Genomic DNA, 72,089 nt, shown 5'->3' with positions numbered 1-72,089 from the left:
TCCAGTTCAAGACTAATTTTCCTCGGTCTGCTTTGGCTCGTGTCTCGGCCTCTTCAACAAGAAGGCTCTGTGAGGTGAAACCTGTTTGGTTTCTCTGTCTGTGTTTAGCTGTCCTCTCCAAACGGTTACACTGATGTCACTTTCCTCCAACGGACACACCACGTACTGATCGTAGGTCAGGTAAACAAGCCTGTTCTTGTCTGCCGAATGAAGGTTTAAAGACGAATACAGAATATTAACATATCTGCCGCTCTGCTGCTTGTAGTACCCCACAAGGAGTAAGACGGTTCAACACTGGGTGTGTTTGATGAATTTCTTCCATCTTACAGCTTAAGATTGTTAACACATCACTCTGTTGACACATCCACTGGCTTCACCCTTCCTCTTCTAGCTGCCCTGTGACTCATTTTCACACCCATTATGGTAAATGCAACAGCGTTATCTCTTGCTTAATAAGGGAGGGTACGCTTCTAAGGCATGCAATTCGAAACACTGACACTAAAGTGATGCTACAGCTGCCAAACAAGCGTGCGAACTCTTTGAGATGTTCTATATTTAAATATGATCAAAAACATAAAGTCTTAACAAAACCCCTAAGGTTAAGAGTTCAACAAATTGAATACAATTAATACAATAAAACATTTATTAAGGAAAAAATATTATAATATCATGATCAGAATTATATCTGAAGGTGACATTCAGGTGCTCTTCAGCATCAGGTGTAAGTGGGCTAGTTTTTGGTCCTTAAACACATTTTTATGTGTTTAAGGATGGGAGAAGAAAATGGAGTTTCTGAGGACTTCAAATGAGAATTGTTTATGCCCACTGGCCTACAAAAAGTACAAAACTATGAGTTTAGATTCCATTAATACGCAGTTAGGCAGATTGTGTTTAAATAAGGGACACAGAAGATTACAGTAAACCTCCTTAATAGTGGACGACAATACAAATATCACTTAATGAGAGTGTAATAACCTGTGTGGATTTGAGATGCCATCAAGAGGATAGTAAATTACAATGGTGGCCATGGATTGCAAGGAGAAAGCCACTGCTCTCTAATTTGATTTTAGCAGCATAACGTAGTATCACATATGCCTTCACACTGAAGTCCATCTCATCCCAAACCATCTCGACTGGGTTTAGGTCACGTGACTGTGGAGGCCAGGCAGCCTGGCACTGCACTCCATCACTCTCCTTCTTGGTCAAATAGCTCTTACACATCCTGGAGGCATGTTTGGGGTCATTGTCCTGTTGAAAAATTAATGATGGTCTAATTAAACACAAACTGGATGGGATGACATGTCGCTGCGGGATGCTATGGCAGCCATGCTGGTTCAGTGTGCCTTCAGTTTTGACTAAATCCCCAACAGTGTCAACACCCCCACACCATCACACCATCACACCTCCTCCTACATGCTTCACAGTGGGAACCATGCATGCAGAGACGATGCAGTCACCTTTTCTTTGTCGCACAAAGACATGGCGGGTGGAACCAAGGATTTCAAATTTGAACTCATCAGAACAAAGCACAGATTTCCACTGGCCTAGTGTCCATTTCTTGTGTTTCTTGGCCCAAATGAATCTCTTCTGTTTGTTGCTTTTCTTAGCAGCTATTTGACCATAAAGGCCTGAGTCACGCAGTCTCCTCTGAACAGTATATGTGTCTGCTGCTGGAGCTCTGAGGCTGGTGACTCGGATGAATTTATCCTCAGCAGCAGAGGTGACTCTTGGTCTTCCTTTCCTGGGGCGGTATTTATGTGAGCCAGTTTTGTTGTAGCGCTTGATGGGTTTTTTGGCTGCACTTGGGGACATTTGGGACAACTTTTAGCAATTTTCCGGACTGACTGATCTTTAGCTCTCAAACCAATGATGGACTGTAGTTTCTCTTTACTTAGCTGATTGGTTCTTGCCATAATATGAATTCTAACAGTTGCCAAATAGTGCTTTCGGCTGTGTACCAACCTGACTTCCCCATTAAGAAGGCAAGAAACTCCACAATTGAACCCTGACAAGGCACACCTGTGAAGTGAAAACCATTTCAGGTGACTACATCACGAAGCTCACTGAAAGAAGGCCAAGGGTTTGCAGCGCTGCCAGCAAAGCAAAGGGTGGCTACTTTGAGGAATCTAAAATATAAGACATATTTAGAGTTTTCATTTCAATTCCATATATCTTGCTTCGTATATTGGATGTGTTCAGTTTGTATCTACAATGTAGAAAGTAGTGAAAATAAAGAAAAAACATTGAATGACTTTTGACTGATAGTGTAGATTCAAAGAGCTTCACAGACAGAAAAGAAACAAGGCCACTTGTATATTAAAGGTCATATTTAAACAAGCAACCCATTACAGATATATACATAATACATAAGTAAAAATAAATCATACAGAAACACAGACAGAGAAAGATGAAAAAAATGACAATCTTGGATGTAACAGAAGCAAAGGGGCAATATTAATGGAGAAGATTTGCATATGGTGAGAGTGGCATTACAGGGGAATGAGTTTCTTTATTGATCATCAGAGTTTTGGGTGAAGAATTTTCATCAAGGATATGTGATTGAAACAATTCAAGAACAACTCAGTGCTCCAGATGGTGAATGAGTCTTTCACGATCTGTCATATCAAAGGCTGCACTTGAGTAAAATAGGACAGAAACCTTATTAGCATCATAATTTAGTCAGAGTTCACTAACTATCTGTCTCTGGGCTGTGATTTGCTCTTTATTAGCATCTAAGTTTGATTTCTGTAAAAGTTATTTAATGAAAGCTGGTTTAAAAGCAACAGGAAAAATAACTTTCTCAGGTGATGTGATCATTGTTACAGGCTCAGAGATAGAGTTGAAAAAATTCAAATACATTTCAGAAAAGGAGTGAGCGTCCAATTTAGCTGTGAGTTTGAAGGTTTGCACTGCCTTACAATGGCACAAAGGTCAGAGAGATAGAGAAACAATGCTGCTGCCCATCTGCAGTTTGCTAAAGATCACATGGACAAGCCAAAAGGCCTAAATAGTCCAAAGTAGAACGTCTCGGTTTAAATGCAAAGTGTTGTCTTTAGAGAAGGGAAAAATAATGCATTTGAGCATCAGCACTTTATCTCGTCTTGAAGCGTGGTGGTAGTGCAACTGTTTGTTTGGCTAAATCTAGGCCAAAAGGGTTCACCAGGTCACCTGCAGGTGTACTGAACTTAAAGAACAAGTTTTTCAGCCCACCAATCAAAGAATAGCTAAAAAAATAGTTTAAAAACTATTTTTTTTAAAAAAGCATAAAGCTAACACTGAGAATGGCAAAGTGAAAATCCTCATGAAGGCCAATAGTTCATGTCAAGAAAGCACCAGCATTTAAGGGGTGAAGCTGCTCTGATCTGCAGGGCTGATGAAGGAGTTCACATTAGGTCATATTTATTCACATATGTTTCTGCTCCTTTTGTGCAGATAACTTGAAATATTATTTGAAATTGAATATATTGTGGGTAAGATAATAATCCAAACCATGAGAGACATATGATATACGGTTTTCAGGGCCAACTTGAAAGTCTGCTCTTTCCTGATTAAATATAAGGAGCACTCAGATAGTTTCCAAAAGGAACAACTCTGAAATAGTAGAAATATTTCTCTAGAACAATATCATTCATTCTTCTGTCCTCGAGGGGGATCTCAGAGGCATTTGTCAACACATTTCACAACTGTTAATACCGGAACTATGAGCAAAATCTTCTGCAAACAAATCCAAACATGTACTTATCATAGTTTTCCTCAGAAGTGCAGAGGTGCTTGTGTCCTCATTATTTTCATCTTGACAGAGAACATTTCGCAATGTTTTCGGCCTCACAGGGAGGGACCCAGTCCTGAGGGCACTGGCCAGCGTTCCAACTGCAGAAGATGTGCAGTCGAGCGGAGGAGAGGAGGGGATTGTGGGTAGTCTAAACACTGTCTTGCTCTGTGGCAAGCTCCCAAAATGTTTTTCTGAGTGTGCGTGGGTGACGTGCAATCCTGAATTACAGCAGACCACACACACCAGAGGTAGCTTTTGTGTCTATTTTAGCAACTGTACAAACTTTGCTTAAGGTGAAAGGTGGAATGCAACAGGTCAGAGCTGGAGGTGTCTGACTCATTTCCAGGCTATTTTCAAAAAATAACCTTCTGTAGATGTAAAACACACCTCCAGAAACCATCCTTCATGTTCATCACAGTGATAAGAAGTGGCATTGTATTTCTATCGATCATCTTGTGTTTTATAATAATATACTAATCAATGTTTTTGGTTCAACAATAAGTGAAATAACTATGTCCAATAAGTCAAGGCTCAATTAAAACAACTAGCCTACAATGAGTCTCAGTCAATCTTCCCCACAGCTCTAATTAGGTGCTCCTTGCTTCGGTTTTACACCATGCACCTTTAATAAGGCTTCATAGCGTGATGGTTTACACCAAGGTCCCTTTTTAAAAACCTGCCAAATCCTTGGTTTGGTTAGCAAGGTGAGGCACAGATTTTGACTAATTAGTAATAATAAATGGCAACACTTTATAATACAGCCCGCAACCAGAGGCAGAATCCTCCTGTCATTAAATAGAAATTCAATGTATTTACAATGTAAGATGTGCAATATTTGCTAAATTAAGAGGTAATTACGCGCTACTTAAAATAGTACAATCTGTGTCTCCTTTGCTGTAAAATATCTGAAGCTATGCACTACCTAAACGTACTTACAGTAACTATTTCTTTGTATCTGGTAAAAAACCTTTGAACAGACCATAATTTTTGTCTTTGTCCAACGAAGACAACAGCGTAGTTCAGAGGTCCAGATCAGTGACTGGAATTAGCAATGCAATAAAAATAAAAAAGGTAATCTATGGAAAAAAAACAAACCATACAAATAGAAGAGCAGTCACATTTTTGATGACTTATATAGACAAAAATGTTTTTAATATGCATCATGTTTTTTTAAGCTGTGGAGGTAAGCATTTTTAAAATGGATATCAATTTAAGTCTCATCACCCCAGGTTTACAGGATTTTTTTTCTGGCCTACTGGTGCTAAAATAGTAGCGCATAAACAGACCACTGCACAATGCAACTTCACTCATGCTGCATTTGGAGTAAAGGGCATGACTGTTTTATTTTCTAGCTGGATTGCCAACACTCTGAAATTAATGTTATTTCCTCCGGTCATTACTTTTATGCATCTCTCCACCAGCACAACGTCCTACAAACCGCAGCAGAGTGAAGGATAGCTTTCAGGAGATGGAAACAAGAAAACACTCTGGGGGAAAATGTACGAGTAATTTTACTTTCACGTAACAGTTCATCACAAAGTAACTCCAGGAATGCACTGAACATGTCAGATTAATGATAGCGTAGGAGTAGTTGAAGCTTTTTTTTTTCTTTTTCCTCTTAACTTTGTAGAGACATATTCTCTCTTCTACAATTAGGCTATCTGACCGCGTCCACGCTAGCGTGTTGATGTCTGGCTCGTATCCGTGGAAAGAGAGCAAGCGATACATCACAGGGCAAGGAGTGAGTCTTCCCACTGGAATTCCAGTAGCTGTGCCACAGGCCACCCTCTTGCAATCAGATTGTGGTTCCACCAGCATACATCCTGCTCCATCCACAGCCAAAGGACTATTAAGTCTATGAGAACTGGCAGGCTGCCCTCGCCCATATGATATAGGGATGAGCTGAATAGAATACCAGCTAAAGTCAAGCTGAGGCCAGCAAAGGTCTGACCTGTTTTAGTGAGGGGTTGGGAGGAGTATGCCAGCACTAACAAAAGTCACTGTATGTCTCATGTTGTGTTGTTAGAGATCTTTAGATAGGTTGGGAGACACGATGTCCTCAGCAGATCTTTATTCTTTTGCTCCTGGCAGATTCTGGGAAAGTCTTGGAATTTGGAGCATGCTCTCAGCAGCGGTTATATAATTCTAATGTGATTAAATAATATCAGTAAACTGATGTTTGGATGCAATTATGTGGCATCAACCCAGACAGTGAAGTTTTAGTGGTATGAGTCACAAGGGAAACAGGAAAAAACTTCAGCATTTCTGTAAGATAACAAGTGAATAGCTGCTTAGTTCTGTTTCTGAACCTGGAGTGTATTACATGCTCGACAAGAGTGTCCTCGGCTGAAACCCAACATTGCTGAGCTACCTCCAATCTGATGGAATGATTGCTTCCTGTTTTTCTTCACGCTTCTTCGGATGCCCGCTGGGAATCTATTTGTCGCTTGAGTTTGATTTATAAAAATCTTATCTGCTCACTCAGTAAATAACATTCCCTGATTGAAGAGGAAAATGCTTCTGTTTAAAGTTGAACCATTAAATTTATTTGTTGCTACTGTAAGCATCAACTGATGAGATGAATCACTGATCCATAATTATGTTGTTCATTAAATTTAGCAAAAGTTATAACACAGGTGATTATAATGAGTTTTTATGATGTCTAAAAACTTTCTTCTGAACTTTACATTATCAGAACGACTGCATGTGTGTGTTGGCCACTTTTCATCAGCTTTACATAGAAGCATGTGTGGTTTCATTTCCAGCAACAGAAATGTGCTTCGTAACATCTGGTGAGATTATCTCCAAAAGCTCGGTTCATTACAGGCGTTTGAGGTTTCCAGCTGCTGACTTAGAATCACTTTGATTGAGCTGATTGCATTCATACTTCTTTTAAAATTGCTTTACTGTTATTTAAAAATAAGAAACACATTCCTGTGAGATTTTTTAGAGGGGGGCGCGATGCATTTGGTGATCATTTTAGCGGCAGCTCCACGTATGGCGCACATCCCGCAGCAAAGCACACGACTGGCTCCAAACTAGCGCTGAGCACGGAAAGCCAGAAAGGCACGGGAAGATGTGAGCCAGGACTCCATCTGCTGTACTTATTATCTAAATAGGTTTAATTTGACAATTTCATTCTTTTAAACAGCGAATGTAAGTCAGCGTGGCACTCCTGTCTCTCCTAATAGGCCTAATTTATCACTGTAGTTTATTTTTGTTTTTTCCAGAACCCATCAGATAAAGTCATCCACTGCATGTCATGGCCACATGCTACAGTAATTCTTAACATGTTAGCAAACAACATTTATACAGAGCAGAATATTCTTATCAAGATGTGGAGTCACGGCGTGTTTGGTCATCTGATAATGGATCCAGTATTCCACTGTCCTTGTAGCTTTTCCTTGGTTTCCATTAAACTCTGGAAGAAAATGTCTGAATTCCAATAAACCACAAAATCACATTGTTTAAATAGCATAGCATGAAAATACCATGAGCAAGTTACTCGGCACAACATCATTATAAATTGTGTTTAAGAAGTCAAAGCAACAAAATCTGGTGCTAAACAAAGAAAAGAGAGATGACAGGAAGAAGGATGACTAAACCCCCAGGACTTTGGATTCAAGCAGTGTTGCTTGTTATGGTGACCCTGTGCAGTCAGGCTTCTCTCATTTTTCTCCTTCCAACTTTAGAGATGTTACAGTTGTCCTTATGTTACTTTGCCAAGGATAAATCTCTTTTGGGCTCTTGGTAGCCTAGTTGAAGGAGATGGTGTGAGCTTAACATAATCTTGTTCCCCTTGTCTGCTCCCCTGACCTCTGACGGTGGTTATTGTAGTTGGGGCTGATCTTATTGATTGTTTGTTGAATTGAGAAAACATGCAGTGATGAGTATTTTGTCTATTTTCAAACTGTGTTTCTGAAATGCTACCTGCTGTAACTCTTAGGTAACGTCGACTCTGTAGTTTAAGCGCTGAGTCTGGTGATAGATGCGGCCGCCTGCCCAAACCTGTTGCCAGAAGGCAGGAACACCGCAGGTATTTCAACTTGACACCTAAACACCAAATGAATCCCTCCGACTGACATTCCACTCCACCTCTATTTAGGTGTCCCTTTACTTTATGTAACAATACATGCCGCACAGAGTATCATACTCTGCGTTTCTCAGCTTAAAGACAGAAATTAGCTCAGAAAGGATTGTCTGGAGGCCTGTAATAACGGCTCGCGCCTCAGAAACTCTAGTATGTGTCAAAAGGAGGCAGAGAGGGAGCTGATGTGGGGGCTGCACAAATGCCAGGGATACCTCAGCCTTTATTGTATTCAGAGCCAGTGAGCGTGTGCAGAAGGTTTGAGACACTGAGCGTGTGCAGTCAAACTGAGCGTGTGCCAACAGCCGTGACACAGAGGCCAGAAAAGAGCTGGAAGGGCATTTGATCATTTGGATACAGGAACGTGTGTGGTATCAACTGAGACCATCAAAGAGGACTCTGATTGGAAGGTGCGCTGATAATTAACTCACAATTGCATCTTTCCAGTTAACAAATTAGTAGTTTCTGACCCATTTGACTGATCTAATTATGATCTAATGTTGCCTGTAAGCATCCAATATTCTCGATTAAAGGTTTAGTTAATGAATGTCCTGGAATGATCTGAGTGCTCAGAGCCAGAAGAATACCTAAACATAAAGTCGGTTCTTGTAGTAATGAAATAAAGGACTTTATGTTGCTGTAATTTAGCAATGATCATAGCAGGACAGCACATTTCAGTGAAAAGCTGCTAATAATAACTGAATTGTTTGATTCTTTTGAAGGGTTGATATAACTGAACTAATCAAGATTAAACTTTAGTATCCAAAAAAAAAAAAGATTTCCTTTGGCTAATGTGCTAAAGATCTGCCTGTTAGCACTGAAACATTAGCATTTAGCTGCTACATCTGACTATAACAGCAGTTTTGTGCTGGTAGCATCTCTTTTCAAAACAAATCAGATGAGGTTAGAGGTTGACAGTCCTCAGTAAACTTGCCATCAGAGCAGATTTCTTTTCCCTCTTTAAACCACGTGACTGTCAGCTGAAAATAGTTTACCTTTTGGAATAATGAGGAGAAAAGTTGGAAAAGATAAGGGTTGTTGCAACATAGTAACAAGCACTGGATAAAAACACTCATTGGGCCTTAAAATGCAACAAACCTCATGGAACCAACTAGCAGAGACTTACTGGTGGTGTGAAATCTATTGCTAAAGCTCTAGTTTTACAGGCCTAGAGACCAGTCAGCGTCCTGCTAGTAATCACTGGTCACTAGAGAAAAATATATATTCCCCAACTGGTTGGCGAGTGGTTGCTGGCTATTGGTAAGTGAAACTAGTTGCGATTGCTTTGGTCACTGGTAGATTTCTGCAGTTGCCTATGGTTTGTCGCCAGCTACTACAGCTGTAGTGAAATGAAAAAGAGTATAACATAAACTGAAAATAGAGCCCATTTGCCTTCAAAATAAAAGTTGCAAATTTTTGGATTCATGGTAAGGGACAATTTTACTTTGATATCAAATTCCTTGGATTTTTTAGCTTTCAGTACTGCTTAGTTACACCCAGCAACAGCTTGTAACCTCCTGCAGTCGGTTAACTGGTCAGAGAATACACCTTTGTCCCCAGGTTCCCAGTGTTGCTGTAGGATCAAAGCCTTATAAAGGCAACTGCTGTCTGGACTGTCCGCCAATGAGCAGCCATCAGCTACAAATTAATGGGTGATGAGCAGATTGTTTCACAACAGTTATGCATATATCCTCATTCAATGGGAACTATGACGTGCCTTTGATGTATAATCCTGGCCTTAGTCATGTAAAGCACTTATTTACTTACTACTAAGTTTGTCTTTGGTGATAAATTGCACTTCTTTTTCCTCTTTGGTACTTTTCCCACCTTTGAGAGACTCACACATTAAAACGACTCATAATCACTTCAAACTGTAATAGTAGTTTACAGGATTTTTGGCATGAACACCTTAAAGACTAATTAGGCTGAAAGCTACTGGAGAAGTAAAGACTTTTGTTCTGTTATAGAGCTTTTGAGGTAGACATGATAGATGAGTGAGGCTTATCTGTAAATCTTATGCAATATACTGTACTACAGCATTTGCCCTATACAATGTTGCTTTGATTTAGAAGGCAATAAATTATAGTGATATTAGAGATAGCTGCATACAGTACAGTCTGGGATTTCTTTTATCAAATCAGACTCCAGTCTTCTGTCTCCGGACAGACAGTGACTTTGTATCTATTACAGTTTATTGCAAAATAATGGATGATGATGGTGTAGCCTTTAATTCAGCCAGGGCAGAGAGAAACATTTAATTTCACATGCATCTGTTACCATTGCTCAGCCACTCTTTATGTTCTTCTGCTATGATTAGCAGGGATTTTTCATCCTGCTTTGTTCCGCTGCAGCACCTTCCTAACCTTACAAGTCAAATCAGTCATGGAAAACCAAACTCTAAAAGGATGAGAGTCAGGCTCAAGTCCAAGCCAACAGCTTTCTTCTGCTCATGGTAGCTGGGTCATACAAAGGCTGAAGACAGAGAAGCACCCCATCCCCATCTGGGAATCAAATCCCCCCACAGGGCTGATCAAACGAATATCTACACTTCTCCCATGTGGTATTTATTTGACACGGGATTGGGGGGGGGGGGGGGGGGGGGTGCAAGGTCAGTGTTGGTCCCCGCCATCCCAATATCAGGGCTGAATCATGTGGGAAGACATATCTGACCTGCCCCATCTGTGCTTGGTTATCACCAAGTTTCTGGAGCCAGGGCTTGTCATCAAATCCAAACCTACGGCCACTGATATACAGAAGTGTCTGAACTGACCATGTGTTTCTCTCAGTGAAAATCAATTTTGGCGGCTCTGTACGTCGCTATAAATGGAAATCTTTTTGTGACTATGAGTCATTCAAAATGTTTGGCCCATTTAAACAAAAATTTTCCAAAAACAATCCAAAAAAAGACCTAAATGCTATTTAGAAAATAAAATATTGATTTAAATATATTTTTGGAGCGCATGTTGGAAAGATTCTAAAGCTCAAACAAATAAATGTTGCCTTGTATGTTGCTCACATCCAACATCTTTCTGAAAATATCATTCTTTTAGAATCAATTCATTTTTATTTATATAGCGCCAAATCACAAAAAAGAGTTGCCTTAAGGCGTTTTATATTGTCAGATAAAGACCTTACAATAATGCAAAGAAAACAGAGAGCCCCAACATTTATGTAACCCCCTATAAGAAAGTGCTTTGGTGACAGTGGGAAGGAAAAGCTAAATTTTAACAGGAAGAAACCTCCTGCAGAACCAGACTCAATGAGGGGCAATCATCTGTCGCGACTGGTTGGGTGTGAGGAGCAGAAGACACAACAAAGACATGCTGTGGAAGAGAGCCAGAAGTTAAAATCATTAATAAATAAATGCAAAGTGGTGATTAAATACATAATGAATGCTCACTCTCAGTTAAATCTGAATCTATTAAACAGCTCGATGACTTTATTTTGTGTCATCCTCAGTTTTTAAGGCAAGTGAAGGCTTTTCCAATGTTTTACATTGGTTGTAAGGCCCTATCTACCATAAAAGATCTCCCAGCTGGTCTCTGGTCAGCATGTTCAGCTTCCCTCTAAACAAGAAGAATTTCACAGTTCTTTGGTCTTTTTTTCTTTGGCAGCCTCTTCTCCCCACATTAAAGAAGTGTGGATTAAGGATACTGGTGAGGCGATTATGGATGAGTTCTTGGCAAAAGGACTATAAGGGATAAAACTATGTTCTACGATTGGGTTCAACTCAGTGTCGTATGTTTCTCTTTTTGTTCTGCTACCTGTGAAAAGTCTCTGCTGTTGCCGCAAGCTTATGACTTTCTGGGAAGACAGTTTTCATTTGTACAGCAGCACACAGAGCCGACAGCTAATCCCAGAAGTCTCTGTGATATTGGTTACCCAAAAACGCCTCCTTTGACTCTTCCCAGAGCACTGCAACAAAACTACATTTTTTGCATGGCAGTCACTTTAGACTCTGTTCAGTGCCCACCCCAGTTTTCTAGAGAACAGAGAATATTTTATTGCACATGTTTTTGTTATTACTATTTCGCTGTATTATATGATCAGCCTGTATTTCAGTCTTGACCTCACTTGGCCGTCAAAGGATCCTACTCCAAGGACATTCTTATGTGCACAAGTATGTGAGTTAACAGTTGGTTGTTTTTTGTCTTTGTGTGCTTCTTGCAGAAAAGAATGAAAAAATAAATAAAAGCATTCTCAAAGTTACACATTTATATATGAAAATATAAAAGCAGCGTTTGTGTGAGATGTGAGGGCCTGACATTCAGTTCTTCTCTGACAGGATTTCTTTTCATTTCTTGCTTGAAATGTGTTGGGTTTGACAACAGGGGCAATTCAGGTTACTAACCCACAATGAGTGGGCCTCTACGGTCCGTCTGTCATGCCTGTAATGCACTCTTTTAGAAATACGGTGGGCCCGGCTGGCGTGCATCCAGACCAGTAAAATACAGTAAGCCTGTGTATACATTTGTGAATAAAGAGGATGACAGAGGGAGTGAGAGTGTTTGAGTGGGAGATATAGCAGCAATTTAAGTTCTGTACAGGTTTTCAGTCGACACGTTCTTGTGTGTCGAGTATGTGTGTGCGTTTCTGCTTCACCAGGTGTCTGGAATGCATCTAAGCAAACAGGCAATATTTCACTCGTATGGTCTTTTGTGTCGCTGAACGGTGCACATTTAGGCCAGCAAAGAAAGCCTGAGAGTAACAAATGTTAACTTAAGGCCTCCCTGAAACAATGCCTCTCTCTGTACGCATGAAAAATTCCCCAGCAGCCTGCCATTACATTGTTTAGAATTTATATTTCCCAGAGGCGCACTTTGCCGACACATTCGGATACCAAACAAAAAGGAATGGTTTGCATTTCTCTATTGCTGCCCTGAGGTAGCTAAACATTCATTAGTCACTGAATTAGACTTAATCAGCTCCACATCACTGTGTGATCAGCTGCAGAAACGCCCCAGGAATGTCGGTGTTATCGTTAACGCTGATGACCTACGCTGTGATTAACGGCACTACGGGGTGTGTTTATCCTTTTCCCCGTAGCACTTACTGTTTCTTTAACATCTAGAAATAGCATTGTGCATTTAACTCGGTGACTATATTTTTCTTCCATTTAAATTTAAGTGTTTCCCTCTCCTGAGCATTTTACAGCAGGAGGAGGAAAAAATAGATAAATATTCCTGTGTCACTGGTGTTATATTACAGCACAGCTGCCAAAAATAAGATGGGACTGGTTGAAAACAGAGAGTATGTGGAATAAATGAGCCAAATAACTTTGGCAGAAAGTTATTTAGCTCATAATAAATTATAAAAAAGGAACAGGAATATATATATTTATTTCTGTTCAGGTTGACACAAAATCATGTGGAAATTGGGGTATAGGGCAAAGTCAATCTAGTTATTTTCCCCCTCGGACTCTATTTTCCTCCTACCTTTCCTCCTCGTGCATGCTTCCAGTGCATTTTCACATATTTTAAAAGCCTTAAAGGCAGAAAAGGAAGAAAAGAAAGAGGAGGTAAGTCTGTGAAAAAAGAGTAAGAGAAGAGGACAGAAATAGTTGAGGGTGTGTAGGCCCGGCTCTGACCACTGGCATGCATGAGGAAGCAGCCTCCATTCCACAGGCCAGCGGATGGTTTAGAGACACTACAGAGCACACAGCTCAGCAGCCCACATGCAAGTCCACTGGCCTTCCCCACCCTCGGCTATTCTGGGCCTCTTTGCCACTGTGGTGGCTTTCACTCAGCAACCACACAAATAAAGCCTGAGCAAGAAAAACATGAGAAACTGGAGGTAGAGGAGAGGAGGGGGAGGAGATGCATTGTTTACTGTTTATCTTGTTGTTTTTTTAATTCCCACTTGCCAACATATGGTTAGGGAGCTGATTTACGGGACTGCGGCATCGCTAAAACAAAGTCATCTTGCTGGAGTTTACAATAAGCTGGCACGAGCATCTCCCAAAGGTTTAAAGGATAAATCTGCTTTATGTAACTGAAGTCTTATTTTTTCTGTCATGATGTTGTTCTCAGTAGGTGAGAAGGTAAGTACGGGAGGTCAAAGTTAAACTCAAAGTTAGATGATAATCAGTGATTGGCAATCATCAGCTTGGGCACTTGCTTTCTTTTTAGATACGGTTGTCTAACCGGATGGTTAGTTTTTGAACCTATGCGATCATGTTTCATGTCACTCGTGTTTCTTGCTCACAGTATCACCACATTCCCAGTGTCAGCTATCAACTTGGCGAGTACGGTGTCATTAAAGCTTTTACGAAGGATGGAAAATAAGACTCGGAATGATCCTTTAAAAAGGAAGCACCGCCCAAGTTACAGTTAAATTATGTGAGTCTTATTTTCATTACTCTGCTGTTAAAATACTGATAACATAGCTAAAATTCTAGGATGTGGCGTGGTCACTTGTGTGCCCACAGGAAATGAGCAAGTCAGATGCTATCACAAGTCAATAGTAGCGGGTGAGCAGTAAAAACTGACTACTTTACCATAAGTAGATTCAATGAGCATAGAGTTTATTTTTTTAAGATTCTTTTAAAAACGTTATTACTAATTCCTATTAAACGTAAAGGACTAAATTTGATAAAAGAGTATAAAAAGTCACGTCAGAATATTTGTCGTGCAATAAAAATACACTCATCATTTCACAATAGTCTCTTAAGTCATCGTAGTGTGATATAAGAACCTGTGGCCAATGAATCAGCGTCACCAAGAGCATGAACTGTTCGAACTCCCACTGGGAGGCGGTGCCAGAGATTCTTCTCATTCATGTTTAATGATTTATCCGTGGGGATGTGAAATTAGTAGTAAAAACATGAGTAAATCTGGATGCAGATGTGTGGGATTCAAATGTGACGCACAACACAAGCATTTGTTTTAACGTTTACCTAAGGAGGAAGTGAAATCCTTGGGATTAAAACAGTCTCGGGCCAAGATATGGTCATGTCTAATGTTTCAAAAGTACAATAACATAATAAGATAAAAAGTAGTATTTCACAGAAGCGAGATGCGAGTGGCAGAATATACAGCTAAGCCCGCAGTTATTCATACCCTGCTTGTTTGTTTTTTGTGAAGCAGTGTCTATCATTTACCTAATTAATCTGCCAAAGGGCTCAAATACATAACAGTAGAATAGTACGATTTAATGCTTTTTAACTTTTAACATGGACAGTTAAGAATAATGCAAAATGTATGTGTTTATAATTACACATACTCGTCGTAGCAATCAATAGAATATTCTTTTTGCTTAATCGCATCTTCTACTTTGTTATTGTAGTTTATAACCATGATCCTGCTTTTAACTTCCTGTATCCTAAACCACTCCTTCTTGCCGTAGACCTCCGGCTGAGTTAGGTTGAAGGCCTTGAATTTCAGCTCCTTCAGCAAATTTTCATTGCCGCTGAGGTCGGGACTTTGAAATGCCCACTTCTAAACCTTCACACAATTATTGGTGAACTTACTGCGGTGAAGTTACGGCATAAACCCAGATTAGAGGTTGAATATCTTGCACTTTCTTCAAGGGTCGTGATCATGATCCATTCGACCTTGACCACAGTTCCCACCATCATGCTTCCTTGCTTTTGTCCTCCATACAAAGGCTGTGCCCATGTGTCCAGAAAGCTCAAGTTTTGTTTCCTAAGACCACAAAATAAATAACCAGAAAGCTTCTCCCTTCTCCAAGTGCTGTTTTGTAAATGCCAAATGTGCTTTCAGAAGCGTGGGCTTCAGCACAAACATAATGAAGAGTTCACTGAAGTGTAGCCCTTGAAATTTGCATCCAGTTTGACAGATTCTTCAGGATGGCCTTGGAAGTGGTTATTGGATTGCTAATGACTTCCATGCCAAGACTGGGGACACTTTGAGCTTCCGACCTGGAACTTTCAAAGTGTCTGAGTGTTCTTGAGCTTCCTGTGATGGATTGTACAGTAGCCTTGTGAACTTGGAATCGTTTTGCAGCCGTGTTTTAGCTTTGAACCTCTTTATGGGCAGTCACAAGGTTCAGGTTACAAACTTTAGTCCACAGGAATATTTGGTCTGCAGTAAATCAATCATCCATCCACATTTTCAAAACAAACACAGACAACCAAAAGCAGACCAACATAACACAACACATAAATAAGTAATTATAAAAGAGAATCCACGTAGCGTCATGGGGGCTAGCAAAATCTTGACCTCAGGTCAACACTGAGCTCCTCAGTCTTCATCACAGTAACATATGATATATTGGCAACATGTGATTTTAGAATCGTGGTGCAGGAAATTTAGATTTTTAATCAAAACTAAAATGTTTTGAAGTTGTGACATTTATAAGAATTTTTGTATTTCGCCTAAAAATTAGAGGATAATTATCGATGTCAATAAAACTAAAAAAGTGTTTATGCTTATTGTATCACCATTACTTATATATTTTTGCAGATAAACATAAAGGATAGACATTGTTTCACAATACATAAAAACAGGGATGAATAATTGCCAGCTTAACTGTAGGTTAGGATGACCCTCAGCTTAGTATATGTGACAAAGAACAGGCAGAAGCACAGCTAGCATTTCAATAAACAAGAAACACTGTGACTGAGCATTCCAGCTAGGGTCCAGCTTGTCCTGACTCCGACTGAAGTGTCTTTGCTTGTTGTGGAATTTTTGTGGGTGGGGGGCTTCCTCTGGCTGCTGGCTAACACTGTCAACACTGACTACAAGTACAGATAAACTCTGCTTCTCTTTCTGTCTATAGCCACTTTCTTATTTTCTCTAAGTCCTCTTGATTAGGTTGATTGAATTATTTGTATTTTTATATCTTTGTTCACATCTCTAGTAAAATCTTCATAGAGCTACTTTAACTCTTGGTTGGACTACTGCCGCATACGTGCACATCTGGGAGCCACTTTTCATGTATTTTATATCCTCTGGTTAAAAGTATCTCACTATGGCCGGACATGAGCTCACAAGACAGAAGAATCAAAGTTTTTACTGTCCTAGCTGCTAGTGTGTAATGATATTGTCATGACAATCAATGCTGGAGAAAGTCTGACATGAGTTTGGCCAGTGCGAACTAGAATGTAACCTCTATGTCCTCTGACAGTAGCACTTTAGGAAAAAGAAGAAAACACAATGATTTAAAGATTTCAGACAAAGTGTCGGATGGTGCAGCAGTTCAATGTGAGATGAATAAAACATTTGCAACTACACGAAACAAGCTCTTTGTAGTTCCTTTCTTTCTTCTTACCTTTTATACTGTCTACATTCCCATCAGCATAAAAAGCACGATTTACACCGACTGAGGACAGACAACATTAATAGCTGTGAACTCTGTGATGTTGTGCACGACTCACCTCTTTCTCGCCATAATAGTGAATTCAGTAGATTGACCGTTCCATTTTTTATGAAATCATTAAAGATTGATTAAAAGAAAACAAGGAAGCACTACAACTTCTGTTGCTCTTTGAAGCAACAGAGTCTCCTGAGACTACTGCACATGCTGAATTATTAGCTTCTCGCTGTATTTGACTTCATTTCATTGTTCACACTCTATAGTACAGTCTGCAACTGAGGGCATGATTCCAGTGTAATTAAATGTTATTTAAGTCAGGCTATGTTATTACATCTTACAGTTTCTTTTTTCTTTTATTTTACTAGTTTGCCTGGGTTTTTTCCTTTATTAAATTATGGGGGTATTTTTAGGGGCAAGCTTTAAGAAGTTCAGCCCTGATATTGTAATAGAGACAAAACACTTTATGAGGCCATGGTAACATAGACATCACAGTCTAAGTATGCTTTTGAAAATGTTTCCTGGTCTGAAGAGTCTTGATTTCTGCTGTGAAATTCAGATCTTAGTTTAAGGATTTGATGTAAACAACCTAAAAGCTTAGATGCTTCGATCCATCCTGCCTCGCATTAGTGGTTCAAAAAAAATTGGGATTCATTCATGTTATGTTCTCGTTGGCGTATACTGTAGTTAAAGTGTTTCAAAAAAATTATTCTCCAAAATTTCGATAATGGAATTATGTTTAAGTCACCACTAAATATGGAATTTGGAACTTCTTTAAAACAAAATGTGAAAACCTGGGTGGGCTTTTGCTAGTAATACAAACAAGGTTAACATCAGCTAGCAGGTTAGCATTCACATTACCTTAGATGTTAGTGTAATGTTTACTAGCAGCTAACATGGTTATTTAGCAACTTTCTACTCAGTTGAATAAATGTGAGTCTTATTTACCTAAAGACTCACATATTCATACAGTGTTTTTACTTCCACCTAAACACTTTTAACTAAGATCCCCGCTCTCTCACACAGAAGCACAGAGGCTAAAGTTTGGGCAAGATGCTAAACTAGGGTTTAGCATCGTGCCCAAGGAGTGTTTGATACATGGACTGTAGGAATCGGGGATCAAACTACTGACCTTCTGATTAGTCCCGCTCTAAATGGCTCCACCTGATCCACAGCCGACCCAAATGTTCAAGTTCTTCATATCTTTTTATTTTTTTATGATGTGCAGTTTAAAAATCCAGTTGATTTTATTAGACAATGAATTATTTTTGGATTATTTGGTCATCTGGGAAAGTGCTATTCTGACATCTGTTTCCTATATTGTTTACTATATTGGTAATGATAGGCGTAAAAGCTCAAAAAAGATATTTTAAAACACATTACAGACTTGCATGGCATTATGGCTTTGGTGTTTTGTACAGACAGTAAGTGGAGCTTGATTTGCACTTGATAATATCTAATTATCTTATTTTGGTCTACCTGAGTAGAGCAGACATAATGTAACCAGATAGACATGACTCATACTGTCCTCACCTTGACATGCAGAAATGCTGACTGGATAATGTGTCTGGAGCTGTCGACATCAAGTGCAGGCTGTGTTTAAGAGCAGATTATCTTGATCTTGGACTTATTGTCTTCTCAGCCACACAGGGCTGTTGTGTCTCAGTCAGCAGAGACTAGTGATGAAACTTAGTTTGTTCTATTAAAATAAAGACTTGCGGAGGATGCTGAGGATGAGCAATGTGTCCCGTTGCATCAAATATCCAGTCCTGACAGTGCTCCTCATCCACAGCTCGTCCATCTGGTGCATCTCAACACTAATTCTTTAGGCGCCACCTTCTGGCCACATCTTGCCTACATATAAAAAAGGGAAAAAAAAGCACTTTCACTTTCATTTTACCACTGACTTTTAGCTTACTACATACATGCAGAGTAATTTCAATGAGATAAATAATTAACATATTTTTCCCCTTTACAGCACAGGATGACCTTTATACATAAATGTAAAATACTGACAGCTGAAATGTTGTTGATAGACTGCATTAATCTCTAAGTGTCATGACCTTGTGTGTTTACATAGTAAATGGAGAGGACAGGGAGGTTTGATCAAAGTTCAAGGACAGCTATGTGCTGCTGTTGTATTTGGCTGTGCTGTTAGGCAATCATGTAGTCCTACCAAGTACTCCATGTTTTGAGTAGATAAACATTTTTATTGTTGTGGACAAAAATCTCAAGAGAAATCTGGCCCACAAATTTGTGAGTGATGTGTATCTCCTTCTGGAGGAATGCTCAGTGTCCGATTGCATGACTGATTGTCACTGCAGGGGAGGATACAAGGAAGGAAGAAATCATTAAACTACGCAATCAAAAGTCACAGAGAGGTCTCTCGATGCAATCGGCCTGTCTTAGGTTTTCCTAGAATTCATAACTTGTTAACCCCAAAATCCCCCTTAAAGCTGCTGTCGGTTGAATTTTGAAACGAAAACCTGAATAAATTGCATTTTAAGTATTTAAAAAACAAGCCGTCAGATGTAGCAAATAAATTACAAATTAAAAGTCATGTATGTAACAGGGTCGCCATTACCAAACTTGACCTGGGTGGATCTCACTTCTGAACCTGGAAGAGGATGCAAATATATATTCTGGCTTTGGTAGAATATGTTCACAGTTTTTGGTATCGCAATTATAATCATTTTTGTTTCAGAACATAGAGTGCATTTATTTCTGTTTGCCGTGGTGCAGTGACCGTCAGAGAAGGGAACAGGAGTTTGATTAGACAAGGAAGATGATGATGTTTCCTGTTGAACCTATGTTTCTACCAATATATATTGAGAAGAAAACAACAGGAAACAGCTGAAATACTCATTTTGTCTGAAGATAATTGAATATACAATGAATTAACATTTTTAAAACATTGTGTTTCTGTTGACTCTTGAGACTAAACTCTGCTGCAGTCCCTTAATCTCCTCCAAGACTTTAAGTTAAAAAGAACAGGTCACTTATCACTAACACAAAAAATTACTTCTAGTTACTTATTTTTGGTATCTTTTTGTTATTATTATCATTTTTATTTTCTTTTTACATTTGCTTTATTACAAGGTTTTGTGCTTGTCATGTCTTGTGTGGCTGTTTTACATATGTTATCAGCTTATGAGGGATCCAATCAAACAACAAAAGACAAAAACAGACTTGGGATTTTATGTAAATGTCCATACAACATCAACATAAAAATGCTGGGGTCATGGTTAACCTGCCATACAGAAAATAAGAGAGCATAAAAAAATGAATGCAAGAAGAGATGATTAATTTGAAAATGACTTCAAGGCCTCTTGATGTTCACTTAATCTCTGTTATCGTCTATACTTTGACTGCGTTCAGTTAGAAAAATAGTTATTACTTGTGCATACTTTTACAGCTCAAGCCAAAATTATGTAGGAAACGGACACTGATTCATTTGGCAATGGGAAAAGGGAAGACAGCTCGCCATGCAAACATGCAGGAATGCTATTCATGCTGCTGAGTAATACCGCAGTTGGAAGCCGCCATTGCAGACTGATGGGAATACTTTTAAACTGGGATCATGTCTTGGAAAAATATTCATGTTTCATCCACAGATGAAGCCTGAAAAACTAATTTGGGTTACCCCAGTTAACCTGCCAGACACCGTAGCATAAGCCCCCGCACAAGCAGGACCATGACTTTCAGCAGGGAGAATTTCAGTTTAACTGGGATGCAACTCACAGGTTTGTGTTGATTTTTGTTGGTTTTCTAACCTTGGGGGGACGTACACATTAATTCACTACAGCTGAGACTCTTGGCAGACCTGAGGATAAGAACACTGAGTGCTTGCAGCTGAGATAGTCATCAGGTAGTGCGAGTGCAGACCTATGAGTTAGACTTCCCCAGCTCCTCACGAACATGATGTTGTGCATTCTGTTGCACAACAGTAGCCACATCTTCATGGCTGAATGAGTCTTTAAACTATCTGTTAACACGGCACGCAACTGATACAGAAGTTTTTCCTCCCACTGAGGTAGGCATGTCATGCGCATGAACACTCCTACTACAAGACCGACAGGGAACAATGAGGCTTAACACTGTGGTTTGTGTGTGCAGTTCTGAGAGCGATGCCTTATTTCTCCCACATATTGTTTGACAGCTGTGATGAGCTTCTGTGTGTGCACAAAGGCAATTCTGGGGCCATGCGATATGAAAGTTTTGGCAGATGCGTGCTGAGTGGATAAAACAAAATCATTGACAATATCTGCTCATCTCCAAGCTTTGACCCGACGGGAGCAAGGCCATGGCTGGGTGCGCCTCTCTTATCGCCATATCTTCATCTGTGAGGCCAACCCAGAGCTGCTGGCCAAGCTTTGTTTTTTTTTTCTTCTCCTTTTTGCACCACCATGCCTCTGGGTTTCAGGTGGGCTTTTTGTTCCCTGTGGTAACTGGATGCAGGCTGTGGGCTAAAGAACAATACCGCTTTCAGAGAGCAAGGAAGAAACTGCACGTAGCGATTCCCACGGCATATTATGCAAGGGAACTCCTCATTACCCCTGTTTTCAAGAAAGTGTGCTTACCTCCCTCTCTATAGGCTAAAGGAAACATCCATTTAGAGATCTCATGTTCATCTTCTAAATCAAATAAACACAGTCAACTGAGAAAGAAGTCATTTATGTAACTCACCCACTCGTAAGGTCATCAAGGACATTGTGGTTGTTTTCTTTTCCCTCCCCTGAATGAAATGTTTCTCAAACAATTAATCATGAACTTGTCTTTATGTGCAGATTAAAAAAAAGCATGAAGGAAGAAGAAGATCAGCTAATACTAATGTAAATAAACAGAAAAGGATGATTAAAAAAAATACAAAACTCAATGATTTTTGGCCTTTGCCATAATTCAAGGTCACCTTTTTGGGGATTTGTATTGGACATGATATATGTTGATAACTAGATAACTAGGGAAAATCTATCAGATTAAGCTTGATATCCTTGAAGATCATTTTTTTTAATGCTTTAGTGTTTCTCTGTTTAATCAGACCATGTAAGGACAGTTCTGTGATTGCAGAGTGCAGGTCCAAGGTTTATGCAGTGATAATACGTGTGCTTAGCAGTTTTTTAAATCCTGGAGGACATTCTGCTCAGGCTCACTGCAGAGAGACACTTGTGTGAGTGAAGCATACACAGCGGTGAGTCGTTGTTTGCGCTTATTATTTCAGAATAATTGCTACTAGTTTTACATAAAAGGATTTTTAAAAACTAGTTAGATGACAAAGTCTTTGCACTTTCGTTAGAGATTGTAATTGTAAAGAACATAACATTTTGAAGCAGTTATTATCTGTGTTTTCTAAATGCAGTTCTGGCACATTTGCTATTGTAGTGGACCTTGATCACTCTGTGCCTGATTATTAACTCGCATGTTGAAGCCAAGTTGAGAAAAAATTGAAGCGAGGAATGTTTAAAAACTGAAAAATAAATTGACAGATGCTACACGTAAAGTTTAAAAAAGGTGACTGCAGTGCAAACATTGGAGTGCAACAAGAAGGAAAAAGATCTGAATGGCATATAAGGATGTTGTTTGTGCATTATCCATTTCATATCAAAGCTCATTTTATCGACATGAAGGACATGTTTCACAGAGATAGTTGGAAGATAGGAAAAGGCATGTTCTGTGATTTGTTTTTGTTCTGTTAGAGTGTAGGCTAGTGATGGGATTTCTGGCTCTTTTTAGAGAACCGGCTCTTTCGGCTCAGCTCGGCTCACTAAAAAGAGCCGGCTCTTTCGGCTCCGAACCGGCTCTTCAGGTTGTTTTGTTGCTTTAATTAATTAATTATTAACAATAATATAAAATTATGCAGAAAGGGAATTACTAAGGTAAAAAGAAAAGTGGTTTTATTTATATATGTTTATATATATATATATATATACGGTTGCCCCTAGAGACAAAGCATGTACAAACTCCAAAACACATTTCTAGCGTTAACTGAACTTCCAAAACAGAGCTACCTAGATCACTTAAATTACACAATTGAAAGCATATGTGTATTGTTTGGGTATTTATACACAAGCACTCATATATATTCAAATAATTTAAAAAAAAGTTCATTTACCTGTTACCTGTTGCTGGCTTGTGTAGCCACTAGGTAACAAAAGCTCAACACTGCGCCTAGCATCCTGGAGCACTTCTGTCGTGTTTTGTACGTGTTTTGGAGTTTTTATGTGTTTTGGAGTTTGTACGTGCTTTGTCTCTAGGGGCCATGGTAAATATACTTTTATTTATTCACTCCACATAAAATGTAATAAATAAATCATATAATACAAAAACCAACTATTCACAGTTTAAAAGTTAGTTTCAACTTTTAACTATTTAAATTTTCAGGTTTTTCCTTTTAAATTTTTTTAAAGTGAAACAACACAAAACACTGCAAACCACAACACAATTAAATATAAATTAAAATATGAAAACAGAAAGAACATGCATATTCTCTGTCATATACGCCTGCATGAATAAACTTTCTGAATCCTTTATCATCTGCAACTGAAAATAGTTGTGGATGATTACTATACCTTTCTAATGTGACGTTGTTGCCCCTGGCTCTCTCTCTCTCTCTCTCTCTCTCTCTCTCTCCCTCTCTCCGGCTCTGTACCTGTGCTACTGCCAGTGCAACTACCGCCCCTCCCCCCTCTGCCCAGCGCAAAGCACAAGGCTTGCGTGCGGAGTGAAGCAGAAAAAAGTGCGAGAGAGAGAGGGTGAGAGAAAGAAATAAAAAACCCACCACTCGCGATAAGGAGCCGGCTCACGTCGTTCACGTCAAACATCCGGCTCTAAGAGGCATTTCGTTCGCGACCGACCCATCACTAGTGTAGGCCTGTACTGCCACATAGAGCATATGTGAGCACACATTCAGCTGAATATACAGTAATGTGCAAAAATCTTTAGTCAACCCTATTTCATTTCCTATTCTTCAGAAATAGTTTTCCAGGATTCTTGAAAGATGTCAAAGCTCTTCTTTACGTGTTTGCTGCCTTTTGTTCTGTACTCAGCCAATCCATGGTTGATAGTGTTCCATTATGTGAAAACTTTGAAAGCCCTTTAGACAATCTGGAGAGCCTTCAAAACAATATAGTCTGTCTCTTGGGAAGAAAAATAAAAATAAGACAGGGCTAGATCAATGCTTTTGCACACTACACAGTAAGCAGTATTAGAACTGTTAAAATTAGAGCTGGAGCCTGAGAAGTCTCTTCCATCAAAGCCACATTGTGCTCTATGCATGTAAGCACAGTGTAGCACAGATAAGCATATTTGACAGCCAACAGGGTTTTAGCTGCATCAGTGGGAGTAACTGAAATGGTCCACCCATATTCTGCCTGGTGAAATAGAAGCAGTGGCTCTTACATCCTTGCTTCTCCCAAATGAACATACTCAAAAGAAATCAGTAACTAACAAAATAAAGTTTCTTGTGCACTGAGGGTAGCGGGTAGAAAGGATTGTTTTTATGAATGGCTTAAATACAGACAGGGAAGCAGACCTACTGTAAATTTGGAGTTTTCTTTCTACTAAACATGTCATTAGTGGCCCTGTGATGCATTAGTGACCTGTGCAGGGAGTATCTTGCTTATCACCCTATGACAGCTATGCCATGAGAACCTTCTGTCCCCTCAGAATAAGAGGTTAAGAAAAGGGATAGATGAATAAATTAATTAATAATTTTAGAAATGTCTCATTGAAATTTAAAATGTGATTTTCAAGAGAAATCTTGTGACAGCAGAAACTGCAGCGGTAGCAGAAATTACAACAGATATATTATAATAGCTATGCATTAAATATCTGAAGTGGCCAAAAAGGGCTCAATAAAATATAATGTAGAACACAGATAAGGCACAATAGCGCAGAGTGACAAAAGTCATTGCAATACAGGCTTTCTTTATTATTATTTTTTTTTCATATATATATATATATATATATATATATATATATATATATATATATATATATATATATATATATATATATATATATATATATATATATATATATATATATATATATAACCCATTCATAAACTCGTCGACAGCATTCTATTAACCAGTTTAACCAAATATATTAAACATAAGCACACAGAACCATCAGCAATCAATTTTTGTTTTTGGCACATAACCGGAACTCTTCCTTTCGGCGTCTGAGCCAGCACGGAATGTTTTTGCTGTCGCACCAGATAGCTGTCAAGCCGACAAGTGCCTCCTTCCTTACCTTACAGTAAGGTGTATATTAATGTCACCTTTCATTACTTTTACGTACAGTTTGTTCATGTAAGACCTCGAGATGATTCTCTGTTACTGAAAGCAATCAATTTATGTTTTTGTATCTGTGTGACGTTAGCGTGTCGCTCTGTTTTTAACGTTTTTAACGTATCGTTTGGTAACTGGCGACTAAGAGCTAGCAGCATAACTTCATGATATTGTAAGCTAATTAATTAACACAAATATCGTCTGTGCTTCTAGTGAAGCTGTGGTATCTCACAGGGTACTGCTAAGGAAAACCGTGAAAGCTTTTAAATTTCTTAATGTGCTCGGGCTGCATTAGCTGCTGTTTGACTGCTGGCTGACACGCTCCCTTGAAGATTATGTGTTGATCCAATTATCTGAGGCTAGCCACTACTAGCATATGTCTTTGTAAACACTTTGTTGCTGACTAACGTCAGACATTTTCAGTGCTGGCAGAGTCTCGTTTTATGTGTTTCATATCTGGTGCTTCGTTAATCAGAAAGGGGTTCAAATGCTGAAGTTGGTCGGAAGTGTAATGTGAATTTAAATGTCATGATCATTTGTCTTAAAGAAAGCAAAGTATAGCCTATTATCCAAACAGGAGAATGTTGTTTTCCATATAGTTAAACTCTCGCTGTTGTGTCCTTGCTTCACTTTAAGTAGACCCTGTGCAGGCAAATCTTTCTGCAAGAACTAAGTACATATTGAAATCAGTGTTGACAATGCTCCTTTCAGACACTGATCATTCATGCAAGTCATGAGACACATGTGAGTGAAAGGGCTTTTGTTTTTCTCTGTTAGCATGGTGTAAAAAATTATATCATGGAAAATTTTCAATATTTTCCATCATTTTGTTTAAGGATGTGAAAATCAAATATATTTTAAACCCATTACATTGAAGCTATAGTGTTTCAAGCACTTTAAAAGCTCAAAAAATGTAGCAAACTTATCATAACATATTAAACTCATTTTGAGTTTGAGGAAATGGCTGTTCAAACAGTATAAATACAATATATCTCTGAGTTTAGTTCAGTTCACAAAACCACCGTCATGTAAAAGAATGCTGGCATGAGAGCTGCGCTTATGACAATTATAGACACCCTTCATGGGGAGGGTGAGCCACAGAAGGTCAATGCTGAAATGGCTGCTTGTTGGCAATAGTGTTGTATCAAAATGTACTCATGCAAAGCTGACTAGAAGGGAGAAGTGTGGTAAGAAAAGGTGTGAAAGCAAAAGGGATGGCCGCAGCCTCAAAAGAATTAGTAATCCATTAACTACAATCTTCCTTTCACAGCAAAGTTTCTGCAGTCAGTGACCCTCAGGTTGTTTTTTTTCTTTGCGTATCTTCAGGTTTGCAGGATGGCCCAGACAGACAGCAAGGTACTGGTTTTGGGAGCGTTGGCTGGAGTGGCTGGTGTCAGTTTGGCTGTGGTGTGTTACCAAAGTTTTAGGTCTCGGCGAAGAGGCTCGTGCCCGGGATTCCAATTTCACCGCACTAATGAGCAAGGCTATGGTCTCACGCTGGTGGATGGTCCTGGTCTGCCCAGCGGTCAGGCCGAAGTGCTGGATCGCCTTGAAGCCCTGATTCAGTGTGTGTCGGAGCTGAAGGATGAAATGAAGGCGCTGAAGAACGCTCTGCCATCGCTGCAAGACCAGGTCAGAGAGGAGTTCAGGGGACGTGAAGAGGCACGGCGAACTGGCTCTCTGCACAGGACTACGCCAACACGAAGGAAAAGAACTGCAGCCACTGTCGCTGAGGCCAGAGCTACAGGCCGGAGCTCAGAGGAAGCAGAGAGTGAAGGAGGGTGAGTACTTTAAAAGCTGAGAAATTCAGTTTTCCCTTTTTATTATCTGGTTAGAGATTTCTTAAAAATGTCTCAGCAAATGTACAACAACATCAGAATCTTTTCCATTAACAGATTCTATGACAGTAATATGCTTTCCTGAATTGTCTGTATCTCAGCAAGCCATAGAAGTCATTTGACTTCCTCCGATGCGCTCTTTTGCTCACATACACATAGATACATATAGACTTAAACTGAAAATATCAGATTAACAGGATTCACACACAAAATTATGCCCAACAAATGCTACTTTTTACTTACAATTCCATCCCATTACACCAGCCTCACTAGCTGCAGCAGTTTTGAATTTGCTTGTGATTTTAAGTGATGAAGAAGCCGCTAGATCGAATAAATCGATACATCTTTTCAGTTATTTTATGTGCACCTCATGTGCTGTTAAGGAGCACACACTGCATGTGGCCAATCTGCCAATATCACGGTACTAATGCTGGTACGCTGATTCAGGAAGTGCAGTGGCTCAATAATAATGACATATTTGTAAAGTAAGACTATAGTGTCCTTCACTGTTCTTTCTTTGTGAATTATAGAATAGGGATTAAGTGAGTAACACTTAGTTTGTCTCCATAAGTCAGTTACAGACTTCCCTATTGCAGTTTCTGGCTTGGTTTCATAATTGTTACACCCTTAACAAATCTTAACATTATCACAGAAGTGAATCTGTGGTGTAAGAAAAGCATGTGCTGCAATTAAAGTTAAACAAAAGATAATGCACACTTGTGGTCTGTTTTAAGATGTGGGAACGAAAAGGCGCTTAAGAAGAATTCGAATCTCACTTTTATTTCATTATTTCATTTCTGTGAAGGGAAAAGTATATGGTTTTCTGTGGTTTCCTGGGAGCCAAACAGCTAGTTAGATTAAAGTGACGTGAAGTGAGTCACTGAGCAAAAAGGGAACCTGTGATCTGGCTAAAGCAAAAGCCCAAAATGAAACAGAAAGCACATGCAAAAAAATCAAGAGTTCCAATTTAATACAACAAAACAGGCACTTTGATAAAGATGAAGGGGAAGATGGGACTGATTAGGGTTTAGAACCAGATGTGGAAACTGTGACTTACCTGTAGTGATTTGCACTGTTTGCCTGTAACACAACCATTGTGGTGACTATAATGAGCTCTTAACACATAGATGAAACAGATGAAGGGCAAACGGGAAAACACCTGGAGCATTAGAATTATGCTAAATAATAAAATGACATTAAAAGAGGAGCCAAAAAATTAGAAAAACTCGACAAAAACATAAGAATTCAAAACTCAACATCGCTAGAATAACAGGAATTAAGATAGCAATAAAAACTAAAAGAATTCAGCAGAACGAAATTGAATAAGATCTCCAAAACCTCAGAACAGGGATGTTCTTCTTTCAGTTCTAATGTTTTATGTATCAAGACATAAAAAAATCATCTGGTCTTTAGCCATTAATGTCATTAATGTGTCATTTAACAAAAACTAAGGCAAACTATAGAACCAAAGTGTGAAATCATATAGGTATCCAGAGGAGTTATCTGCTGCTAATCACATGTACTTGATTATCTGAGCATCAGCAACTGTGAATATGCTGCACGCTGATATTTTGTCAGTTTGCAGGTCTGGAGGCTTCAGGTGTGTTAGTTGCTGAGGAGGACGGATATCAGCTGTTTGTTCAGTCTGGGAAGGGTTATATAGTTGTTTCCAAACAATTTGGGAGTTTATCATTCATACAATGAGAAGGATTATTCACAAGTGAATAACCTTCAAGACGAATATCAATATTCCCAGGAGTGGACATCCCAGAAAATTCACCACAAGGTCAGGCTCTGCAGTGCTCAAAGAATCTCAGACATAACTCCTCAGTTAGAATGTTAAATATTAGCCATGCCACCGGACAATGATCCCAAGCAAAGTAGCAAATCTGCAACAGAGTGACTGAAAAAACAGTCCAGTCAAAGTCCAGATTTCAATCTAAAATGCTGTGCATAAGTGAATGCCCACAAACCTCCCTGACCTGAAGCAAGAGTGGGCCAAAAGTCCTCCACAACGATGTGACGACACTGATAGTCGTACAGAAAACGATTAATTCAGTTTATTCAGCAATAAACTAAAGGTGGTGCTACAAATGACTGAATCCTGGGGTGTCGTTTGTTTCTCCATACACTGCTCCAAAATAAGTGCACAATAATATGTGCTGTTCATATGAGGTTGTATTTTATTTTGACTCATGAGAAATGCAACTTTTTTTATCTTCATAAAGTATAGAGTATGAATATGTTTTTATATGGACACAAAGAATCTGTGACATTGTTACACCGTTTGTCCAGCACACTTCACTCAGTTACCCTCCATGAGCCTGTAGAATATAACAATATCTGCCTCACTTTATGGTTGAAGAGCAATAAATGTAATTATATTATAATTATGCTAATTATCTATAGCCATACAATCATCAGGCTGTAGTCATTTCTTACTGAAAGTAGTTCTAATCACAAAGAAGCAAACAGATAAATATCTTAACAGGTGGTGACTGGTAAATTAGTTTCGGGTTAGTTTACACGTTAACAGCCGTATTTGTTGATCATTATCTGCTTTTAGGAGACTTTTGGCCCACCTACTTTACCAGTTAAACCCGCTTGCTGTTTTTTTGCACTAAATTAGATATGTGACAGTATGTAGAAAGGCCTCAGGTGCTGCAGATAACAGTAGACCAATCAAACACCGCATGCCCAGTCATCCACCTCCACCCCCTGCCAAGATGCCTTGAACTCATGCCAGCCATAGATAACATAAACAACAGGTGTGTCTATTGTGAATGGACAACCAGCTAAAATCTCATCTTATCAAAACATTATCAGGAGTTAAATAAGGACGATTAATCCGGGGCCTTAATATTTTCACCGGTTAGGTGCATTTAAGTTTTTGTTGGACCCAACAGAGACAATCTGAACACGCAAACTCTCAAACTTGTATAAACTGTGAGCACCAAACCAGAAAGAGGATATTTTAGCACGCTTTATCCAGCCACTTAACCTGGATTGACCCCCTGCTTTATTTATGGAGGAAGTGGAGCATGTCAAGTGCCAAAGAGACATCACAACACTGGGTGCAGCTCTATTCACATCCCAGCCGCGCTCTTTTTAGGTGTGCAGTGAGGCTTGGATCAGAGGTGCATGACTCCTCCCCATCTCTGTTACCATCCTCCCAGTGATTAATGTACTGCCTTGGAGCAGATTTTTCAAAAAACAACTTAAAGTAGGCCAACTGAACATCCAGCGTGCTCTGAGTGTTTAATTAGTGGTGTGCTTGTTGCTTGTGCCAGTAGCGCATGAATTACTTTAGTTGGATCTTATTTAGAAGACACTAGGAGCCCTTTTTTATGATGTATAAACTTTTCAGGTCGCTACCACTGCCCTCCTGATTGGCTAAAGAAACAGTTGGGAGGTTTCAGACTGCCCTCTAGCAAATGTGTTCACAGGTTTTGAGTGACAGCCATCGGCCGCATCAAATGCTCCTAATTACAGTTGGGGTTATTATGCTTTAAAAGACATCACATCACGCACACACCTCCTATAATTAAAGAGCCTGTCCTGCCGCTCTGTTATTTGTAAGAGCAGAGGGTGTGGGGGTTAGCTGGGAACAGTGGAGTGAAGAAATTCCAGCCCCTTAGGGAGTGAGCGGCGTCCCCCTCCTAGTTAAGATTTCTAATCCTCACATCCATTTTCAAAAGCCTCTTCGTGTCTTTTCAGCCGTCTCGAAGCACAATATCTCCACAAATTATCCCCGTAAAACCCACACTCTAAGCATTAAGTAGAAGATATTGCTGAAATCCAAATCCTCAAGATTAGCAAGATTAGTGCATTTTTTTTCACATAAACATTTCAGGTTAACATTTTACCTCTCCTCCAGAAAAAGCGGGTGAAAAAGAAAAACTATCTTAATCTTTGTGATTTACTAACAGCACAGAGGAGAAAGAAGCAGGTTTCCAACAGAGGGCATCGTGCAAGTGTAAACAGGACCTTCAACCTATCCGAAAGCAAGCTCTGCTGCAAAACATGATATGTGCACATCGTGACCAGGCAAAGGCACTTTTTTCTACCTTTCTGGAGGTCATTCCTTCAAGTGTAATGCTTTTCTGTTTGCATAATTGCAAAGATTATTTTTATGAATCAACTTTGTCCTCTGTTTACAAAGAGACTTCAAGTGTGACCAGTGTTGGCAGTACAGCCTGCCTCCAACCTGAGTGCAATAATGTGTTTTACTCAAAGAAGAGAACAATTAGTGTGACATAACGGCAGAGTTACAGAGCGGCGTAGTGTCGATCAAAAGCGGGTACAGGGTCAAAAGTTCCAGCTGTTTACTCCATTCACTGCTCATGTGTCACGGCGACTTCCTCAAAGCTACCTTTCTGCAGGTAAGCAGACCCATCAATCACACTGTCTTTGTGCCAAGCTGTCAGAGGCCTTATTTAAAGGTGTCTTGTAGGAACTTGTAAATCCTCGAACAGTTCCCACTGAGTTTATTCACATCACGTTGCTGTAGCTCAAGGATATTACCACTTCTTTTTTTCCTTTTCCAAAAAAACAAGCATTTATGACATCGGATAGTTGTTGATTTAAGCAGATTTAAGAAGGAGTTTTGTTTAGCGGCGGGCAAGCCTGATCAACACACAGAAATGTTTAGAAAAAGAAGTTCATTGTCTGCTTTGTGATTAAAAGATTTAGTCTAACTTCCCTGTGACGTCATGCAGGTGTTGCTTCGCAGCTGTCCATATCCACTACATTCACGTCTATGTCCTCAGATTCATTCTTCAATGAAAGGCTATTAGCCAAACAAACACATCTGTTAACTCGAGGAAAATAGTTTATACTATGCACTCATTTCAGCTGTCTGATGCTTTCCTCGTCAAGTTGGCTCTGACCTATATCTGTTAAGTTTGACCACCCACGTCTCCCTTTTAGGTTGCTTCTTTATAGACCCGATCTTATAAACGTGATGCAAAAAAGGCATTTTTTTCCATTAGCATTTTAATCCGTCAGACAGTTTCAGTCAAACTATGTTTAATCAAGTTTTCGCTGTACAGTATTTAATCCGTATTTATATTAGAGATGGCACGATACCACTTTTTTATGTCCGATACCGATATCATAAATTTGGATATCTGCCGATACCAATATGAATCCGATATAGGGTATTTCATAATCAATAAAATGTTTTTATAAATATCTTGCTGCATTTTGTATAAGTTCATACTCGAGTTTAAAAAACCCCCACTAAAGCCAGTCTGTTAAACCTGTATGCAAAACATACACTGCATCCAAAATATTTCATAGTTCAGCAACACTGATCAATCTAATAAACTTAAACCTGCACCATCCTCCCTATTCTGGTATTTTAAAGAGTACTTAGTGGAAATATTAAACAACCTAACTAATAGGGTTGCCAACTCCCAGCAAAAAAAAAAAAAAAGAAAGAAATAGGGAACCACCATAATGCTTAATTGACGTAATCAACTTGAATTTAAAGCTTGTGTTAATTAAAAAAAGGCACAGAAGTCTGTAATTTTTCTACAGTAATTAAATAGATTTAACATCTTTCTTCAACAGAATTGCAAAGGAAAAAGTACAGTAGCTTTCTAGGTTATAAATTTGACTTAATAGTTGCTATAGACAATAATGGATTTCTATACATTTTACATCAGACGAAAACTTTGGTTGTAAGATTCAGATAATTATTTTTTAAAAATCTAGACGTGAGAATTAGAAAGAAAAGTATGTTTTTGTGCCCCCCTTTCCCTGTTAATGCCCTGCCTGGCCCCCTGGCAAATCTTTGCTAGATCCTGGTGTAGAAAGTAATCTTAAATAAACTCTAACAACAGCTTATCAAGCTTAAACGTGCTGCCGTTGTTCAGCCTGGTTTCCTCTTTCTGGCGCAAAGTGGGTGATAAACAAACAAGAGAGACGGGGGTCGCGACAGAAAAGCCGATCAGCTGATCGTTGATCAGTTTCAATTTGAAGTAGCAGCAGGAGAGGAAGGGAGAGAGAGGCAGTCGCTCCATATATCGGTTGTTAAGCTTAACGTGGGGATGCTTTACAAACATTCAGAGATGAACTTACACACTTGCTTTACTTCTCTGGGATAGCTTTCTCCAAAATGAAATTCTGGTTTAGAAGCACGTAGTGAGGCTCCAAATGCTCAACCAGACCGCCAACTGGTCTCGCACGCCACTCTATCACGAGACGCAGACTGCTCCGACGTGCTAAGGTCATGAGCTAGGTTACGCTGTGTCGCTAGTTTTGTGAAGTGCTTTTGTGATATTTAATGGATCGGATTACATTTTTTATTTCTCTCCGATATCCGATCCAGTAATTTAGGTCAGTATCGGACCAATATGTAATATCGGATTGGTCCATCTCTAATTTATATTCAGATGATGTGGTATAGAGAGTAAAGGTTGATGCTCACTTTTCTTAATGAGATCGGTTATTTTGCAGGTGGCCATTAGCACCAACACTTTTGACCAGCAATTGCTCCTCCAGATGTATAGAACTCTTGCTAGTTGGCTCATTCACCTTTCAGGACTTTCTAGAATATAATGAATTTTACTGTCGTCATGAAAAAATAATAAGTCAATTTATCAGCAAGTTGATTATATTGGCTGTTATTAGCTACTGGATAACCTATTAGTGTCAGAATTTACAATGGATAAAAAATGACAGAAACACCCTTCAACTATGTAAAGAGTGTTACATTGCATAGTTTGCCCAATAGAGGGCAGTAATGTTATCGGCATTAAAAATCCTGTATTAATCAGGCTCTAGTGTCAAATGATTTATGTTGCTTTGTTGTTTTCTCATTTAGAGTGAAGTGTTTGCTAATAATTGTTGTGTCATATAATTAGAACCTCTGAGTTTGCTCCATGACGCTCCTGGTAGTCGGTAATTTTGTATGTTGAAACCCTTGAAAAGCCACAGTGGGTGTTTTGTCTGTTTTCCTGTTCATCGGTATAGGAGTATTTGAAAAATTCACGTCAAGCTTGAAAAACTGGAATACCGATACTGTTCCAGTTTGCTTCCCAGTACTAATTTTAGTCTGCTTCAGCATTAATAATGCAGACAGAGGTCGATCAGGACAGTGATTTAGGTATTACAACTAATCAGACCAAGGTGCACAGAGTCTGTGGGTCAGTCATCATTTCAAGTCAGCAATTATGCATATAATCATAGTGTGAATATATCTAAAAATACCAAATCTAGTCGTTCACTGACCTCCAGTTCGCTCTGTGGGCTTGATGGGCCTACATGTCTTTCAATGGAAAGCTCTTTGAGCTGTAGTCTTTACTCTTTGCTATTCTTATTTGTTTTGCTACAAGAACAAAGCAACATTTGGTATTCTCAAGAAATGTGCTGCTGCCACCCTGCTGTCAAATCCTCTGTCACTAGAGTTATGATCCTTCCTAGCTGATTAAAAACTGTTCCAGGTGATGGAAGCAATCCATCACAACACATCAAACTCAGGAAGTTGTGTAATAAAACACACAAAAAGAGTAACCTGTCGGATAAATTGCTTATTCTATACTCTGTTCCTTATTTACTGTGTATTGCCAAACACTCTGCTGTAATTTATTTTATCTTAAATATCTTTGTGACCTTCTAACAGGTTTATTGGTCACATTGATGACTCTCATACACGTGTTTCTTTCCTGTTTACTTTTGGCGACATTGCAGCTAAATGTCAAATGTGCAGCTGTGTACATCCCCACTTTCAAAACTTGTTTTTTCATCTGCTATTTCAGGAACAACGTTTTATCATATCCTAATAGAAGTGCTATTTATGGAAACACGGTAGAGCTAAAAATAACGTGGCTGGAATGAATGGCTCTATTCTTTATTAATGTGCAGTGTCATCTTGTGACTGCGAGAAATGAATGATGCGTTGTTTATCACCCACATCTTTTTCCAACACAACACAGGGGGTCATGTTGAGAAAGTCAGTGACGCTGTCAGCTGGCTTGTAGGTCGGTAGGGAAAGTGAAAGGTGACATCAGCGTTTTTAGGGGGAGGGATGGAGAATAAATAACTGGATTTGCTCCAGTCAGTCGGGCATTGTTTCACAGCAGGCTTTCATTGGACCTGTCACCAGACTCTGAATAAGCTGAGCTGCATGCTCTTAGGCCCGGTGATGTTGGGATGGTAACTGGGGTTTTGTTTTGAAGGCGGTAACTGTGGAAACTGCCATTACATTATAAGCTCTATTAAGAGGTTCCTTCTTTGCCCCCTTAGGCTCTGCACACTGAATGATCTCCCCTAGGGAGCGCACAGCCTGTTTGAAAATGAAAGTAAAGCTTCAGGAACCATTAATGTTGCAGTGGGGAGTTAAAGTGTTGTTCACAGCTTTGTGCATGGTGCTGATTACAAAGCAAGAAGTTCTCTTTTTACAGGATCCAGTACTGACTGGATAAAATTCATTATGAACCCATTTTTAGGGGGTTTCTTTCAATTAGCAGCGTTTGAACCTCCATGCTGTGTTACCAAAGCTCTACTTTTTTTAAAAAAACAACAAGGGGAGGAGGAGGCGGAGGGGAGGAGGAGGGGTTGCTGAGCCACTCTGTTTAGGGTAAAATCATGTAGCAAGTTTATTCTTGGAGCAATTCAGCAGGCGAAACAGACCAAGAATAAACTTGTTACATGATGTTTGGCAATTATATTTAGCAATTCCTTTTTTATTAAATTTTTTTTATATTGAGCTTGTGTTCACACTACTAATAAACACCTGTTGGATAAACCTCTAGAGCATAGGTGTCAAACTCTGGCCCGCGGGCCAAATTTGGCCTAATTACATTTGGCCCGTGAAGCCATACCAAATTACTATTAGAGCTGGCCTACTGGTATTATACAGCTAATATATATATTGTTTAGTATTAAGCTTTGCTTGTTCCATATTCAGTTTTTCAGCAAAACGTGTTTGAGTCCATAAGAAAAGATTCATTCTTATATCTGGAGGAATAAATATATTTCAATAAATATTAATGTTAGCCCACAACTTTGTTCCAGTTTTGAATTTTAGCCCACTGTGTATTTGAGTTTGACACCCCTGCTCTAGAGCCATGCAGCACTTGCTTTTTCCCTGTATATTGTTATTATTTTCTTTAGGTGTTTCCATATAACAGTAATCTCCATGAATTTAAGCTTGTAAAGCTCTTTGTTATAAATTCCTCTTTGTAACACTTCACTTGGACTTGGGCTGGACTCTTGATCAGAGCTGAATGATGTAATCATAAAGTGAAGACATGATTCACTTTTCTCATTGTCACGCTATATGGGGGTGGCTGTAGCTCAGATGTAGAGCATCTACTACTTAGAACGTCGGTGGTTTGATCCCTGGCTGCTCCAGTCTGCATGCTAAATATCCAAGAGACTTACCCCAAGTTAGTTTTGGATGTATCCGTCAGAGTATGAATGTGTGTGAATTTTAATTAGAAAGGACTCAAGCATAGAAAAAAATGCATGTATGAATGGTTGTGAATGGGTGCTCAGGTGGATTAGAAAAGCACTATAGAAGAACCAGTGCATTTACCATTTATCATTCTGTGTGATGCTGTGCAAAATCTAATACATAATTATCCATGTTTGCTACATTATCTGTTAATTATCTGTTAAATGCTTTGACCAAGTGGTCAATTTTCAGGGTCATCCTGAGGCGTCAAAGATTATGGTTGAAGTCAGCCATTCTTTTTCACTAATCTGCACCATGATTATAGTCACAGAAGGTCTCTCTCCCTTTCTCTCTCTCTCTCTTGTAATACTATTGTCTTTGTTTGTGAGGTCCTTTCCACACACCCTAACCCAAACTTAATTTGCATGCAAGTAACAGGAGGTTTTCTGTATATTATGTGCGTGGCCGATGTTGAAATAGTTCTTTCAGAGCTGTGCGCTGCTATTAACACCGCCAACATAATAATGGTTCCTGTACAAACATATGTACATTACATAAACACACAGTAATACAAATAGATCCTTAGCTTCTTTTTCTTTCAACTCAAGTGATTCATGAGCCGTGGAATGGCGTGACAGGAATGCGTTGATCACTCAGTACGCCACTGCCTGTTTCTCCACCCGAGAGGGAGTGAGGGAGGGAAAAAGGGCTGTTGAATGAATTAAAAAGACAAAAGGATGAATGAATGAGAGAATGAATGACTAGTGCAGTGAGGCTAAAGATAAATGCAAGGCTTTTTTTTTTTGGTGAAAGTTAGTCCAGCATGCTGTGTTGCAGCTAGATCAAAAAAAAGTAAGAACACAAAAGCACCCACATTCAAATTCTTTTAATCTGAAATGTATTGGCCAATAAATGATTTGAGCTTCGCCTGCAGGTATTAGGGTTTACTTTGGGGTTAGTGTGTAGAAGGAGATTGTAGCAAGGCTTTGGCAGACTATCTCAAAATGATGGTATAAAAACAAACGGAGATTAAAATATATATGAGGCAAAGTCTGGTTTCTTTTGCAGTTACAGACATTCTCTGTTTCCTGCTAAGCTGCTGAATGTGACAAGCCAATGAATCAGTTATTTAAACTCCTGACTAATGCTAAAAAAATAAAAATCAATCCTGTAGTTAAAAATTTTGACTTTGAGCAATAAGATTTACCCTTGCTGAAAACACTTTTGCAACCTTGTTTTAAACTGTGCTAACTAATGTTTCTAATGACCCAAGTTGTAATACATATATCTGATTTTATTTTTTATTATTATGTATTTATTTAGATATTTGGATATTTGTTATGTGCAACACATGAAAAGCCAGATTCACTAAATGGGGAAAAATATGCTCCGTTCTAAAAACAATCAGTCAGTTTATTTCAATATCATGTCTTATTTCAAAAAATAAGACATGCTTTTTTTCTCAGGAATAAATATCAGCACCGTTAGCAATAAACTAAATAGAGAGCAATTCACATTTAACAGAAATTCACATTCAGGTATTAATTTTGTGCTAAGGAACCTTCCTCTTTTATAGGACTATAACCAGATGCATCCAGCAGGCAGCCAGCTGAGTTGACGCCCTTCAGGTTGTGTTCATTTAGACTGACAACATGTTGGCAATCTGCATTTATAAATTATACAGCAATTATTTGTAAACCTTCAACAATCTCTCTGAGATTTATTTTAGTCAGTTCAAGTCAGGCTGTGACTATTTGACTGAATGACTCTTATTTAAATGTATTTAATAAAATATCAACATTTAGTGTCCCTGTATAAATACTGCTGTATAGTTGTTGCGGGTGGCGGGCCTACTGCAGGGTGGGCCCATGTCCCTCATTTGGGATGTGCCTGCCTGGTGTGTCTTAGACTAAGGCCCATCCCCAGGCACTCGCCCTTGGGCACCTACCCCAGCTGTCTCGAGGGCAGGGCCCCAGTAAAACCTATCCCGGGCAGGGTGAGATATTCTCTAGATCTTTCACTCATTGGGGTTTTTGAATCACTCTTTGTCTGGTCCCTCACCCAGGAGCAATTTGCCATGGGAGAGCCTACCACGGGGAGAAAGCCCCCCGACAACATAGCCTCTGGGATCTCTAGGACACATAAACCCCTCCACGTCATGTAATATTTCTCGGTAGCTGGTCACCTTTCCTACAGTGTATACTATCATGCACTTAACTGTTTGTATAAAAATATTGACAATAGGGGTTAAAAAGCATTTCCATTGAAGTAAAGTAGATCGAAAAGTGGGAAAAACTCCCATAATTTCAGTGTATAAGTCGATTTGTGCACTTGACTTTTACTGTAGTGGCACTTTATCGTCAACAGTTGCTTTCTTGGCTAAGGAAAATCTCTGCAGTTCAAATGCCCTCATATTACTCCTGTAATCACTGCACTCAGGGCTGTGTGTGTGGTGTGTGGTGTGTGTGTATGTGTTATGGGGTGGAGCTGGCAAGCAGCCCTGCGGCACAAGGCACCTGTTGGGTCCACGGGGTTTATGTCTGAGGCCCGCTCCGACACATCCCTTCAGAACCATGGCTCACAGCCCAAAACATTCTCTTAACCACCAATGACGCACATGCAGCCACTGCCAACACTTAATAGAAGCCTTTCATATTTTTTACCTTTGTCTGTCTTTCATTTTCACCTGCCTTTTTAATATGGGTATTTTTTTTCTCTGCCATTGCTACTTAAGTGTTAGCTTAGGGAGTCAGTGTGTGTGTGCAGTCATTGAAAGGGCACCATAAAACTTCTAACACAGGCATTGCGTGCCTCACAGTGCTAAACAAGTCTCCTTGTGTTTGTGAAAAAGCCTTCAGGTAACTAAAGTTAGACTTTAGGAATTCCTTAAGAGCTAGCATTTTTAAACAATTAACAGACCAACTTATATAAACAAACCTGGTGCCTTTTTTTTTTTTTTGTGCATAAACAGGCAGTGAATAGGGCTTCTTTATAATCAGCATCTGGCACAGAGTGGCTTGTAAAAATTCTCATGATGACAGGATTTTGATTGATCTGAAAAGCCCCACAGCTGGGGTGAGTTCACCTCACATGTAGGGCGGTTTATTAATTCTTCTTGAGGTCAGCGTATGCACTTTGCTGATAGCAGGATGGAGACGGTGTGGTCCGCATGTACGTGCTCAGCACAGCTTTCTAATCCACATCAGTAACGTTTAATTGCACATGCTGACAGCAAAATGAAGCTGCACCTCATTCTTTTGCCATTTGTTTGTACTTACAGGTACATGACTGCGCTGACAGACTCAGAGGAGGATGAGCTAAGTGATGCAGAAGAGAGGGATCAAGAGCATCCTGTGGACAAGTTGTCTCTCCTCATTGAGCAGATTGACCGTTTGCATCAGGGCTGTGAGTCTGACAAACGGGAAAGTCTTAATATCCTTTTGGAACAAAGAGAAGAGGTGTGTATACATTTCATTAATTCGTGTTTGTCTCCATAATAAATACAAAACAGTGTGATGGAGTTGTGTACTTTCATGTACTTCTCTAGTTTGGACAAAACTCGACATTTATTTGGCGGCTAACCCGAGCTTACTGTGACGTCCATGACATCAGCTTGACTCTGGAGGAGAAGAAGACCTACGCAGAGACTGGTAATTTACTAAAACTTGTTTCATGCCTCGTTTGACTAGCATTCTACGCTGGATATGAGATGTTATCTTATAATAAATCCGACTGTTACACTGGCCAACCCCCAAAAGTCAGTGTCTCATCTGGAATACCCAAATCCAAATGTGGTTTTAAGCAATTTCAGGGAATTGGCAGGAGTGCTTGGCAAGCTTGGACCAAACATAGCCCTGGATTGGTATTTATCTGTCATACTAGCTTGGATGCAACACGTTCATGTATCTTCAGTATAATAGCATATTGCTTAAGTTAATTACACAACACTTCTAGAAAAATTCAGTTCTTTAAACAGCACTGAGTCACAACTTCTGCCATGACCAGTGCAAAGATCCTTGTATAGTGTTATATTCTAGTCATTTACTCTAATTTCTATTCAAGGTAAACCCCCAAACATTGGTGTCTAGTACCTCATCTATTTAATTACAACAAGTCTAGGTTCTAATTCTAATAAACTCAATGGCTGCTTTTAGGTACATCTGTACAGATGCCCATTAACATGGATATCTAATCAGGCAATCAGTAACTTAGTGCATTTAGTAATGTAGACATGATCAAGACAATCTGCTGAAGTTTAAACTCAGCATCAGAATTAGTACTGAAGGTGATTTTGAATGTGGTGTAGTCGTTGTTGTCAGGCTGGTCGGAGTATTTCAGAAACTGCTGATCTACTGGGATTGTTCCACACAGCCATCTTTAGGGCTGAAAACAGAGAATGGTCAGGCTACAGTTCACAGAGCCTCACCAGAACTACACAGTAGAAGATTGACAAAATGATTGGCTGTGTCAGAATTTGGTGTCAGCAACATTAAAATCTTGGATCCATCCTTCCTTGTATCAAAGGTTCAGGCAGTTGGCGGTGGTGTGATGCCACAACCTATCTGAGTATTGTTGTTGGCCGTGTCCATCCCGTCATGACCAAAGTGCATCTTCTGATGGCTGCTTTCAGCAGGATAACGTGTCATCTCAGTGATGTTAGTGGTTTCTCTAACGTGGCAGAGTTCACTGACTTCAAAATACCCTCCACTGTAACCAGAGCTCAGTCCATTAGAGTGGCTTTGGGATTTCCTGGAACAGCAGATTCACGTCATCGTGTATGATAGTGCTGTGTCACTGTATGATTGTGCTGTGTGGACTAAAATGTGAGGAATGTTTCTAGCATCTTGTTGAATCTGTGCCACAAAGCAGCAATACTAGCAAGGTGTAATCCATGAGGTGGCAGGTGAGTGTAGGCTCAGTGGAGCTGATGGTACTGTACACTTAAATGAAACAAAGACAGTTTTTCAATTGACGATTGGACTGTTTCAGATGAAAACTGACATTTATGTATTTTTATCTATAAATTAACAACAACAAAAACAACAACAAAATGTCTCCTATGAGCTACTTTAAGTGTTAAAAAGATTAGGTGACCCTAGGAGCCTTTACAATACTTGTGTCTGAAGTTCAGAAAATTGTCCTTTTATGTTGCCATCTTTGTCCTGTGTACATAGGTAATACGCTCAAAAAAGAGGATACTTTCATATTAACTTAATGATAACAAACACTTAATCGTAAACTTCTTAATCGTTTACATTTGACCACAGTGGGTTTTATTTTTCCAAACAGAGGCTGTTTTGTTTTTGTTTGTTTGTTTTTGTTTTCATACTGGATTGACCTGTTTCTCTGTAATCCTTTCTCATCATTGTACCTCTAATCAGAGCCAGCCAGGTGCTTCCTGCTAAGGCACCTGTTTCAAAGCATAAGTAGCAAAGCATCATGTTTAACATTCTTTTAGATATTAATAGAGCGGCCAAAATGAAACGCATTCCACTAAGTGATGAAGGATTAAAAACTGAGCTGTCTTCCTGGATTGCATTTGATGTAACTTCTGTTTTATTGCTTTAATCCAGTGCCCATTGATGCTTCTTGATTTATGTGTATCCTGTTGTGCTTTCTTAGTCAACACACCCCTTGATTGTACTAATCCAGTCTCTGTTCTTTCGTCCCGTAGAACAAGAATGTCCAGGTTGCAGAGTGTGTGTCAGATTTATGTTTCAGCAGAGGATCATTATCTGTTTATCTGTCTTTTTCTCTTTCCTCTCAGGGAAGAAAGTTGGCGAGGAAGCAGTGAGCTTAAATCCTACATGTGCTGAAAGTCATCAGTGGTAGGTCTGAGCCGTTTCCTTGTGCTTGTTATCATTTAAATGCAACTTTCTTCTGTTCAATAAACTCTTTCTGATTTTCGCAATGAAAGATGTCTGAGATGAGGCTTAGCCTGAATATGAGAGAAGTCCCATTATGTGAGAATCTCTGTTATGCAGATTTCTAATCCAGCTAATTTTAAATTAAATGCTATGAGACCAAATGAAAGCACAAATGCAGGTACTTTCCCCAGATTAGAGGTGTCAGTAGGGTTGAGTGACTTGTTACCCTGGAGCGCCTGTTCCTCTGTGTTTGAATAGATGAACGTCTGACTCAGGCATTTCCTTTGGGTAGCCTACTAAATGCAGCTTGAACAAGAAAAGAGAAAACTCACACGGGTAAATGAAAAAAGCAACTTAAATATGAATTTGTTGGTTTATGCTTTACACCCAACCAGAAAGCCCTGCAATATGTAAAATACGAGTGAAATGGTGTCCTTCAGCAGAGCACTGCCGCATCCTTTGAAAGCATGCATGCTTGTCAGATAGTAGTAGCTTACATCTCAAACATCTCCTTCCTTTGGATCAGCCCCTCATCCACCTGATAGCATCACATCCAATTTAGGAATGTAAACACAAGCTTGGCTCAGTTCGACTGACGGTTATAGCGGAGTAACTCGTGTTTGCAGAAGTTGCAACAGTGAACTTTTTCTGCAGGTTGTTAGTTGTTTCACAGCAGTGCAAGTTGTACATGCATTGTTTGTAGCCGTACGTATTCAGCGCTTAGGGATGTGCTGCTGAACAGGTCGCTCCAAGGCATTTATTTTCATTTTACATGTTCTTGTCACAAAACAACAGCATAATTTAATGATACCTTTGTTGAATCTGACGCTAACAGACCTTTCAAAATGACTATTATTTGTCCTCTGTGGTCCTTAGTGTAAGTGGCAGTCACAGATTATTCCCGGACAAATTAAAGGAAAGGATATCAAGAATACCTCCTCTCCACTTGTACACCACCCCAGTCAGTCTGTGACTCAAGCAAAAATCCCCTTGCTTTTAATTAGCTCTGCATAGTGGGCCTGATGGCGTGCATCCCGTTTGTATTTGTGCAGGCCCCAATGCATTCCTCATCTGAAACACTGCTCATGTCAAAACTTGACTGATGGAATCTGTGGCTGAAACGGAGAGATGAAAATTGCACTAGATACAGTTATGATTTCTTCAGAACACACACGCGCACAGCTCCGATAAAATGCGAGCACATTTATCTAGCTTTTTTTTTTAAACTCGTCCTTAATGGAGGCCATTCTGAAAAACGTTTCCAATTTAAAGTGTTTACTGGTACTTGCATTGCATAAATGAGTGTCCAGTGTAGTTGAGATTATGTGGTTACTTTATGTATAGGCACACAATGTTCTCTCACAGAAAACTGCCCACTTGCGCCAGAAGTCCTATTTGTTCTGTTCGTTAGGGAATAATTAGCATTAGCTCATGCACATACCGCAACACTCGAGACAGCAGGTGAAAAAGAAGGCTGTGTTTGTTTAGCTAATTAAGAGGAACAGCTTTGAAAAAACCTTAATTCTTAATCCTGTATCCACTGATGGAATTTGTAAGATTCTTAAACCAAGCATAAACAGCATCTAAGTTGAACGGACAGAGCAAAGTAGGTAAAGCTGCACTTTGAGAAGGGAGGAGGCAGGGAGTGGGGACGGTGCCAGGCAGTGTTGCAAGGAAGTTTATGTCTGAGGTAACTGTTTACTTAGTGTACTGATGCCGTGAGAAAACTTGTCACCTGTTTTCCTGAATGCTGTTCAGCTTGTCACAGTTTCACAGATGTTGATTAAACAGGCTGCCAGTCAGTTTCTGCTCAGCCACTGAAACTACGTATAGACTTTACATACCAGTGAAAGAATGTCTTTTTGGACCTTTTTCTGCCGTGTGACCTCATTTAAGGTGTTTAAATTGATTGATTGCGATTTACCTGGAAGTCAAAGATGTAAAAGCGATAAACGGTGTAGGCACAACTGAAAATTGAAAGCCCAAATCGTTATTGAAATTGCAGTGGATTTATAAATGGCTGCCAGTAAACTCCTGTCACCCTTGCATCTATGAGTGACAGTCGAGCAGGTTGGGTGAGGGGGACTGTCTAAACAAACCTGCTTTGTTGTATCTGCATCTACCCTGGCCTTTTCTAGGCCAAATATGCTTAACGGTGGGGTGTGTCTATTGCAGCCAACAGTATTCCAGGTAGTGTAATAGGGCATCATGATTAGAATGGGGGCAAATTGGTTGGTAAAATGATTCAAAAGTCTAACCGAAACATCGAGCCAGTGGCTCACTGAAATGAATAACTAGTCAACTGTCTAGTTTACTTTAAAGGACTTTGCCTTTCCCCTTGACAGCAGTTCTAAATGACATGATTTCTCCATCAGGAAATTAGTTTGGATCATGGAAGAAAATGTTTTGAATCCCTAGTATTCTTTACTACATAACATTTATTGTAGGGAACTTGAAGATAATTCAAAAACGGACAACATAAACAATTTTGTTACCTTTACTGTATCTCTTACTGCTCATGATATAATTCAATTCCAATTCAATTTTATTTATATAGCGCCAAATCACAACAACAGTCACCTCAAGGCGCTTTATATTGTACAGTAGATCCTACAATAATAGGTACAGTGAAAAACCCAACAATGGTATGACCAGTGGGAAGGAAAAACTCCCTTTTAACAGGAAGAAACCTCAGACAGAACCAGGCTCAGGGAGGGGCGGGGCCATCTGCTGCGACTGGTTGGGGTGAGAGAAGGAAGACAGGATAAAAGACATGCTGTGGAAGAGAGACAGAGGTTAATAACAAGTGTGATTCAGTGCAGAGAGGTCTATTAACACATAGTGAGTGAGAAAGATGACTGGAAAGGAAAAACTCAATGCATCATGGAAATCCCCCAGCAGCCTACGCTCATTGCAGCATAACTAAGGGAGGATTCAGGGTCACCTGGTCCAGCACTAACTATATGCTTTAGCAGAAAGGAAAGTTTGAAGCCTAATCTTAAAAGTAGAGATAGTGTCTGTCTCCCGAATCCAAACTGGAAGCTGGTTCCACAGAAGTGGGGCCTGAAAACTGAAAGCTCTGCCTCCCATTCTACTTTTAAATACTCTAGGAACAACAAGCAAGCCTGCAGAGCGGGAGCGAAGTGCTCTAATGGGGTGATATGGTACTACAAGGTCATTAAAGGACATTATTTTGAGAAACGTGATCAAGGTTTAATGGACATTAAAGTAGCATTTCTCACTTGCATCAAAGCCTTAGAAAATACCCACTGTCACTTGGAGGAAAACAATTTCTTATAACAAGATTTGACATTCTTACCTTTCAGATAACATACGCACGGCAACAATGTGAGGAGAATTCTCCAACGTAAATGCAAAGTAAATGTTGCTGCAAATTTCTATTGGAAAATGTCAAGATGCTCAAATTAAATATTTGTATATTCAAATTCAAACTATTTAAAAACATAACTGAATATTTTTTGCCAAAAAAATCTTCCAAGCCTTTTACTTTTCAGCACTTGTCGCCATCATGACCAAGACTTGGACACATACTGAATCCATTACACAGCTAACACGTGGACAATAAGCAGTATCTTCTGGTTGTCTCATCTTCAACAGATGGGTGTTATCTTTTTTGGTCAAGCTTTTGAAATGTTTGGACTGCCATAGTCAGAACTACTCCTTATAGGACCCCACCCGTTATGTTACTTCATCATTCACTCTGAATGATACCAGATCAAAATAAATCTAATGCAAAAAAAATTACAATTTGCTGTGTTGTGTTTAAAGTTTCAATTAATGAGGTAAGCAAATCCTTACTGTTGTCAGTATCACCCACCTTAAATGATGTCACACCTGCTGGCATGCTTCAGTATTTCTTCTTCTTCTAGGGAAACTCCCAATTTTTGTTACCTGGTACAAACGGCATGACAAGTGAATCCAACCTGGAAGCTTGGTCTGCCTTTTAATGATGCATTGACTGATTGTGCCAAGAGTTAAGAGAGGTGACACATTCTGCAGAAATACTAGAAAAACTTTACTGAACTCTTAGTTTTCTGTTTCAGCTTGGTTCACAGTTTCAGTGAAGCACTGTTTTGTGTTTCTGTTTTGTTTTCATTTTTTTAAAGCAGTGAGACTGACAGTAATAAAATGACGAATGACCAGTGTATCAACCATATCTGTTGCTCGCAAATTGCTAGCAAATATTGGTATATAAGCAAATGTAGTTAGGAATATGTTGGTAACAAGTTATAGATCAAAGGGTCTTCATTGTGTGTATGTTTACATGTGGTTATGTAGAATAAAGCTAATGCTAAAGTTATGTCCTTACTATAGTAGCTGTACTCTAAAAGCACCTTGAGGCAACTGTTGTTGTGATTTGGCACAATATAAATAATGAATTGAATAATAATGTTAAAAAATTAAGAAACAAGATTCTGTTTTAAAAAAAGAAATAAAGAAACCTCTTATGTGTCTACGTTTGATAATGTTGATGTTGATGTCATCATTACACCTCCATCAAAAACAAGGATTATACTAAAAGCAAATGACTTCCTTATTTAAAACTATTGTTAAAAAATAATAACTAACCAAAGTTTGGAGACAGTAGGACCTCATACAAGAACAAAACACATCCTCTCTGGGGTTTTATGGTTGTTTAAGGCTTTAAGTGATGAGGTAACAGTGGTCACCTTAGGAGAGGTTACACATACTTTCCCACTATGTCATGCGCCGAGTCTCTTTGAGTAGAAGGTGAATAAGGACTCTTTTGAAGTTGGATGTGTATAGAGGCACTTAACTTATTCAAAGAGCACCTCTACCCCTGCATACTACCAGTGTACTCCACACTGTGAGCTGCTAAAATTAATTTCATGTTCATGTCAACTCTTAATACTTCAATTTCTCCTCTCCCAGGTTTCAGTTTTCAAAAGCACTCAGTCTATAGCCATTGTGTCTATTTACAGGGCTAATGTATTGACCACGTGTATGACATTAGATGAATGCATACGCATACGTGTGGGGCTTTGGGGACATTGAGCGTGGAGGCCGGTTTGTGTAATCTGACTGACGGGAGGCGTGATGGCATTCTTGTATCTCTGGCTTTGTATATAGGTGCATTTTCATTGATCCAAAGTAAATCCCCGACTTTAGAGCCTCACTGATGATACAAAGACCCACGGATTAAGCAGGGAGACAGAGGAGGACAGGAGGATGGAGTAACTTTGAACTTTGCAATGACAACCCTAATTTTAAACACGTGCCTCATAATTGGTGGCAGCACTGTGCTGTGTTCCCAGCAGCCTTGGAAAGCCTGTGTCTGCTTAAACTTCACACCTCTTTGTACACCGTTGGAACACTTATCGTGCCATGAATTCCGACTCCCACGCATAGAAAAACAAAATCAACTAATTTTGTCTTGGGCAAACTCGCATCCTCTCACACAGGCTAGCCTAAATTCCTCAAGTTTCTCCTCCTGTTTCTGTACAGCTTTTAGTCTGAACAGGTGCCTGATGGTGTAAAGTTCAATGAGCTCTGTGTGTTTGGATGTGAAAGTCAATCTGCTGCTTCTTCCATGCAGCTGAGACTTGGGGCTTTTTGCCAAGTATAGTCGGTGATGTCATTGAGTCTGTTAACAACGTGGGCTTGCACAATTAAGAGCTCTGTCCTCCTGTTATTGTACTCTTTCCTGATTCCTTTTTCTTTTCTTGCCTTAGAGACTCAAATATGAGATAGAATTTCAACTATCAGTAAAAATGAAAGGATAAACAACAGCAGGTAGGCCCTGAGGGCAAACGCACCTTTGTACACCTTCGCATCTAATTTCCTCATACACTCCTTCCACTTACCCTCTGCCCACACTCCACTGAGGATCTGGTGCATTTCAATCCTGTTTTCACAGAGTGACAATAAACCCCAAAATGCCACACTTGATCTCCTGTATGGTGTTTGCAGATTCTAACACAGACAGACATCTGCTTACTTCCCACAGTCCAGCTGCTGGTCCAATAATGGTCCAATAATTAGCTACTGTACCAATTATTTTCTTGGGGAATGTGTGTGTTAGTAAACACTGTTTGAATTGCTCCATGCTGAATGTTGGTGTTAATCATTGAGTGGGAGGCTGAAATATGTCTTTGCAGTAATCTGAATGTTGGGCAATCTTTCCCACAGCTGTCACCTGGGAAATAATTGATCTTAGTTGCTCTTCTTTGGTTGTATTTGGTCTCCTCGTGTTATTACTGTCTAGATTTATTGCATTTAATCACATCAGCATATTGCAACACGTACATAATGCATGTACGTCATTAGAGCCCATTAGACTTTTTGATCTACGTATTTGTAGATGGATTTTCATGGTTAATTATTATTGTCTAAAAGTATTTCAAAAATTGCTGCCACAATGTCAAAACATTGCTTTATAGTTTAATCATAGCAGAATTTAATTTACAGAGATTGGGTAACAAACACCAAAACAGCAAATCCTCATGTTGAGACGCTGAAGCAATGACATTCTATTTATAAATTTACAAAAAATATCAAATTGTTGAATTTATTTAATCCATTCAAGAGATTTGAGACATTTTATACAGGAGCAATCTACACACATAGCACACACACCTTTATTTTTCAGTACTTCAAGTAGTTTTCAGGAATAGTACTCCATATTTCTTACAGGACATTCAAAGCTCTGTCTTGTTGGTTGCCTTTTTGTTCTGTTTGGGATCATTGGGCATTGTGGATGAAAATTTGTCAATAATTTAGTCCATGCCAGAGCCTCCACTATGTTTTCGAGCTGTAAACACTCACTGTTGTATCTCTCCACTGACCATCTCCATCTATTCTGGTTACAATTTGAACCAAAAACTTCATATTTGGATTCATCACTCCATAAAACATGTTGCAACTGATTTTAAGACAAGTTATTGTTTGATTAACCATCGTTCAACCTTTGCTCCGTGTTTCCTTTCCTTAAGAATCACTCTTTGAACGCTGCTTCTCCTCTGAGACCTTTATTGATACGGCTTCAGTCAACAGTAGATGGATAAAATGAAGGGCCAGATGGCTCTCTCAGGCCCTGTGTCAGTGTCTCCCAGTTCTTAAGGACATGACTTTGAGTTACTGTTTAGTTTTCAGGTAATACCCCTTTAAGAATCATCTTAATGGTGTAAAATAAATATCCTAAGCCTGTCAAACTCTGTGGCATTTTTTTATAGATGATCAGCTAAAGAAATTGGAACAAATTAAGTGTTTTTGCAACAGGATGGTAGAAACAAAGTGCCTAAAGATGCAATTTAAAATTGTTCTTTGCTAAGTTGTCTGTTATCTGTAGACTCAACACTGGGTTCTTCTTTTTTTTTGTGCCTGAACGATTCATAGGTCACCGTTGAGCATCTTAAAAAGCAAGGGAGAAAAAAAATGGTCCGTTATAAGGAGAAACCTTTGCTTTAACTCTTTGCTAACAGTGAACCATTAAATACTGTGAGCAGCTTTTAGCTACTAATTTACTTTTTTTTTTAAGTGAAACGGTCACGTGCAAACCAACTGTGTCGTGGCTTGGTTTCCTATCTGCAGATATTTAGTTGCCAGGCAAAGATTTGCTCAAAGCATTTACATCCAGCTGTGTGTTTTCATTGGAAGCCAGGCAGCACAACTGCAGACAGATAGCATCTCTGCTCCTCTGATGTTGTAGAGCGCTCCACTCATCAAGCGCCAACCAGTGGGCGCATGGGCACACCCTGCTCCACTTAAGAAAAATAAACACGTCTTTTTTGTTTAAAATTACATCTGCCCGTGTTTGGCCAATTTAAAGCATTTAAAAGTGATGTGATTAACGCGTGTCTCATCTCTGACAATTTTCCAGTAAGTGTGAGTAGTTCGTGTGAAGATTCATGTTTTATGATGTTTCATCCAACCATAACCACAATGATTGTGAATTTATTTTCATCAGATACCGATCAGATAATAGTTGGAACATTCTCAGCTGAATGAAATCTCCTCGTTTGCTCATAAGATTAATCTTTCTGCCGTCATGATCTTAATTTAGTAATTACCTGCTAATCGTGTAGTATACTCTGCAGTTTACTTCATAGCCCCATCATTTCATTATACTGTGCTAAAAAAAATCTACTCACACATACCAGACACCGTAGTACACACGTACAGTTGTAGATTCCATCTCCCATCACCGCCACCATGTCAGGCGACGCTGTCAGATGACCTTTGTACACAGTGATCCTTCATATAACAAGGTGTTTATGTTGCTCGGTGGTGTTTGACAGAGTACCAGCAGGATTAAAGCAGCCGTGCAGTGAAAAGGCTTTGATCAGCTCACTCCTCTCCTCTCCGAACCCTCGGCGTCATGCTGACTTACAGATCCCAGAGCTGAAATCGCCCTTTGTTTCGCTTCCACCTGCCCACTGGTCCAAGGCCAGCGTATTAATTAGAGAGCGGGGGAATAAGGTGGAGCAGCTTATCTTTGCTGGTGCTGTCTAATGAGGAGTCTTTCCACAGACTACTGAGTATGGTGGGTTTTTTGGAGGCCCTTTGGTTGTTAGTGACCCAAAGAAAATGTGGTGTGACTGTGAGGTGCTGCTGACCATCTCTGTGCTTCTCACCGCCGCCTGCAAAATATCATTGTTTAACTTCTGTTTTGTCAGAACCGGGGAACCGAGATTGCCTGATGCTGCCATTGTTTTGCTTAAAATCCAAATTGTGTGAAAAGCTAAAGATGTTAGAGGTTAGGTTTTCCTTTTAAGGCTAGTTTCCTTTCAATCTGGTAAAGAATGTATAGAAACTGAGTTTTGCTGCCAATAAACCACACAACCTTTACAACAATAACTACATTTTACACCTGAATTTAGTCATGGCCCCTCTGTTGTTTAGAAACTTGTACTATGCCTGAAGAAGCACCAAGCACAGAGAGCCAAGGCTCAAGTTGCAGTGTTATAGCACAGTGGTGTGTGGTGTGATAAATGTCCCAGTTGCATGGATGGTTTACGCAATAAAAACAAATACAGAATATAATTAATAAAAATATGCAGTTTGGATCCTAGGATCTGGCTGTTTTCATTCCATTTATATATTTATAAGGGTAGAATGGTAATTGTAAAACTTATTTCAGCACCACCTCAAGTGTTTGGGTCTGAGTGTTGGATGACCTGGAAGCACTTTATGAACTTTCATGTTTCCAGAACTCAAAGGTTTTTATTGCACACAACAAATTTGGTGCCAAATAATAAATAAGCAGAAGGGTTAAAAGAATTGCCAATACGGTTCCTGCAACCTCAGCTCCTCGAACCCTTAATGATATCATACAGGCTTGAAAACATTAAATATTAATTTGCTGTTTGGTACGATTTGTTTGTTTAGGGTTATTTGGGCTGTTTCTTCACGTAGCTTGTTTAAGAGTAGGATGGCCTGAACCTCTAATAGCAGTGTCTCCCCACAGGTATGCCATCATGTGTGGAATTATGGCCGAATATGACACCATCCAAAACAAGATAAAGAACGGATACGTCTTTAAGGTAAGGCATGTGAACGGAGAGCTAGTTTTGACCTTGCAAATTCTTGGAATGGTCAAATAATAATATAATGCAAACAATGCATTATACATCTATTTATGCATATTGGGCATTGCATTCTCCATGTGCTTAGGCTAAAGAGGAATGGTCATTTTCACAGTTTAAGCCAATAAGACCCTCCTACGGTCATTAAGTTGCATCAGATAGAGTGTGGAACAGCAGCACGTAGCGTTTAATCTTCTGTTAGCAGCCTCTAGCAAACACTGTTTGCCCTCAAAACTCTTTGACAGGTGAAAGTGAGAGATAGAGCCCTGGAGAGGGAAGATATTAAAAAAAACAAAACAGAAGAAGAATGGAAAGAACGAGGGAGGGTGCGTGAGAGCCAGGAGTGTGTGGTAGCTCGACTAGATCGCGTGTGTGAGAGGTGTTTGTGAAATACTTGTGGGTTGGTGAAGCAGGACAGATCAGGTCAGAACAGAAGGCGGTGCAGCTGTGCTATGAATCAACAGTGAAAATCTTCTCTCTGTCTGCTTCTTTTCTCAGGATCATCTGGATAAAGCCATTGAGCTGAAGCCGCAGGACCCGCTGTCCTACTACCTTCTGGGCCGCTGGTGCTACGCTGTATGTGACCAGTACAGCACATCTCTATCTCTGCTCAACATGATGTACATTTATGAAGGCTAGCTGTCTGCGTGGCCTCCCACCTCCCTATGCTAACCCACCCACGGTTTCCCCTCATTCATTTCCACTGTTTAGGTTTCCTCAAGGTTTGTTTTTCCCTCTCCGATATTCACAGAGAGCGCTATGAGAGGTTATGGGAGGTTAACACCATCCATTGTTAGCTTTAAATCAGATTGTGCCAGGGAGATAATTTCATCCTGTTTCTGTTTGGCTCGTGTTCGCTCAGTAGCTGCAGTCATTTGGGATGCAGCACGTGATTGTTTCTGTAACTGTCTAGTCTTTTCAGAAACGCACGTAACATGATGAATTGCTGTTGTTTAGATCGAAATTTCCAGACGTTCTGCTTTTGACGGTTCCTGTTGTTTTATGAGCTGCTCATAACACCTGATATTTTCAGGGGTTGTATTTTACGGGCTGTCTACGGGGCATTCATGTTAAACAATGACCTACTGTTCACGTTCAGCCAGCATCTCTGTTTGAAATTTCCTGATGTTGCCAGAGCAATTCTACACCTGGAGTTAGATACGGCTCTGATGACTGTGTGAGGCAAACATATTACATGTTTGGCTCAAGCTGCTGCTGGCTAGTGACATTCTTCTGCAAAAGGTGTCAGTAGCAGAGCAGAAGTGGACGGGGGTGCCCGTTGTCATGGAAATACTAATAAAATAACAGGAAATTGGCTGTAAGAGTTCTGAAAAATGATATGTAACCAGTCCTGCTGGTAAATGGGTGCAGATTATTTTAATTTATGTTTTAACTGTTACATTTCTTCATATTTGTTCAGAGATGTCATTTCTATTACATGTTGTATATATCAGAGTCAAATGAGACCATTTGTTTTGGTCTGAGATGCTGCTGTTTTATACATTATCCAGGGTGTTTTGGATGTCACATACTGAACATCAACATTACCTAAACAGCTCAAGAGATGGCAGCAATACAGCTGTGGTCATACGTTTACATACAATCATCACTGGCATGAATGTCAGGGTCATTTTCTCTAGATTGTACAACATTCGTCTTTAATAACTCTAAAAATTAAGAATTGTGTGCGCAAGTTTGACTTTATTCTAGATTTCTATGATCCACATAGGGTCAAAGTTATAAATATTGGCTCACATGTATACATATATACGTATATTACTAAGTGTTCTTTAGAAGTTTGTACCTAGACCTAATTCTTTTGGGGGGGGGGGGGGGGGTGTTTTTATTTGTTTGTTTGTTATGTCAAAAATCAGAGGATGTGTGAAAGTTTGTGAAAGTTTAATTGCCTTTGTTATTCACAACAGTTCTTCAATTTTTATTCACTGTCAGAAAATAGGCTTTTAAATATTAGCTACAAGGGGCAGTGATGCACTGCTTTTTATGGCTCAGTCACACGAGTCAAAACTGGATGGAAATTTTTTGCCTTTCTTGCAAAGATTTTCACATTAAAGTTTTAGAATCAGACAAAGATAGATGAGCTGAAACATTTAAGTGTGAAAATGTGGAAAAAAATAAGGTGAAAATACTTTTTCCACCACTGTACATTCAGAGTTTAGTCGGATCCTGATAGGTGTGAAACAGAAATTCATCCACAAATAGTGACACAATCGCTGCAAAATAAGAGCGGCCCACAGAAACCCTGCTTTTACATAGAAATATAACTAGAATACAACATGCTGGCAACAAGAGTTCAGTCCCCTATTGCAAAGAGACATTATGCAGATGAGTTGTTAGAATAGTGGCAAAGATTTGCCATTTTATCACATTTAATCGTCATGTCGTAAACAGATTACATGTAAAGATTAATTCAACCAATTCAGCTGCAAACTGAAATTAGACTGACTCCAACTTGTTACTATTTCATCACTGACTTGATGCCTTTGACTGTAGCATTACCCCTCTCATCCATTAATGTTAAGCCAAGGTGGCCAATCTTCTGATTGGTGATGTTTGTTTTCAGGTGTCTCAGTTATCGTGGATTGAGAGAAAAGTTGCTTCAACTCTGTTTGGAGAACCACCAAGCGCCACAGTTGAAGACGCATTGAAGAATTTCCTTAAGGTACTGGTGTTTTGTTTCTTAAGCTATTCTGCGATGTAATGCTTCATTTATGTATATATATATATATATATATATATATATATATTTATTTATTTTTTTTAACCAATAGATTATGCTTGAAGCAATATGCTGTCCACACCTGAATAAAGTGTTTGAGGCAAAGTCAGAGAGTGGGGTGAAACACGATGAAACAATCATTTCTGAGCACAAACGATGGGCGTAGCCGTCTGAGGTTTAAAGTTTACCAAGAAAGTTAAGCACATTGAACTAAAGTGCATAAAGTAGGCATGATGGTTATATGTAATATTCAGTCCATGTCCTCAAACCAAGAAGTGAGACTTATTTCTTATCCAGTGGTTTATGTTTTTGTACTTTTTAACTGAATGCTTGTTCTGACCTCAGTTATGAAACATGTAAATCACACCCCTGTTTAACTTGTGCTACGTTGCAATTTGCCTGCAGGTTGCATCTGTTCCCTGTTTTTAAAGCCCAAACCCTCTGTATTTAGAAAGGCTTAATCTCTGTTCCTACATTGGAAATGTTTATGTAGTGGGGCAAATTACTTTTGCTTTTGGCCAATATTCCTATGCATTCCTCATCTTCATGTCTTCTAGACCATAAGCTTGATTCAGGTGGTCACAGTTACAACATGTCACCAGTGACCTGGAGAAGCTTTAACTAAAGCATTATACATCTCCCCAGCTTTGCTAGAGCTTAGTGTAGAGATGTGGCTCCGTTCTTGACATATTTAATGCTGCAGACTAAACTTGTTACTCCTTCTGTGTGAAGATCGAATTCTCAGAATGAAAGCAAGCTCTGTGAAACCAAAACATTCATGTGTAGTCCAAAAGCACACGCTTCAGTTAGTAACAGAAGCTGTTATTACAGACGTGAATGAAAGTCGTGACAGCATGGCTTTTATCGTTTTTAGACAGTGATTCTGTCTGTGTGATTAGCTTGACACTCAGTTCAGAGGAATTTGCTGATATGTCTGCTTTTGTCTAAGTATTGAGTTGGAGCGCCTCAACTCAACTGAACAAACCTGCATTGTGTTGCATTGCATACATTTTAATGCAATGCAACACATTTTGAAGTAGCTTAACAGTATATCACTATATCTGTATCAGTGTCTGTATGTAGTCAACAGCTGGCTGTCTTGTGGGATTTTCTGTATTCATATGCTGAATAAAGGATTTGATTGGCTGAATATCACACGTGTACACACGTTAGCTACCATAAGAAAAAAACACAACGAAAAAGCTGCACAGATTAAAATAGATAAAGTCTGGTCTGTCAAAATCTAGTAATAGTTCTGGTGTAGGTCCAGGCTGAATGTTTTTGACCTAATCTATAAACTGTATATAAAAGATGGACGTTTATTTTGTGGACTTTTATTGTGGTGCCTTATTTGTGACTCCAGCATGTGTTTAGTTGTTTGTTTCTTTCACAGTAGACATGTTGGTATTCGAAGTCAACGTTTGTTCTTGGGACTTCTCATTGATTACTAGCTCTGGTTAGCTAATGGGGAAAAGACTTAAGAGGTCAAAACTGTTTTAACAGGTTTTAAAAGTATTTTATTTCTTCTCTGAAATTGGACATGGGCTCATGTGGTGTCTTTGGGGATTGAATTCCTTTTGGTGCTGCCTCTAACCTCTTTTTTTTTTTTTTTTTTTTTTTTGCACTTGCACTTTAGCTTTTTATTTCTATGCTACAAATGTTAGCATCTTTTGCGGTCGTTGGAAAACTATATCTAACTAAGTCTTGTGAAACTTTTCTTGTCTGTGTTTTTAACCAGGTCGAGGAGCTCCATCCAGCTTATTCTAAACTCAACTATGTGTTTCTGGCTAAGGTTAGTACTGGACATGTCAGTACTTGGATTGTGAAATATAAACCATTTTACAGGATGCTAATAGGACAAAACAGTCGTTTGACAGTTCTGGGTCTTTTCTTTGATAGTGCTACAAAGACTTGGGCCAGTGCGAAAAGGCTAAGAAGATGTGTCAAGCTGCTTGTTCAATGAGTGCTGAATCCAAAGAGGTACACTTCAGGACCGTCTGTATTCAGATCTGTTTGTTTTTGCCTCATCTAATCCAGCTAGCAAGAACGCATCATAGCTAGGGATGGGTATTGATAAGATTTTCACGATTCCGATTCCATTTTCGATTCTGTTTAACGATTCGATTCTTTATCGATTCTCTTATCGATTCTTTATCGATTCTTTTTTAAAACAAAGGAGAACACTAAGGTTGATTAGCTTAGAACTTTGTTTTATATCTTCTCTTTGAACAGGATAGAAATTTAGGAGTAGCATGGCCTTACAAACCCAACAGTGAGATCTTAAGAGATCCTTAAGAGATCCAGCCTATGGCTCTTCAATGGGGTGTCACAGGGTCCCCGGGGAAAAAAATTGTAAATGTAAAATAATAAAATAAATATTCTTCTGTAGCAATAACAAAGTGTAACATAAAGTATTCTGTAGCAATTACACAAGAATATCCAGTAATGTCCCTGCCTACAATTAAACACATTCACTTACCGAAAATCGGGGGCACCTGCTGTGGCAAATGAGTGCAAGCCTTTGACCACAAACTTAGTCACTGCTCGGTGACATTCGTCTATCCTGGCCTGAAAGGAGACGTAAACGGTAGACTGCAGCGAGAACTGCCAGCATCTGAGCCAGACTCTGTCTCTCTCATCATGGTCACCTAAATGCACAGTAATGGCAGGTTTGGTAATAAGGCAGATCGCGCTAACATAATATGCACTGTTAGTTGATTATTTACCTGCCGCATTAACGGGAGAGGACGTGCAAACGTTACCGCTGCCGCTGGGCTGAGATTCACGAGTCCGGAGCGGAATTAAAAACACGACATTCATTTAAGGTTATCGTGTGTTTTGCGAGCAAATGCTTTTGCATATTCATAGTGTTTCCTCCCTTAAATGAAATATCTACTTGCAAGTATTGCAAGTTGCCCTGTTGTCATCCGTTCTCGTAAAGTATGACCAAACTTTGTAGCGTTTGAGCCGCTTAGGCGCCGTGTTTCCTGCCAGGTAAATGACGCTCCGCAACGTGGTGACGTCATTCAGCAGTGTACCAGGGGCATGGAGAAAAGTTGTCGACTGGAATCGATACGAGAATCGTTTGCGAAAATGGCAAACAATTCCAAGGAATTGAAACAGTGGGAACCAGATATCAAAAAGAACCGGTTTTCGATACCCATCCCTAATCATAGCCTGCTGTAATATGCAAATTAAACCAAGATATTTAACTGTTTGAAGGTGTTACTCATTCAGTATCATATGTTTTACCTTCAGAATGAAGAGGCACAAAAGGAGCTGAGTTTACTGTGCCCAGCACTTGGAGTGTGACAGCAGAATAAAGGTTTTTGGGAATCAGTTTGCGAGTACTGCAGCTGCATGTGATAGACCATCGTGTTATTTCACTCTGTGAGTGTAGATAGCGCCCGTGGGTGTAAAAGGCTACTGCATCCAGATCATCTGTTGTACCTTTCCAGTCATATTTGTATTATGAAATTTTTAAAAGTAGAAACCAATCATCATAAAGGATTCCAGCTAAATGAGTGAGCTAAACCAGCTTTCTTCAGTTTATAGCAGTGCGTAGCAGACATGCTCTGAGGTCTGATTGCTCTGATAGGAAACTTAATTCCAGTGTGTCTCAGGTTGATAACACAGACCTGTCGCCTTTTGGGAAAGTGACAAACAGGGTTTGTTGTTCCGTCCTATCACATCAGACAATGACGCACCCAAACATTTTGCATTGCTGTGACCACCGAACGGCCACCACCACCCTCCCGATACAAACCAGCAGTAATAGTCTCTTTTAACATTCACATGCAGACTTTATGAGATGATTTTCTCACAGATATATTCTCTGATCATGACTCAAACTTGTTTACCTCCTGCTCCTCAGTTTCAGTGACAGCAGTACCACCAAATGAAGTGTAGTATTGGACAGCAGTAAGTTCTGTGTGCACACCACACACCTGAAGTCCTGTATTTAATGTGCCCTTTTGCATGTTTGCCAGATCATGGAAAAAATGAAACCATAAATGGTGTCAGTGACTTCCTCTTAATAGATTCAAAGAGCACCTGTACAGGAACACAACAGGTTGTTGTTGTTTTTTTGAACAGAAGCGCCTTTTACTCCAGAGTTCCTATTCCTGGAAGGTTTCCTCCTCTCATAGGTCACCAAAAACATTTGATTTTCCACGCTTTCATTTTTTTTTAACCTTTTAAATTGAGCTCTGACACACTCACATGTGACTAGTTTGAAACATGTTAGGAATTTTTCTGAGTCAGCATTTTTTTTGAGAGCTATGTAACATGTACCACATGAATCAGGAAACCGAAAAGGCGTTTGATGTATATAGAGAGGTGTCGTTACACTGCATATATAGTACACCTTATTGTACTGGTTACTGTGAAATGGATATGTTTCAGTTAATATGGAAAACCAAACCTGACTTGGGATTTGAGGATTGAACAGAACTTAAAAAAACAAATGAATCTGGTGTTCATGTAAAAAGAGTCACTGACAGGAAATCTGAGGGCGTGTTTTGTTTTGTTTTTTTTGACATCAAAAACACAAAAACAACAAAAACCACAGGACTGATGGCTGTCCATTAAAACCAATCAATAATGCCAGATTGCAGACTCGTTGTTTATCATGACACAGCGGTGAATTCCTGGTTGCGTAATGCCACTAAAACATGACCCAATCAGATTGAAATGAAGTTTGAATGTTTCCTTTTATTACTCTTTTACATATTCTCAGCTGTTATTTTTTATTATTATCGCCACTCAATGAAGAAAAACGTGCATATTGATTGAAAATGTCGGTGCTGTTGATACTGGAAATTAGTTTAGGGCTTTTATTTTTTATTTCATTGTATTTTTTAAGTCTACTTACAAAATGAATTATTTAGATTTGTCGCTTCATGTATTTTTCTACCAACACTACAAATGTTTTTCTTTTTTCTAATTCCATAACGAGTTCCTCAAGGTTGTATCGCATCGGATGGAGATTATGCATTATACTTGTGCTGTATTTTAGACAGTGTGTGTTTAATGATTGATGGTACTGGAATCTACAATTAAATCTGTGCAATCCTGATCAAATTTGCCAGCTTGTCTGTCTTGTTTATGTTTTTTGAGGTTTTATTGCTGAGGAGTAAAGTTATGTAAGCTGTAACTTATAATTAAGCTATACAGTGATTTATTTGTTTAGTTTTTTTCTTTTTTCTTGTACTCTAAATTGATCTTAATCCAGAATCAACAGAGTGTAACAAGCTCCTGCTGGAGCCTACATGATTGCGGAGATTGTACATTTTGTGCCAGGGCAATTCGGAGTTTGTTACTGGATCACATTCAGGCTAACTTCCCACCCGCCTAGTCATGTTTCAACTTTTCTTTTCTTTTTCCCCGCAGTAGAGCCATTTTAAAAGGGTGCCTCCCAAGTGAGTACAGGTGTTTGTTTATACAGGAATGAAAACTTCACCTTTCCTGGCTGATTTTATGAGCCTCCTGTGCTCTTTAATCAAAAGTCTGAGTTGAGACAGCTGCAGAAATCACTTACACGTTGGTCTGGATGTGTGTGCACACACTAGCTGTCCATTGTTGCATAACAGATTTATAACCTGTTTGTTATCCAGGAAACTGACGGGCTGTCATTTATGTTTTTGATCATAAAACAGACGTGCAGTTTATCAAACTTTTTGTTTAATGGTTTTGCAGACAGGGTGTTGCATTTAGAAGGTTGGAGGAGTTAAAGAGTCAAACGGGTTACATTTTTTCTTTAGAGTTTATTGCTGGTTTGTTTTCTTTTAGAGAAACTAATGTTTTTTTCTATGACTGAAATGTAAATAAGTGCAGTTCTATGTATATATGTGACCAAGCTTAGCTAGGCTAGTTGTTCTCTGCTGATCCCCTGTCGTCCCACAAGATTCATGTTTGTCCAAACAAGTTTTTATGGACAGCATTTACTTATCTGGTGCTCAACTTATTTACATGTTGTTCAAAGGATAATTTACTATCTATTTGTGCAGTCATGAAAAATAAAACCTTGACAGAACTGTTTGCAGTCCTACGGTAAAACAAGGTACATGCTGTTGTTGCTTCCATGGGAATTAAAAGAGTGATTGGCAGCCAATCGCTGATACTTAAATAATAATTGCACTTAAATAACTAATCATCAGCAAGAGTGAGCACCTCTATAAAAACAGAGTGATTGTATGACATTCCCAGCTCCTCATTATCTTCATTAAATGGTACCTATGCCATTTTGAAGTTGATTAGAGAGTCAAACAAACTTACAGTAAGTTCTTTTAACCCTGTTATAGGCCCAGCTACTTTAGAGCTATAGGTCCATATTTGACCTACATAAATTAGTCTTCAAATCAGGTGTCCCTCCACATTAGAGGACCGCATTTATATAACACTGCAAGTATCACCTTCTTCAAAAATTTCTAAATTGTTTTCATACTTCCTACTGATCTCTGTTCGTGTCTTTATATCTTGACCAATCTGATCTTGTCTTGATCTCAACTTAACCCCTTTATGAAGGTTTTGACCCCTGCTGCTCAGCCTGGTGATAACTTGCTCGGTTAAGATCATCTTAACTTAACCGTGCAGTGTCATTACAGTTCTATCACACCATTCCTAGCAGCGGGCTTCAACAGTTTGGCTGCCTTCTGTCTGAATACCACATCTGTTTTAATCTCACTCACATTCATTCAGATCTCCATATATCCCTCCATTCACAATCTAAGCTCAGCTATGTCTAAGTTACACAACTTGCAGTCAACAGCAGATGGATCTTCTGTGAATGGGCCGCATGTGTACGTGCTTTATCTTCAGCCAATGAAGGATACAAGCTTTCATGCTAATCTTGTTAATGCAGCCTTGACAGGTCTAAGCTGTAATGACATAGGATGCGTCTTAGCGCCACTTCTTGCAATATTTTGAATTTCTTAGCAGGATAAAACCACCACAGCCCTTCTTATTATGGTTTGTGCACACCAAGCTTGTATAGAGCACGCGCCCATCTGTGCAAGGCATGATATTTCTCGTCACCTTCATTCAGTCACCATGCACTTTGGCTGTATGTTTCACTCTCTGTTACTGTACAGAAGAATATTTGCTTCCTTCTGCAGCTTCCTGAAATGCAAGGCGACAGACGATATCAGCCTTCAGTGGGTTACTGCTTTTGTCCCGTCCCTGCAGTTATACCTGAAGTTGCTGTGCAGCTGCACTGGGTGCATTAACCACAATATTGTCCGCTTCTTTGCTCTTTTTTAACTCATTTATCATCTGTCGTCTCATTTTGGCTGAAGAAAGCCCACTGTTTTCCTTCCCATTCAAAAAGATTATGCTTGGAGCATTGCCACACATGACTTCACTGGCACTATTTAGTCTTCAGATTTCACTTTGTATTATTAGAAATGGACAAAGGGTTGCGTGGAGAACGGCATATCAGTAATCAACTACTGTCTGAACTGGCCGTGCACTGGCTAGCTTTCTATAATCATCCAGCTGATCAAGGACAGGATGTTCTGACAGAGTGAGATAAAATGCTGAGAAGGGAAAGGCACCTCGCCAACACTTCTCCTTTGTTCCCACCTGACATGATACCCAGCGAAGGGTCCTTCACTTTCAGAGTGATTTATTAATCAGATTGGATTTATGAGCTTTAAATACAGATTTTTAAATGTTATCATTTCTCCCTTTAAGCTGATTACAACAGAGCCAACTACAAATGTGAAAAACAAAAAGAAATCTTTTTTATTATACAACTGTACAATCTCATTACAGACTAACTCAAGATAACATCACAGCTGCAGCATTACTCAGAAGCATAAAGCACTTTATTGTTACATTAAGCAGAGCTAAATGTCTTGTTTGTGCCAAAAATCTACACAAATGTATATATTTCTATTTTAAAAAACGCATTTGAGGTAAAAGTAATGTAAATTGTTGGATTTGAGGTATTTCTTGACTTTCGTCATGCTTTCGGCTTTAATCTTCAATACTACTTTTGAAACCTACTTTTCTGATCTCATCAAGCGAATAACAGCATCAGTGGAACAAATCCACAGACATCGTGCTTTTCCGCCTGCTGTAAATGCATTAACACCTAAAATCGGTTGGGGTTTTTTTAGCCAGAATTTCATTCAAATGCATCAGCAGCAAGCCAACAAATGCTCAAATCCAAGACTTTACAGTCAGTGTATTAGTCTCCAGTGCTCACACAGCAATTAGATGAGTCTATAAACAAAATTAACAAAGTACTTGTATTGTCTCAAAGCCAATTTCAACAGCATTTCTGTAACAGAAAAATAGGATTTAAAAAAAAGTAAAAGAAATTTGGTTACTGGCAACGTGAGTGTGGAAATCCAAAGAGGACATAACTGGTTCGGTTCATTACTGAAATTTAAACAAAAGGAGAAGCAAATCCCTAATTCAACACTGATCTAATATTAGCTTTATTAACTTTCTCATACATGAACTGGGCAGCAAGAAGAGACAAGTGTTCCCTTCAGCGTGTCTGCTCGGGGTACTCCTTGTTTTCCTCCTTTGCCTCGTTCTTTAAAACAGCATCTACAACAGGTTTCAGAATATAGATGGTATCACGTTAGCACTTAAAAGGTACTATTTGGCTTTTATCAGCCTAATTCCTGAGAATCTACACATATATACCTTATATTAAAACAACAACAACTATGTGTTAGTCAGGTATTTAATATTAGCAGATACGAAGCTTTAGGCTCCGCTATTAGCTTATTTATTGGCAAGATGTCTGACCTTGGCACTTTCTGTTTCGTCACACAAAAATGGATTAACTCCAATCTTTAGTGCTTACCTTCAAATGTCACGTATTTTTGCTTTTACAAGTTCGATATTGCACTGGAAAGGGTTTGGAGCCCTAATTAGGAAAATAAACACAAACACAAAGAATACAGAGAAAAAGACAATTTAAGAGTTTCCTGAAAATCAGATTTTGTTTTTTGTTGGGGGTTTGTTTTTGTTTTTTTTGGTTTTCTTTTATCTGACAGCACAAAAGAACCACACAAAAAAACATCAATAAAACAAATTAACTGACAGCATTAACTTTCTGCTTTTCAGTAAACTGGAACTCAGGTAACCGCAGTGTGACTTGCTTTGAAAGTCCCGTTCACAGCTGGCGATGTGCTGCAGTCCTCTAATCTGATGAATCAAAGGAGTGTGCCTAATTGCTGGCTGGCATGTGAGACTGTTTTTGAAGTTAGATGTGAGATTGATCCAGGTGAGATGGCGTCTACAAGATGTACATCTTCTTTGATTTGGATACCAAGGCTGTTTCTTTCTGGCCCTGATTAGAATAAGTCAGTAATCAAAGGCTGTTAAATCAGTCTCGACTCTGGTACATGAAACATTTTAAACAGTGTATATGAGATCAAAATGCAAAAGCTGTGGCCTGAGATTTCCAGACATTAAATATGGTGCTCAGCCTTAAAACAAAAGCTAAAGTTCTACGTTTTCCTCTGCCTTCGTGTCTTTTAGCACCTTATAGTTTGAGCCTAATTTATTCTTTTGTTTGTGAGTCTGATGAGCGCTGACTGGTAGCTGCTTCCAGCAACTTCATATCATCGCGCACAGACACGGCTACAGAGAAAGGGTGAGGCTTCAGAGTCAGGCCATAGTTGTAGCCCAGTTTCACCGGCACTGCAGGGTCGGCTGTGATGTTGCACTGGTGCGCTATGAGAGCCGTGAGCAGGAACAGCTGCATCTTGGACAGCTCCTCGCCGATGCACCGCCGCTTGCCCAGGGAGAAGAGGAGCACGTTGCTGGTCAAGTCTTTATTCAGCATTCCGCTCTGGTCCAGGAAGCGCTCTGGGTCAAAGATATCTGGCTGGGACCAATTGCTTGGGTCATGGTTGACGGACCACTGGTTGATGAAGATGACTGTGTTCTTTGGTATGGTGTAGCCCATGATGGATGTGTCTGTGGTGGTGGAGTGGGGGATGGTGAGAGGGACGAAACTTGTGAAGCGCATCACCTCGTAGATGAAGGCCATGACATAAGGCAGCTGCTGCTGGTCCTCGATAGCAGGGACACGGCTCCGGTCCACCACTTTGTCCACCTCCTGCTGGAGACGCACCTGTATCTCTGGATGCCTGCAATCACAGGTGAACACACATTTAAGGTGACTACTGCCAGGATAGAAGTTAAACACTCTTGCTGGTGAAAAAAGTGGAATGAAGAATCTTTTTCGTTAGAAAATGGTTTCTGCCGTTAACAACCCCCCCACCCGCCCCCACCTCCAACTAAAATGAGGTTTAATTTAACTGCCTACACCTAGATGCATGACTGGTGACCAGTAGGATGTTAACAGCTTAAATGGATCATGTTAGATAGTCCATGGACACAAGTAGTCCTTGCCACAACTCACGCAGAAATAAAAATAGTGGCTCTGTAATCCAAGCATCCACTGATAAAGGTATCAGGCACAGGACGGATTAAATGGCACTAAAGATTTTAAAACGCTGACTGGGCATTTTGTTCTCTTTCATTCACTGGTGTGAAGTTTCAGCTTATTAGTGCCAGTACACATACACACACATACACACACACACCTCCAGTGGGCTGTTACATAACTCAAATGCAGCTAAACTTCCTCAATTCTGCACAGCCTTAGCAACAAGTTGAAGATAAACTGTCATTCGTCATGCAGTTATTTATCTATATAAATAACTCTTTCTATAAAATCCTTCTTTAAAATGATTAAAAAAAAAAAAATGTTTCTTACTTGACGAGAATGAGGATGATCCACTGTAGGGCAGTCGACAGTGTGTCTTGACTTGCTCCAAACACATCCCCGACTGTGCCGGACACATAGTCTTTCTCAGAAAGTCCCATCTTATCTCGTATTTGGTCCAGCGCCACTATAAAGGCATCAGTCATGTCTCTGATGGTGCTTGAATCGATTGTTTTTCTGTGCTCCACAACTTTATCTCGAATGAATTCATTAAACTCCAGGTTGAGCTTCTTAAAATCTTCAAAGATGGTTTTGATGGGGTTAGGGAAGTACTGCAGCCAGGGCATAACGTCCACTATGCTCCCTGCGCCTACAGTCTTGGTGAACTGGTCGTTCCTCCCCACCACCTGCTGAAACTCCTCATCTTCATGGGAGTACCTCTTCCCAAAGCAAACCGCGCTCATTATATTGGCAGTGGACACCACGACGTAGGTCATGGGCTGGAAGTATTTGTCCTCCTTCGTTTTCCTCAGAAACAGCCGCAGCAGCTCTTTGCCCTCGCTGAGCACGTGATTTTCAAATGTCTTCTTAGTTTGGGGGTTTCCTGTGGAAAACATCCGGACTGTGGACTGGGCCACTTTGCGGTGCACCTTCCACCAGCCCGTGGAGTTGCCAAACGCCATGCTGTTCCCATTGGAGATGTACTGGAAGGAGGTGAAGTCCGGTCTTCCGGAGAAGTGGGAGCCCTGCTTGACCAGCGCCTGTTTGATTGACCCCCCGTTCAGCACCACCACCGTCCGATTGCCGAGCTTGATCTGGAAGACGTCGCCGTATTTTTTCACCATGCGCGTAAAATACAAGTGCGGTGCGTTACCAAGCTGCGGTGCGTTCCCGATGACCGGCCAGGCGAGGGGGCCGGGCGGCCAGGAATGGGACCGCTGCCGACACAGCCACCGAAACAGGTGCAGGGACACCAGCAGAGTCATGCATGTCACTAACAGAGCCCTCGGAGTCGCTGGGCTCACTCCCTCCACTGTCACATCCATGATAGACATGCTGCAGGCAAGACATAAAATCATTGTTAAATGCATGTTTGCAGATTAAAGGCTTGAAATATGATACCCCAATTAAATGGGGTAGAAAAAAGGCATAATTAAATACCTAGTATTTTCCCTCATGGCAAAATATTATATTTTATATTTTTTCTAAAATATTGAATGCGCCTGATCCAAAAAATAAAAAATATATTCTTTAAAATAAAAATTAAAAAAAATCAAACACGTTTCTCTGTGAGCCGAAGGACCGCACTAGAACCTCGACAAATAAAATAATCATTCCAAAAAAAAGAGAGAGAGTCCGGTTAGCGCATATCTCTCACACACAGCCTGATTTAAAGTAACAGACTGTGAGCAGCCTGCTGTGCATCCACAGGCAGTGCAGCAGCTTGTGTGGGAGCTCCGTCCTCTCTGTCCGCAGCCTGCTCATGCTTTGAAGCCCCACAACACCAGGCGAAGTAATTTATCCCCACACAGCGCAACATCACGGCTTTGTTACAGTGGGCAGGTTTGTTGCAAAAGGGTGTCACCCCCACCACCAACACCTCTCTCTCTCTCTCACTGACTCTTTTTCTTTTACTCTCTTTCTTATAAAAGCTCACGCCCAGGCAGCGGGACCTAAACACTACGTTAATTATATGACTGGATATTCTTCTGAGAAAATATAAAAGCAGGACTGCCAGTTACAAGTCCTAAATATAGTTTGCCATCTTCTTCTTATTATTGTTATTATTATTAGTAGTAGTAGTAGTAGTAGTATTACTATCATTACTATTATTACTATTATTATTAATAGTGATAATAATAATACGAGGAATAAGTAGAATAAGTAGAATAAGTAGTCTTTCTATGCGGTATTAAAGAATATGGCTTCAAGTCAAAGTGCTTGTAACGACGTGCGAGTCTGCCTGAGGGAATTATGTAACACCCGACACAGTCTCAGTCTTTTCAAATAATTTATATAGTCCGGACCCGTTAACTGTTAACTGCTACTTTACTTTTTTGTGAAAACATAGTTTTTTAAAAATATTTTATATTGTATTTAAAATATATATACATTAATATATATTATTATAAATATATTGATCAAATCAAATAATATAATATATTTAGTTTTGCAAACTGGTCGCGTGTGATCAAACAGCCTGTATATTGCAAATGTAGAAACGCAGTCGGGGTGATGGGGACGAATGTTTGCTGCTCCTTTACTCGTTTTGGTGTTTCGGCTTTGAGAATAAAAATTCTTGTTTCTACAAACTCCCGGCTCACATGTCCGTGGCGCACGGCTCGGTGTGTCGGCGGAGTACTTCTCTTGATGCTTGAGGGTGACGGTGTGAGGGTGCGCTTTTCGCTCGAGCCACCAGGAGGAGGCGAACCCCGTGTTGTGACTCATTAATTCCCCCCAATTAACAGCCATGCCAGAGCTGCTCTAGCAGCAGGTTATTCACCCTCGTTTCTCTCTCAGATCTTCAAATGACAAACATGTGTGGACGAACGGGAACTTTAGATCTGTCCAGATATTTAGCTGGTTCTGGTCAAGTCTTAAATGACAGAAATATTTGTTCCCCTCTAAGATTTATTCTAAATAATAGAATCCGGAGTCCGGGTTGATTTTATAGCTCTCCTATTAAATTCTGTGTAGCTTTAGTTTCAATCTTTTTCAGTTTTCTTGAATCTGCAAGTATTGTTCAAGTGTCAGAGCCCCGCTCGAGCCTTCCTGCTAACATCTGGTCTGGTTTTGAAATGATGTGATTCGGGAAACCCGCTTCAGCACCGCGGACAGCGGCTCAGACGATGGCTCGTGTCCCGTGACCCAAAACTTTCACAGAGAAGCTGCAGGCGCAAATTTGAACTGTTTGTTGTATCTTCAAATTAAATTCAGAAATATCCAACTCCATCAAATACGGCCAGTTTAATGCCATCTCTTTCCCCTTTTTTCCTTTGACGAAATGTAATCCAAATTATTAAGGACTCTCCGAGGACCAGAAAAAGGATTTTACAATACTGGTCGTGTATACGTAATCAAATATTTACATGTCTAAATACAAGTACACGCAAAACCACATTTAAACAAATTTTATTAGGATAAAAAATTACGGGTCAATACAACTTCAAATTTCCTTGAAAATTCTGCGTTAATTAAGCGTATACTTTGTCAGAGCCTGTGGCCTAACATGATATCTAGAAAAGGGTCTGACGGCCTTTAAAAAAATATTTCCCCCAATCACTTTAGTCCATATGGCGTGTTTTAATTAAAACACACATTTTCTCATTATCAAGTTGTTAAGCTGCAGAGTTATAAATAAAGTGTGTGTAAAAGCAGGTTGTTAATGTAATGTTAATGTATTCAGATGAAATGAATGTAAAGGGCGTAGAGACTTACTGAGACGAGACCCTCCACTGCTGCTGTTGCTGCTGCTTGAAAAACTTCTCATAAGGTGACAGTGTGTGATCTTCTTTTATTCCAATAATGAACCGATACACGAGGGTGGGGACAAGTCAGTGAAGTGCCTGCCCCCCTCCTTGGCTGGCAGGACCCGGCTATTAGACCAAGCACGTCCATCCGCCTTTTATTGCAGAGTGTAAATAATCCCAAACGTGACCTCATCATAATCATTCTAAACACAATATATCCTTTAAAACGCACAGTTAATACAAAAAACCGGAACTGCTGACTTCTTTTACTCAGCAGGTTATAGGTTTAACTCTGTACCACTGAATGGTGAGAGGAAATGTGGACTCATTTATCTGCTCTTGTAGGCACATGCTTATTTCCTGTTGCTGTTAAAATACAAAATGATACAAATGTTACCGCTTCTTTCTGCCGCGAAAAATTGAGGCAAATGGGATTAAATGGGGTATCATAGTTACGACTTCCTTCTTCTGAAGCCTATATTAGAGTCTAATCCCTTTATGAAGAGTGACGGTTTCAGCTTCAAGTGAAGGGAATTTACCAACATTACTAAATCAAAGCCTATTGGAGATTTTTTAAAAAAGACAGAAGGACCTATTACAGAGACAGTAGGAACTTTAGGAGGCCAAATCAACAGTTTAAGCGTAAAGTTGCCGTCATGAATCTAAATATAGACAGTTTACTTGTTTACTTTAAGATTCAAACCAAACTAAAAAGCCAGGCTAAACATCTTTAAAAAAAAATCCTAAAATAAAAACTCTTGAGACTGCTTCACAATGCAATGACAATAAGTTCAAACATATTGAAAAACAAGCCGAGTTCTTCTTAAGGAAAATAAATCAAATATTCCTAAGTGTCCAAGTCAGTCACTCAACATGCCTTTCAATTACAGTATATATCAAGAAACATCCTTTATAATCTTTATTTGTCTAAAAAAAAGTTATTCATCAATAATCTATCTCATTAACACATCATGTTGCCAGGATTTGAAATCTATATTTTTTGTAAGCAACCTTTAATCTTTATTAGTATCACTGCATTTTCAAATATATTGTATAAACTCTGAGTTACAAAGTCCTTAAAACTGAAAATTTACTAGTGCATGGCATTTAAGTTAATCCTTTCAAAGCTGCAAAAGGAAATACAGGCCTACACAACTCTGCAAGCGTTTCATCAAAGCTTCTCCTTGCTAGCAGCTCTGATACCAGTTTCCCTTCCTGTTTGACTGACAGCTCAATTGCTCATCGCGTGTGAGTGAGCATGGAGCTCGGGGAGGAGCTCACAAAGGTGTGTGCAGGTGATGATTTGCTTAGACGGTAAAGGTACAGTTGCACTGTAAAGTTTCAGCCTAGCACAGCATAGAGCAGTTCTACTTCCAGCAACATTTTTCACATTCAGAGCATAGTTTTGTGCAAGGAAAATCAAGGTAAGACATACCAGGAAATTGCATAACCTGCAAACACAAATAATTAATAAACTAGGCCATTACACTGATTTATGTCTGTTATTAGTGGAGCAATGCACGACCTTGGACGAAAAGAATGCCTTTTAGAGCACTTGTGGGCCTTATCGTGTTCTGTGAATCAGTGCTGTGAATAGAGGGGACTGCCCAAGGCTATTCTAAAGGTGCCGTGCAGTCACGCACATGTGCTTCATCACAGGGGTGACAACTGAAGAGAAAGCTGCTGACAGCTTCACTAAACACAGGTCTCCCTCCATCTGCATGTCATGGATAGGCACAGAAAAGAGCTGCTAAGCTGGTAAATATATAACCGAGGCTTGGTAAATATATAAAGATATTTTATTCCAATCTTGGCATGCCCATGAGAGTTTACAAGTCATGCTTGAATTAAAACATTATCAGATTTATGGTCTAAAGATAAATGTTATCTTTGAGATATTCTCATAAAAATGAACAGAGGGATTAGTTATGCTGATTATTAAACCCTGAAAGTAATTCAAAAGGAAGTAGCTCATTATGTCAGTGTCCAGTTTTCTGTGATTTATAACACAATAGGGGCTTTGGCATCTACAAGGACTAGAACACAATGCAGTTCTTGGAAGTGGACTTGAAAATAACCCCACAGAAACTCTACCTGAGTCAGCACTTTGTTCTGAGTTTTCAGCAAGAAAACAGCTTCAAAAGAACAAAACAGTTTGCTCAAAAAGCTGCACAAGTCAATATTTTTGTGTAGACAGTGGATCAGATGAATACTTTGTAAAGTATTCATGTAAAACGACATACCCACAGAGCTCAACTTAAGCTGCATAAAGCATTTTAGCATCATTGTTCTTGCAGTATAACTTCCTGTTACCATTTTGATTCAGTCTTAGCACTTTTACAAACCTTTGAATAGCAAGCCGCTAATATAAGTGAAAATGCAACTGTATATATGCTAAGGCAAAGTAAGCAGCTATCTCATGAACATAATGAAACATTTTACTGCTAGATATTTCCTCCAAGGAGTTGGTAAAGATCAGCCCAGAGGAAAAAGAAAAAGGAAAATGAATATATATGAGGGATTGAAAAAAATGCTCAAATCAAGGTCAGTATTACGCTAACTGCTTTTGTTTAGCACTGTTGTTAATGGCATTATTCAATTACATCATTAAAGTTGCTTTTACACATTACTCTACAGCCCCAAAGAGGCCAAAAGTATAATCTAAAACTTAAAAACTATATTTACAGATTCCTTTAAGGAGCAGATGTTAGCATGTTTTGCTAAATAAGCTATATGATCATGCTAACAGCTAAAGGCACAATCACTTTATTTTAATTCTTCCAAATAGCCAAAAGTAAATATAAAGATTTTGATTTAAGTTATTACCAGGTTAATATGTCTAACAACAGTAACAATAAATTCCCAAAATAGTTATAATCTTCTACTATGCTAAGCATTTAGCATTTAGCTGACATTAGCCTCCATAGGACAAAACTGTGAACACTCCATTTCCACAAGTGAATTTCCACATTTCTTTTCATATTTATTATTTACTTTTTATATTTTAGAAATCCTTACATAAAGAGCCGACCAGCTACAAGTTGTCATGACACAACAGGATTAGACTTAGATAAAAAGAAAGAAAGAAAGAA

General features: G+C 39.4%; 2 protein-coding genes across 4 annotated transcripts; one reads left to right on the top strand and one right to left on the bottom strand.

Annotated features, from left to right (window-relative positions):
* Window positions 1-22,267: 22,267 nt before the first annotated feature.
* Window positions 22,268-60,584, top strand: rmdn2 (regulator of microtubule dynamics 2). 3 transcript variants are annotated; one of them, XM_087850357.1, is made up of 11 exons: window positions 22,268-22,320; window positions 26,747-27,201; window positions 39,942-40,119; window positions 40,209-40,311; window positions 42,429-42,489; window positions 51,977-52,052; window positions 52,593-52,670; window positions 54,676-54,774; window positions 56,570-56,623; window positions 56,731-56,811; window positions 58,090-60,584. In XM_087850357.1, exons 2-11 carry the CDS (start codon window positions 26,756-26,758, stop codon window positions 58,141-58,143), a joined length of 1,230 nt encoding a protein of 409 aa, XP_087706483.1. In that variant the 5' UTR covers window positions 22,268-22,320; window positions 26,747-26,755; the 3' UTR covers window positions 58,144-60,584. The 3 variants fall into 3 exon arrangements, with proteins under 3 accessions (XP_087706483.1, XP_087706482.1, XP_087706484.1); XM_087850356.1 differs by lacking the exon at window positions 22,268-22,320 and adding an exon at window positions 25,298-25,388; XM_087850358.1 differs by lacking the exon at window positions 22,268-22,320 and adding an exon at window positions 25,298-25,393.
* A 1,934-nt stretch (window positions 60,585-62,518) lies between these two features.
* cyp1b1 (cytochrome P450, family 1, subfamily B, polypeptide 1) lies at window positions 62,519-67,027 on the bottom strand. The gene is made up of 3 exons (XM_006799035.3): window positions 66,689-67,027; window positions 65,579-66,583; window positions 62,519-64,946 (listed from the first exon to the last, which is right to left on the bottom strand). The coding sequence occupies exons 1-3, from the start codon at window positions 66,703-66,705 to the stop codon at window positions 64,355-64,357; spliced, it is 1,614 nt and encodes a 537-aa protein (XP_006799098.2). The 5' UTR covers window positions 66,706-67,027; the 3' UTR covers window positions 62,519-64,354.
* Between the last annotated feature and the right edge of the window lie 5,062 nt (window positions 67,028-72,089).

This window comes from Neolamprologus brichardi, chromosome 13, assembly GCF_056152115.1.
Source record: "Neolamprologus brichardi isolate AB-2024 chromosome 13, ASM5615211v1, whole genome shotgun sequence".
NCBI lineage: Eukaryota > Metazoa > Chordata > Actinopteri > Cichliformes > Cichlidae > Neolamprologus > Neolamprologus brichardi.
This window is presented reverse-complemented; position numbering and strand designations above follow the sequence as displayed.

Bases quoted from the DNA above. Each gene is read 5' to 3' on its own strand.
- cyp1b1 (XM_006799035.3), bottom strand. The intron at 64,947-65,578 runs GTAAGAAACATT...CTGTGATTGCAG, and splicing joins ATCATCCTCATTCTCGTCAA to GCATCCAGAGATACAGGTGC.
- rmdn2 (XM_087850357.1), top strand. From the start codon at position 26,756: ATGGCCCAGACAGACAGCAAGGTACTGGTTTTGGGAGCGTTGGCTGGA. The intron at 40,120-40,208 runs GTGTGTATACAT...GTACTTCTCTAG, and splicing joins TTTTGGAACAAAGAGAAGAG to TTTGGACAAAACTCGACATT. The intron at 52,053-52,592 runs GTAAGGCATGTG...TTCTTTTCTCAG, and splicing joins AGAACGGATACGTCTTTAAG to GATCATCTGGATAAAGCCAT.